The following is a 72,089-nucleotide window of genomic DNA, read 5'->3' as shown; positions in this document are numbered from 1 at the left end:
CGGACTCCCAAGTTGCCCTCTCGACCGGCTGACCTCGCTACTGAACCTTTACTGATAAAATGTTCTTTGATCTCAGCTTTCGAACCTGCCTGTCAAAAATAGCCACTGGCTCCTCAATATAAGACAAATCCTTGTCTAGCTTGACATAGTTGAAATCCAACACATGAGATGGATCGCCGTGATACCTCCGGAGCATCGAAACATGAAATACCAGGTGAACTCCTGCTAGGCTGGGAGGTAAGTCAAGCTCATAAGCAACCTCCCCAACTCGCTGCAACTCCTCAAAGGGACCAACAAACCATGGGCTAAACTTGCCCCTCTATCCGAACCTCAAAACGCCCTTCATAGGCGAAACCCGGAGTAAGACCAGCTCTCCCACCATGAACGCAATATCGCGAACCTTCCCGTCCGCATAATTCTTGTGTCTGGACTGGGCTGTGCGAAGTCTTTCTTGAATAACGTTAACCTTCTCCAAAGCATCCTATACCAAGTCCGTACCCAATAATCTGGCCTCGCCCGGCTCGAACAAACCCACTGGGGAATGACACCGCCTACTATACAGAACCTCATACGGCGCCATCTTAATGCTGGACTGATAACTGTTATTGTAGGCAAACTCCGCAAGTGGCAAGAACAGATCCGAAGAACCTCAAAACTCCATCACACACGCACGGAGCATATCCTCAAGAATCTGAATAGTGCGCTCGTATTGCCCATCCGTCTGAGGGTGAAATACGGTGCTCAACTCCACCCGAGTACGCAACTCATGTTGTACGGCTCTCCAGTGTCGTGATGTAAACTGCATATCTCGGTCAGAAATGATAGATACCGGCACGCCGTGAAGTCTGACAATCTCTCGGATATAAACTCGAGCCAGCTGCTCGGAAGAATAGGTAGTCATCACAGGAAGGAAATGACCTGACTTGGTCAGTCTATCCACAATCACCCAAACTGCATCAAACTTCCACTGAGTCCGTGGGAGTCCAACAACGAAATCCATAGTGATCCGCTCCCATTCCACTCCAGAATCTTTATCTTCTGAAGCAACCCACCCAGTTGTTGATGCTCATACTTCACCTGCTAGCAATTTAGACACCAAGAAACATACTCCACTATGCTCTTCTTCATCCTACGCCACCAATAATGCTACCTCAAGTCCTGATACATCTTCGCGGAACTCGGATGAATAGAGTACCGCAATTTGTGAGCCTCCTAATGAATCATCTCACGCAAACCATCAACATTAGGCACACATAGCCAGCCCTACATCCTTAATGCACCATTATCCCCAATAGTGACTTCCTTAGCATCGTCATTCTGGACCGTGTCCCTAAGGACTAGCAAATGAGGGTCATCATACTGACGCTCCCTGATACTATCATAAAGAGAAGACCGAGAGACCACACAAGCCAATACTCGACTAGGCTCAGAAATATCCAATCTCGCAAGCTGGCTAGCTAAGGCCTGAACATCCAACGCCATAGGCCTCTCTACTGCTGGTAGATAAGCTAAATTCCCCAAACTCTCTGCCCGGCGACTCAAAGCATCGGCCACCACATTGGCCTCACTGGATGGTACAAAATGGTGATATCATAATCCTTAAGCAGCTCTAACCACAACCTCTGACGGAAATTAAGATCTTTATGCTTGAACAGAAGCTGCAAACTCCGATGATCAGTGTAGATCTCACAAGGGACACCGTATAAATAGTGCCTCCAAATCTTCAAGGAATGAACAATGGCAATTAACTCAAGGTAGTGGACATGATAGTTCTTTTCATGCACCTTCAGCTGTCTGGACGCGTAAGAAATGACCCTACGGTACTGCATCAACACTGCAAAGAGGCCAACTCACGACGCATCACAATAAACTGCATAAGACCCCGAACCTGAAGGCAATACTAATATTGGGACTGTAGTCAAAGCTGTCTTGAGATTTTGAAAGCTCTCCTCACACTCCTCCGTCAACCTGAACGGAGCACTCTTCTAGTTCAGCCTGGTCATAGGTGCTGCAATAGATGAGAATCCCTCAACAAGTCGGCGATAATACCCCTCCAAACTAAGAAGACTCCAGATCACTGTAGTTGAGGACGGTCTGGGCCAACTTTGCACTGTTTCCACCTTCTTCGGATCCACTTTGATCCCTTCACTTGACACTACGTGACCAAAAATGCCATGAAATCTAACTAGAACTCACATTTTGAGAACTTTGCATATAACTTCTTCTCTCTCAAGGCCTGAAGCACTGTCCTCAGGTGGTCCTCATGATCTTCCTCACTCCGGGAGTACACCAGAATGTCGTCAATAAAGACAATGATGAATGTATCAAGATAAGGCCAAAATACATTGTGCATCAAATGCATAAATGTTGCTGGGGCATTGATCAGCCCAAATGACTTGACAAGGAACTCGTAATGACCATATCGAGTGCTGAAAGCAGTCTTCGGGATCTCTGGCTCCCGAATCTTTAACTGATGATAACATGAACGCAAATCAATCTTGGAACACTCGGGCACCCTGTAACTGATCAAATAGGTCACCAATACGAGGCAAAGGATATCGGTTCTTCTCTGTAACTTTGTTCAACTAGCGATAATCAATGCACATACGCATAGAACCATCTTTTTTCTTCACAAACAAGATATGAGCACCCCAAGGTGACATACTGGGCCGAATGAAGCTCTTATCAAGCAGTTCTTGTAACTGTTCCTTCAACTCAGGAGGGGCCATACGATAAGGACGAATAGAGATGGGTTGAGTGCCCGGCAACAATCAATGCCAAAATCAATATCTCTGTCAGGCGGCATGCCCGGGAGATCAGCTAGAAACACATCAGGGAAATCCCTCACTACTAGGAGTTAATCAACTGTAGGGGTATTAACACTGACATCTCTCACGTAGGCTAGATACGCGTCACACCCCTTCTCAGCCATTCTCTGAGCTTTAAGAAATGAAATGACTCTACTTGGAGGGTAATCTAAGGTACCTCTCCACTCTAATCGCGGTAGACCTGGCATAGCCAGCGTCACAATTTTGGCGTGATAATCAAGAATAGCATAATGGGGCGACCACTAGTCCATGCCCAAGATAACATGAAAATCTACCGTGCTGAGCAATATTAAATTGGCTCTGGTCTCAAAACCACTAAGAGCAATTACACACGACCGATAAACGCGGTCCACAACAAGAGAATCTCCCACAAGAGTAGACACATAAACAAAGGAACTCAAAGAATCCCGAGATACGCCCAAATGTAGGGCAAAATATGAGGACACATAGGAATAAGTGGATCCTGGATCGAATAGAACTGATGCATCTCTATGACAGACTGGAGCAATACCTGTAATGATATAATCAGAAGCAACGACCTCTGTACGATCAGGAAGGGCATAGTATCTGGCCTGGCCTCCTCCTCTAGGGCGACCTTTACCTCCCCGACCTCTACCTCTAGCTGGCTGAGCAGGTGGAGTGGTAGCTGGTGCTATAATCATAGCCTGAGAAACCTATGGAGCACGCTGTGGCTGAGATGTCTGTGGAGGTGCAACCCTCCTAAGTCTAGGGAAATCCCTCACCATATGGAGAGTGTCGTCACACTCAAATTAAGCTCTGGGAGGACGTGGCGGCTATGACTGGCTCAGGACAGGTCTGCTGGACTAACCGCTGATGGCACCCCGTGCAGGAGGCACACTAGATACTAGAGGTGCATAATAAGTCCTCTGAGGTCTAGGAGAAGCTAGAATACCACTGGCTGCTGGAAGAGCTAATTGAACGGGGCGGCTCACATAACCCCTACCATGAAGAATTGCTGTTGGGGAACGGGCACCAGAATAATGGCCCGTCTCTTGAGACCTCTTGGTCTCTCTTTCCTCCCTATCCTGAGCAAGCATGCCCTCCACTCTCCTAGCAATACTCACCACCTCCTGATACACAATATCCATCTCTAACTCTCAGGCCATGCTAGTCCTGATGGTGGAGTCCCTCAATAAATCGACGGACCCTCTCTCAAAATGTAGAAACAAAGGCCGGTGGATGTCTAGCCAAGTCAATGAAAAGTATTGCATACTTTGAAATAGTCATAATACCATGGCGCAACTGCTCAAACTTCGCACGCCATACGTACATGAGGCTCTGGGGGACATACTATCTCAAAAACATGTCCGAGAACAGAGTCCATGTAAGGGAAGCTGCTTTAGCCGGATTGTCCAACTTATAAGCACGCCACCACTGATAGGCTGCCCCTCAAAGCTAGAAGGCAGTGAAAGAAACCCCACTCGACTCTGCTATGCCCCTAGTGCGGAGGATATGGTGGCACTCCTCCAGAAATCCCTAAGCATCCTCTGATGCTAGTCTACTGAATGTAGGAGGGTCATATTTCTTGTACTTCTTGAGCCTACGCTGCTTCTCCTCTGAAACTACTGCCCTACCTCCGGGCCGAGCTGGGGCTATAGGCGGTACCGGTATAACCTCCAGGATCTGATCAACCTGAACCCGTTGCTCTGGGGTGCAGGCGGCAGGAGTCTGTTCTCCTCCCCCGACTTGAGATTTGGCTGCAGCAAGGGGAGTCAACCCTGACTGAGCTAGAGTGCTGTACAGGCTCATGAACTGTGCAAGGGTCTCCTGAAGAGCTGGAGTAGTAGTAGTAGGAGTATCAGGTGCATGTGCTCCGGGTGGAGCTACTGGTGGCTCCTCTGTAGACGCTCGCTCGGGTGCTCTGGCTGCACCACGTGCGCGTCCTCGGCCTCTACCCCGGCCCCGGCCTCTGGCGACTCTAGTAGGGGGCGCGGGTGCCTGGTCATCTCCGATGGCAAGTCCTCACCATCTGTGAGAGAATAGAAGATAGAAGTTTAGAATTTCGAAGTCAATAATCTCGCACGACAAGGAATCAAAAGAAGTGGAATTTTCCTAACAGTTCCATAGCCTCCCGAAGATAAGTACAGACGTCTCCGTACCAATCCGCGAGACTCTATTAAACCGGCTTGTGACTCACGACTCCTATGAACCTAGAGCTCTGATACCAACTCATCACGACCCAATTCTCCCTCCATAAACTTTCGTGAAGGCACCTAGTCCCTATGACTAGGTAAGCCTAATATTACTGAAATGAAATGAAAACACAAGAATAACAACTAACAGATATAATTAATAAGCAGAAACGGTGCCACTCGGCAAATACAATAATCATCTTTCCCAAAACCCAGAATGTCGCAATGTCACAAGCTTCTAAGAAGTCATAAATGTTCTATACATCATTTCTACGGAAAGAAGAAAATAAACATATGGGATAGAAGGGGACTCCGAGGTCTTCGGGTGCGAGCAGATGTACCTTGAAGTCTCCTTAGCAGCAACCACACAGCTAGACTTGAGGATGATAGCTACTACCTGGATCTGCACTAGAAAAACATGTGCAGGAAAGGGCATGAGTACACCACAATGGTACCTAGTAAGTGCCAAGCCTAACCTCGGTCGAGTACTCACGAGATCAAGTGAGGGGCCTATTGGTATAAATATAATGAAACAATACAAAAGGAAATATTACAGTAAAATAAATGCAGAAATCTAGTAGGAATAGAACTCAATGGAAGCCAACAGCTCAGAACACAGTAATAGCAACAGGGGGATCTCCCGAGATACCGTCCCGTAGTCCCTAATGTAAATGTGCAGGGGGATCTCCCGGAATACTGTTCCATAGTCCCAAAGTAAATATGCAGTGCTGAGGAATCTCCCGGAATACCGTTCCGTAGTCCCAAAGTTAATGTGCAGTACATGGGGATCTCCCGGATTATCGTTCCGTAGTCCCAAAGTAAATATGCAGCACAACCAATATAAACAACAGTCACAGCAAGAAATCCTACAGTTTAGACTAAATTTAAATCAAAGAAAGCAGGTAATATCACTAAACATGCTGCACAGAGTTCAATTAGGCAGTTAAAACACGTAGGCATGCTTTTTTTTTTCTAATCTAAACAGGGTGGTACATATGCTAGTGTAGCTCAAACAAGAAGAAAACAAGTTATTACTTAGTGAAAAACGGAGTTGCAACAAATAGCCCGTGTACGTACTCGTCACCTTACGTACACGGAACTCATATATCAAACAGTACCAAACCCTAAGGGGAGTTCCCCCACACAAGGTTAGGCAAGCCAGTTACCTCGAACCCAAGGCAAGTCAAAGCTCAATCACAGCTTTTCCTTTCAAACACACCTCCGAACCGATAATATCTTGCAAATTACCAACCAAACGTTTCAAAATAAGCCTTAGGAATAACCCACGATAACAAATGTCTCAATTTAGGTCATCATTAAAAAAGTCAACAAAAGTCAACACCTGGGCTCGCTTGGTCCAAACCCGAAATTCGGTCCAAAACCTGATTGCCTATTCACCCCCGAGTCCGGATATACAATTAGTTTTTGAATCCGACCTCAATTTGAGGTCTAAATCCCCAAATTTCAAAGTCCCTAATTTCTACCCAAAAATCCCCAATTCCACCATGAAAACCTTTGGATTATAGGTTGAAATCATGTAAAATGAAGTGAAAGATTGAGTAAAACTAGTTTAGATTCACTTAACTATGATTTGGGGAGAAAAAGGCTTCGAAAAATCGCCTCTTGTGTTTTAGGATTTGAAAATTTGAAGAATGAATGAAAAGTCCCGTACAAGTCTCATTTACCCAACTGCAGATGTCGCAAATGCGATATGGGCTTCACAAATACCAAGCCCACAAATGCGAAGGAGGCATCGCAAATGCGGACCCCTTCTCACCTCTGCGTAGTTCGCAAATGCAAGCAATAGTTCGCAAATGTGAGTAAGAGTTCGCAAATGCGAACCTGGGCAACACCGCATTTGCGACCATGTGATCGCAAATGCGAAAAACACTCCTCCCTACTTCCCATCGCAAATGCGAGGAATTATTTGCAATTGCGAACATTGGCCTCCGCAGCTACTCTTCGCAAATGCGAACCCAACAGTGGTCGCAAATGCGCAACTTGATCTCGCAATTGCGAGACCAGAGGCTCTGCAACAAGAATTAAAGCACACTAACAAATTTCTATGTTCAAAACACTCCGTAGCCGATCCAAAACTCACCCGAGCCCTCGGGGTTCCAAACCAAACATGCACACAAGTCTTAAAGCATCACACGGACTTGCTTGCACGATCAAATCGCCAAAATAACACCTAGAACCACAAATTTAGCACCAAATCAAAAGAAATTCTCTAGAACACTTTGAAATTTCTATTTTCTCAACCGGACGCCCGAATCACGTCAAACCAATTCTGTTTTTTATCAATTTCACAGAAATGTCTTAAAAATTATATTGAACATGTACCGGGCTCTGGAACTGATACCAACAAGATCAAACATTAAAAATTTCTTAAAAACCATTAAATTTTCAGACACGCAATTTTCAACAAAAATTCATAACTCGAGCTAGGGACCTCCAATTCCGATTCCGGGCATACGCCCAGGTCCCATATTTCGATTCGGATCCATTGGAACTGTCAAAATATGAATCCGAGTCCGTTTACCAAAAAAGTTGACCGAAGTCAACTCAAATGAAGTTTTTATGCAAAAATCTTTATTTTTATCAACTTTCAACGTAAAAGCTTTCCGGAAACATGTACCGACTGTGCACGCAAGCCGATGTGGGATTAAATGAGATTTTTAAGGCCTTCGAACATTGAATTTGGTTTTAACTCATAAGATGACCTATCGGGTCAGCACACTTTTTCCTCAAGAATAATTGCCTAACGATATTACCTTATATGTGCAATGGTCACGAAACTGGCTGATTCCTAATAGGAAAGTGTACATTTTTTGTCCTAAAATATTAAAGGTGTTTTTTTAATCTTTTGAGGATCATTTTCGCTGATTTTACACTTAAATCAAACATAAATTAGTCCAAGATATAAAATTAAAATATTCTGGTATAATACAAAAAATATAAGTTGCAAATTGTTTCGCCTATAAAATGACATAAATCTTCATTTACTCTTTGCCTCTTCTTTTCTAACCCCCTACCCCCCCCCCCCCCCCTCAAAAAAATAGTTACCAAAATTCATCAGAAATCATCAAGCATAGGGTAACATCTATAACAATCTGGAAAATAATAGTAAAGCGCAACGACATCGATAACCATAGTCAATATATACAAGCTCACATATTATATATCAATAAACGCTAAGCGACAATATACCAGCTAAGTCAATTAAGTGTCCAATACTTAGGTTCAACTTTAATTACAAGTTTAATTAAAACCCTTATAACATTATTTGAAGGTCAATCCTTGAGTTTTAACTCTAATTAATCCGTTAAACGTGCTATGGAATCTTAGTTGTTCCATTAAAAACTCAAAATAATGTAGCTCATACAAAACGCAATACTATTCATCATATCTACCAACAAACTTTCAATTTCACAAGACTAATTTTTAGGGTTCCATGAATCGATGTTGAAATAGAAATATTTCTTCATAAATATACTCTACTATATCCATGGAGTATAATATATAAGATTAGAGTGAGAAAATTTACCTCTTTGTCAAGCCCTAAAATTTCAAAGACTTATATTCTTAAAATGTGCTTGAGAAGTTCTTCAAGAATCTATGAATTCTATATGCTTGGAGTGTAATTAGGAGATGAAATTAATGGACCGAATTTACTAAGGAGGATATTAAATTCTCAACTCGAAATAATATTTATGGTGTAGAGCTCGTCCCTCTCTCTATCCCTTCAAGAACCTGTCCCAACAAATATTAAATCTCTTTCCCATAATTGCCTTTAAAAGGCATCAGCTGCATTTTCTATTAATTATCCTTCGGACGCCAGGGTTGGCGTTATGGCAAAGCTTCTCTACTTTGCTTCATATCAGTTGGGCATGTCACCATTTTAACTTTATGAGTTATCGATTTTAGAGCGATAATTTAAAATATTAATAACTGGATTCTAAATTTAATACGTATACATATTTAATGAATTTCTTAACGTAAATACGATGATTGCACAAAAATTACTGGGTTCAATCCAACCCATATACGGGCTTCCATCTTCGCCCCTGATGCGGAGGAGACGGGGATGCTACGCGTACCATGCAGCGTACGCCCATCCCTGTACTCTATTTTTGTTAAAAAATTCTTTGCTTCTAAATTCCTTGTTCCTTTCGTTCCCTTGTTTTGCCAATACAATTTCAACATTTATCCCATCATTTTACAATCAGATTCGTGTGATCCGTTGAATATTTAGTACATGTATTCGTTCCTTTGAACTTTAAATGTTTTCCAGGTCAATATCTTGTTTTTTCCTATCTCCGGTCATGTGCATTAGCTCTAGGACACACTTCTTTATACTATATAGCAATATTTTCCTATTGAGTTTGATGACTTATGTTTGACTCAAAAGTTGTTACACTTTTTAAGCAAATCAATCAATATAGATGAAGGGGTAAATCATAGTCAATAATAATTAATACTGGATCAAAAAACAGAATCATAAATATAGAAGATTAAATTGAAATGACACTTGGGAGGTTTTATTGATTATAGAAATTTGGTCTGCCTCTCTTTGAAGAGGTTCAAGAGATTACAATCAAACTATCTCTTCATCAGTGGTTGAAGATGGAATCTCTCTCTTTTTGTATAGGCTCAGTCTCTCTTTCATGGAGTTCTCTCATTATTTCCTCTGTTCGTGGATCATCCAGAGCCCAAACCCCCTGAAGAGGTTCTTCTCCCTCTATTTATAGTCGAGAACTTCTCGTGCTCATCATACTTTATTTGGGCCGGGTCGGGGAGGTGACCTCCCCTCATGGAGAGGCCACGACCTCGGAGGGGATTCAAGAATGGGTCGAGGCCATTCTTCCCCATACAGCGGGAGTTCTCACATGGTCGACATTTCATGTGAGATTCGGACGTAGGCCTCTTACAGGTGAGATAACGCCCTTATTTTCTACCCGTTCTTTTTTGTTTCGATCTTACCTTTCGAGTATTGCTTGCCGTGGACAGGGAGAGCTCGCAGAGTCAGAGTTCCTCAGTTAGCTTTCCGTCGGCCGGCCGCGTCCGCTCGTATCAGTGCAGTACCTGCAGCCCGTCCTTCGTCGAGGGCGGCATCGGTAGAATCTGTGGCTTTGGCCGCTCCTACCCAGACTATATCTCGGGACGAGGGCCCATCTTGTACCGTCCATCCTCATAACGACTCGCCATCGACCGGGAAAGAGGAAGGGGCGTCGAAGAGACGGAGGGTAGGGTTCGAGATGGCTCCTCCGACAGTGATCAACTTGGATTCACCCCCAGCAAACCCAGAGGAAAGTGTCGTTGAGGCGTCTACCGCTGAGGGGGAGCGGGTGGTCGGAGCCGCTCCCACCAGTTAGAGCCAGAGAAATTCCGCTGCTGTAGCGACCCGATCAGGAGTTGATGATGCAGGACATCTTCTTGTAGCAGAGAATCGGATCCCTGACGCTGCCGTCGTGACCTCGAGTGTGCCGCTATCGTCCTCAGCAGGTCGCGCCACACCACCGGCAGCGGAGAGGGGAAAAAGTGTAATGGTCGATGAATACGAGTCCGAGTCTGACTTGGACCTTGATGATGTTCGGATGTTCGAGAAGGGCATTACCCACTCGGTGGTTCATGCGGAGGGGTCGGCCAGTTTCGTCGAGATCCCCGCTGATGTGAACCTGTTGACTCAAGGTGGTAACTTGGTACCACAATTCAGCTTGCTGTGTTCTGAGGCCGAGAACGAGTCCCTGAGGAATGCTTCGGATGTTGAAGTGATGGATGAGGTAGCTGTGATGGGCTTACGGGTATGTTATATCTGACTTCGATTTATTTCTCCTTTGTTGAAGAATGAGCGCTAGTTTGACTGCTTTCTTGTTTTGCATACGTACATGTTGGAGGTAGAGAATATTCGCAGGGCCAATGTCCGGTCGAGGATCTTCTTGCGGATGCTGGAAAAGTATTGTCGCTATCACGACAGATGCCTTGAGTTGCATAAGGAATGATCCCTGCAACCAGGCTTTGGGCGAGGAATTGGAGAAGAGGGACCAGGAGCTAGTGCAGGCACTCCGCAGCAGGAGCGAGATTGAAGAGCAGATCCGCCTCAAGGACGAGGAGCTCGAGGTGGGCAAAGGGGTCGCTGCGGAATGTGAGTACCTGCAGGGCAAGTTACGAGCAATACAGTTGGAACTGGAGCAGAACTAGGCTAAAGCCGTGGAGGTGGATGCTGAATGGAGAGGGAAGCTGACTGCACTGGAAAGCAAGGTCGCCGATTTTGAGCGCATGGAGAGGGAAGCGTTGGATGCTTCAACGAGGGCAACGACCTTAGAGGCGGCAGTTCGTGTACATGAGTCCGAGCGAGCGTCGGAGAGGGCTACTGCGGCCCTTAGGGAGGAGAGGCTCGAGGAGCGGATTAGTGCGATTGATTAGGAGGCCTTAGCCTTGTCGGATCGAGTTGCGGCCTTGGAGGAGCAGAATCAGCGGCTGAGGGCCCAGGCTGGATCATCCCGCGCTGCTGTTCGCCGCCAAGCTCATGAACTCTGGGTCTACGCCAAAGCTCAACGTGACATTTTCAAGAACTTGTGGGAAGTGGGCACCGTGACTGAGGCAGCTTTCGAGGAGGCGCGCCAGAAGGCTCGTGAGGCTCGAGCCAACTGTGGATATGATGTGGTGACACCCGAAGCTGATGAGGATGCAAGTGGTGATGATGATAAGGGTGGTCTTGGCACCGAGTGAGAGAAAATTGTTTTTCATTGTTTGTTTGTTCCTTGTTGTTTTCTTTGCCTCTTTTATTTTTAGTTGCCTGGCCTGGACCGCATGTAAGCGGCAATAGCCCGCACCTCTGACTTCATGAATAAAGAATTCTTCTTCGCTCTTGCTTTACATTTCAATTTTCTATTGACTTACGATCTGGTCGCGGGGTGAGGGCTCGTCAGACGAGTCCCGGTTCCCCTTATGTGATGAAAGTTTCTGGTCATGGATTTCATTACAAACTTTTCGAGAGGATAGCTCATCTCAGTTCGAGCGAGTTCGAACTTGTCGCTCCTTGATGGCGAAGGCACTTAGCCTGAGTCCCAGTTCGAGCGAGGTCGAACTGTCAAACTTTGACGGCGAAGGCACTTAGCCTGAGTCCCAGTTCGAGCGAGGTCGAACTGTCAAACTTTGATGGTGAAGGCTCTTAGCCCGAGTCCCAGTTCGAGCGAGGTCGAACTGTCAAACTTTGATGGCGAAGGCACTTAGACTGAGTCCCAGTTCGAGCGAGGTCGAACTGTTAATCTATGATGGCGAAGGCACTTGGCCTGGAGATGTGCTTTCCTCATGCTATCTAAAAATGAAACATTTACCTGATGAAAAGTTTTTTGGGTAAAAGTTACAGTTTTCAAACTTACTCATATTTTTGATGATTTCGGTAAAGGATTTAGGTTTTCACTAATATACTTAAGAAGCGAAACTGTTTTGGAAAACAATGAAAAGGCTAAGTACTTTATCTCTGAGTTACTTCTTTATTTACTTGCTCTACATTGTTATGAACTACTATTGGTTATTGGTGTTGGACCCGACCTATGTTCCAGCTCGTCACTACGTTCAACCTAAGGTTAGATTTGTTACTTATTGAGTACATGGGGTCGGTTGTACTTATACTGCACTTCCTGCACCATTGCGTGCAGATTTTGGATGCCGATGTTGCTGTGCATGGTGGGATCTAGCATTGAAGGTGTACCTGCGTTCCGGTTGTAGCTGCCTCTTGTTCGCGGTAGCCTTAGATTCATAGAACTCTATTTATGTACCTTTCAACAGATGATGTATTTACTTCACATAGTTTTTTGTACACTTTATTCTTAGAAGCTCATGATTTGTACTACCAGTCCTTGGGGAATGTATACAATCAGTTAACTTCTCTATTTAATTGTTTCATTGACTTCATTGAAATTGGTTAGTTATTATTTGGCTTGCCTAACGGGTGGGTTAGGTTCCATCACGACTAGTGAATTTTGGGTCGTGACAAGCAAATTGTGATATCATTGAGCCTGTGACTATGCATGGAGGATTGTGATATTGAGCCTGTGACCACACCAGGAGGATTGTGATATCATTCAGCCTGTGACCACGCCGAGCAGATTGTGATATTGAGCATGTGACTATGCTGGGAGGATTCTGATATTGAGCACGTGAGTTGCCAGTGTAGCACGTGAGTTGCCCGTGTGGATCAGAGATATTATTATTACTGGCACGTGAGTTGTTCATGTAGCATGTGGGTTATTTGTGCAGTTGATATTATTAGCACGTGAGTTGTCCGTGCAATGTGTGGATATGGATCCATCCTCCTAGGTTCACCCTCTCATTCTCTTCTTGATGGTGTACACGTGATTTGAGGAAAACTAATCAGTGGTTTAGTTCGGTTATAGAGATTCCGAGGAAAATCTAGCCGGTGTTTGATTTGGTTATTGCATTTTATCTGTATTTGCATTTTCCTTGGTGGTTCACATGATTTATTTGCATATCTTCTTTATATGTTCGATTGTTAACTAAGCAGAGTTCGTTAAGTTATTATGTGCTCAAAGGTGGCTTCTATATGCAATTCAGGACTTGATCATTTATTTTGTTTTGTACTTATTGGAATTATAAAAATGTATAGGCGATTAGCGAGTATCATTTATAATTCTTATCTCTATTATCTCATCGAGGTTAGTTATGACACTTGTTGGGTACATGGGGTCGGTTCTACTCATACTATACTCTGCACTTAATTGTGTAGATCTAGGTGTTGGACCGAGTCACCAGTAGATGAGGCTTGTTGCTGAGTTATCTTCGGAGAGACGAGGTTGAGCTGCATCTCGACCGCAGTCTTGGCGTGTCTTTTCTTTTTGTACTGTTGTCTTTCATTCATACAATATTGTTATTTGCAATCTCAGACTTGTGTTTTCGTTTTGGAGCTCATGACTTTTTATTTACCAGTTCCGAGGGATTTATTAAGTATCGACACTTTTATGTTATGTTGATGGATTTGGACTTATAATATTTTCTTCGTTTCTGTTATTATGATTCGCTATTGTTATTTCGGCTTAACAAGAAAGTGTGTTAGGCGCCATCACGACCGGTTGGTGATTTTAGGTTGTGACATTTACTACAGTAGCAATGCATTCATAGTTTCTAAAAGGCATTAATAAATCTAACTAGTTACTCGTAGGTTTTTGAGAAAACTAGGTGTGTCGGCGTAGGTCTTTGAGGGGTCAAGCACGGAGATTTCTAGGTTAGCCTTAATGGGAAAATTAGTCCTGATATAATTTTTTATATTAAAAATAAGTGGTTAAAAGAATTGTAGCGCAAAATTTTAAAAATATCGTAAACCACAAGAAATATTAGTGTTATGAAACCAAACTTGAAATTATCCCTTATACTTACATAGGATTGTTCTTGTATCTATGAATGAGTTAGTGTTTGATTTAAAATGACAAAATACATTGACAACCCCTTAAACTAGTTAGTATATCTCATTAAACTAGAAGCCTTTTCAATTAAGCACCTAAACACATGATAAGGTGATTTTACTAAACATTTCAGAGCCTCTAAAAAACTTCTATGCGTGTTCTGAAGCGTCCATTATGTGGATAAGTTAATGTCACCTGCTCCATTAAACAAAAGACTCCCGTCAGAGAAAAAAAAAATCAAGAGCCATTTTTTTCAAAATCACCCAAAAAAGTAAAAGTATCAAGCGTCTAATGGGAACACTTTATGAGGTATTTAGATGTTTAATTGGAACTATCGTAGTTTGAGTATAACTGGTTGCTTCCATATGACTAAGAGGTCACGGGTTCGAACCGTAAAAATAGTCTCTTGCAGAATACAAGGTAAAGTTATGTACAATAGACCTTTGTGGTCCGGCTCTTCCCCAGACCCTTGGACTCCTGAAGTTGAAATCGTACAAGGGTAGGTCATGGTTTTTGATCCCGTGATCTGGGAGCTTTCCACATAAAACTCCATTGTGCCATTTACTTACTGCAGTGTGTGTGTGTTCTGTGGGAACTAATAGACTTGGTTCTCTAGATAGTTTGATGGACCCTTAATTTCTATTAATTGGTATTAGAGTGGGTTCTTTCTATCAGGCTAACACCTAGAAAGGATCCTCATGGCTGCTCTGCCAAACTTCGAAGAAGGTCAGTCTACCTACAAACCGCCAAGATTAAACGGTCAGTACTATGGATGGTGTAAGACAAGGATGCACGACTTCATCATGGCTGAAGACTCAGAGCTATGGGATATCATCTGTGATAGACCCTTCGTTCCTATGAAGACCATTAGAGAGCCCGCAGTGATAGTTCCTAAAACTAGAAAGGAATATAGTGATGCTGACCGCAAGGCTATTGTAAAGAACTTTCGAGCTAAGAAAATCCTCATGTGTGGTATTGGACCAGATGAGCACAACAGGATTTCAGCATGACAATCAGCTAAGGAGATCAGGGAAGCTCTCTAAACAGCTCATGAAGGGACAACGCAGGTAAAGCAGTCCAAGATTGACATGCTGACCACAGAGTATGAGCTTTTCTGAATGAAGGACGATGAGTCCATTCAGGATATGCACATTCGCTTCACGTCTATTGTCACGACCCAAACCGATGGGCCATGACGAAAGTGGTATCAGAGCAGTTTTATCCTAGGGAGTCTACAAGCTGTGTCTAGTAGATTCTTGTTTATGGGTGTGTCGTGCACCACACTTATAAGCAGGAGGCTACAGGGCATTTAGGATTGTCACTCTTTCTTCTGACTCTAGATTGTGTGGTAGAGCTCACTTATAAGAATTCAAATTTCGATTTTTTTTATTCGTAATAAAACGATACCTAGATCCGGAATGAAGGTTGGAAAGAGAGATAGTTGTGGACGAGCTGAGTCAGAGGAACTGAATTTTTGTATGATGCCTACGATAGGTAAATATGAGGTCTTTAGTAGATCATGGGTATACTGAAAAGTGTAAGCCTCTTTATAAGAAGCCTTAAGGCAAGAATGCCTATCCACCTTTATGGTGAAAGAAAATGAGAGATTAAGAAGATAAATACATGTTTTAACAAGCAAAAGAAGCAAGATAAAGAATGGTACGAGCCGCCCAGTTAACAAAGGTTAACAGTGTTTATAATTCAGGCAGAGGCACATAAGCTTTTTGAGAAAGGTATATACAATTTGTCGCACCCATTCCAGATATGCCTTATGGGGGTTAATAGAAGTAGTACAAGAAGATAGGATGGATGAATTGTTTGTGTCAGTTGACATTTCCGAAGGATATTGCAAATGCGCTAATAAATCTCTTTATGAGACATATAGATGGTGCACTCTAAAATAGTGTAGCCAGATATGAATACTACAAAGACATGCACTATATTCCTTGAAGGGATAAATATTACCTTAGTATGACTCGGGTCCCTAGTAAAGCGAGAACGTTAAGCAATTTGAAGAGCCATTTGATGGAGCAAAGGGAAGCTAAAAGCAAAAGAATATCTTGTTCAAGTTTTCAGATGTTAGTGGGAAATAAGAAAAGAGTTAATAAAGCATTATGAGTAAGATATGGAAACATGGATGACAACGGTAGATCAAAAAGATGACAATAGTACAAGATCTATAGTCAAGTGAAGAAAGAGACGAGAGGTGACAGGCCTTAGGACAACAAAAGAGTATAGGCCATACAGTCATGCCCTCATTTCGAGAAATAAGTTCGCAACTCTAGCGCGATTACCAAGAGAAAAAGTTAGACCCCAGAATAATAGAACCAGTATGGATTGGTGAACAAGATAAACCAAATATGAATAAGGAACTGAGTGATTTGATGATAGTCAGCATCATGAGAATTGCAGATTGCATTCCGGCAATAATAGAATGGACAACAGAAGAAGATCCATGATAAATTCAGAAAATGTTCATTCAGGGAGACGCTTCCCTAAAGCAAGCAATGTGAGCAAAGTTAAGATTAAGAGACTGTATTTGCTAGTTACACTAAGTGTCACCATCGCAAGCGAGGGATTTTGTTATCCTCGATACAAAAGGATTACCGTAAGGTGAGTAAGGGTCATTGATAATGTGAGAGGACGCCGAAGTTGAAGAGGAAAAACATCTATAGGCAGGTCGTCTTAGTACTCCCCTAAAGGGGGGAATATGGAGTAATAAATGATGAATGCGGTAAACACGAAAAGGGGATGAGATTACACTTATTCAGCCCCTAAGTATATGCTACGATTCCAGAATATTATGCAAATATGACGTCAATGAGAGGAAGTAAGGGTCCGTGCCCGAGATGTTATTGATAGAAAAGGAGCAAGTGCGAGACGTAAGTTAAGACAAAGGAAATAACCCAAGAAAGATTACGAGGAATATTGATATGAAAATGGGCCAACGAGTAGTTAGTAATTGGTCAGGAAGATCCCAGTTATGGCTAAACAATAAGTTACAGACAAATCAGCAGATCATGCAAGATAAATATAGTAAACCCCAACATGGAGAATTTAGCCCCGCAGTTATGACATTGTAATACTTGAGATATATGCATATAGGTATTGGGGAAGTTAAAAAGGTACTTCATGAGTGTTAAGAAAATAAAAGAGACTGCCACTAGGAAGACGGTCAAAATATCAGTCTAGAAGCAACCCCACAAGCACAAGGGTGTGGAGATAAGTAACTACGGATAAGTATAGGCAAGGAAGGATAGCAGAAGGTCCGTCAAGTATACGCGCATCTTCACAAGAGTCAGAGGATCCTCCCTACATACTATAGTGAAGGACTAGCTGAGGAAATGAGGAAGAAGGCTTCAACCTAAGCACAGTGACCTAATGAAGAAATGGTCATGTAAAAGCAGTCTCACAACAAAAAAAATTGTATGCCCTCCAAAATAAAGTGGCACCTACCGTGGCTAATGAACGGGGAGAAATATCAAAGGTAATATTCGAGACTATATGAGTTGCACAAAAAAATTCTGGCATGTGTAGGAACTAAGATAAGCTAAGTATGGACGCAACAAGGGGCATAAAGACCAGGAAAAGTAATTGCACACGTTTAAAGAAAGTTGAGATGGAACGAAAGGAATTATTCGATCAATGATCCAGAGTTAGTACGTTATGGATACACACAAGATTTTGGAGCATTATATTTGTTGACAATCTTACACCCATAGAAGACTCCGGTATTAGTTAAAAAGAAGAATTGAGCCCAGGGCATAGACAAAGGATTAAATTGTTAGAAGATTGTATCATGGATATTCCATAACGCCTATGAAAGGCTAAGGTAATAACTGATACTATGAGCCACAAATCGGAAGATAGCTTAAGCCTACATAAAGGTTGATCGGAAGGAAGAGGAAGCTAAAGAATTACATCACCCAAGTAAATCAAGAGTCTGATAATCTGACCTAGAAAAATTATAGAAGTTGTGCTTGAGAACATGATAGAAGTCGTCTTAATATCAGATGTTCAAGAGAAATAACATAACAACCATAATCTATAATGGCTCTATAAGAAAGCCAGTTAGAAGAAGTAGCAGCCTCATAAGAAGTCAATACGAAGCTCCCATCGGATTGTGTATGTAGCAGAGGTGCGAGTATTATAATAGAGCTTCAAGTTATGGACGTGAATTACACCTAGGTGGAAAGGAGGTCAGGAAAGAGATAGAAGATATGATGCAAAATTTTAAGCTAAGTAAGGTAAAGGTGAACGACGTATGAAATACTCAAATGTAGATGGTTGTGAATAGTTCGTACTGCGGATATAAGGCTAGAAGCGCGGGGATTCAGTATACAAGAATGATAGCAGCATCTTCAGTTGTATATTTTCCAGCCTATGATTTCTAGGTACTGAGAGGTCTAGTAAAGAGAGTAAAGAAGGGTTAGAGATGGTGTAATGTCTCGGATGATGTTCCAGAATAAGACAAGGAAACCTATGATACAAACAAGTTGAAGGAAGGTTGCGAGTAATACAAATAGATATGTGTAAGTCGCAAGCTAAAGTATGGTAAAGCAACAAGGTTTTAGAAAGACAAGAGTAAGGATAAGAAAGGGAAAGTGAGAAGGTGACGAGAATGGATAAGTCCTCAGGATTAAGCCCACGAAAACAAGAAGAGTTGATGGTTTCTCTAAGTTATACAAAGCTCAATATAGCCTAGAGGAACTCAAATGAGTTTAATGGCATTTAGAAGAGATGGAATGCTACTCTGATAATAGAATGAAGGTGTAAATCGGATAGAGGAAGGATGACGTTGGGCCTTCAATTGAGTAATAATTTCATGAATTGTACAGGATTAAAATACCCACGTAAGGTAAAATCACACTGGGATTCTATGAACTACGATTATGGAAGTATAGTATCGTATCGCCCCCAGGTGGATCAAGAGAATCACTTCAAATGTTCCACGATGAGACGTGAGCCCTAGAGGTAGTGTTACATAAGAGATCAAGTTATCACTAATAGATGATACATCTACATTAAGGCGAATTGACAATGGATGGACAGAAGTCACAAAGTATGAGATGAGATTAGGTCGTCACTCTTAAGATGAACAGTGGTGAGGAAACATTAAAGGACTTAGATTTATACTTATAGGATAATCAATGAAAGTAACCTGGAGTTTGGTAGTATGACCTATCTAGATGCAGTAAAGTCATACAGATAGATAACTGGGTCTATGAAACAAGATATAGCAATATTCGTAAGTTCAACAAAGTACCGAGCAAAGAACTTGAGTACAGCTATAGATACCCAAAGGGACATCTTGTCAAGTTCTGTATATGTTCCCAAAGTAAGGAAAGGCGATTAGCTAAAAGCTAAAAGAAAGAGTCCCACAGGCGCACACAGTAGGAAGACGTCGTACAGGCTGCATGACAAAAGGTAGTGACAGTTACAAGGTTGGACGAATTCCGAACACAAGTCGTGGTGTGTGAAAAGTGACCTAAAGAGGGAATGCCCTAGCATTTGGATTTACTCACAGAACAGTTTCCATGATGGAAAGAAGAGTACAAAGTATTCAGAAGACATAAGTTACGAAAATGATAAGTGCACCAGTCAACATTCGAGGACGAATGTTCCAAAGGGGGGAATGATGTTACACCCCAGGTTTTCGTGCGTGAAAGTACGCCATAAGTAATGTGATGAATGTCCGAAAATGAGATATTATATTTCGCAATTTCGTACATTAAAGCATCGTCGTACGTTATAATTTTGTTTTCAGTTAACCGACGTAGACGCGGGGATGAGATCATCTTGACGTTAACGTAGTTACGCTGTTTATAACAAGCGATAAATAAGTATTATGAAGGATAAAAGAGTACACAGATTAAAGAAAACGCGTTTCGTTGAAAATGGACAATTGGAATAAAATACGGGTCGAGCGATAATACCCGATAATTATAAACTAGTACCATGCAAGGTATCATATGACCACGGTAGTGTAATATATAAAGTATATATGAAGTATTTTGAAAATAAATAGAATTTTAAGTAATTTGTGATAATTTTTAAATTATGCGAGTAATAGATTAATTACCGGGTAACGAAACATTACCCGGTTAACTAATAAGTGGATCCCCCCCCCCCCCAAGGAGAAACGTGGCAGCCCCTTTTTAGTATAGGGTGAGTCATAGTTAAGCTTTACATGTGTCTAAAGAACCTTAATCTTAAAATCTTAGTAAGACTTTATCCCATGACATTAGTAGAAATATCTTGAACAAAATGCTTCAGGACTATAATCTGCCAAGAACAATGGAAAGGAAAACAAACTCCAATTTCAAAAGACAAGCTTCATTCTGATGACTTCAAATTCATTTCATTTCGAAACCAACAACAATTTCTATATTCTGTTATGAAACAACGTGAAAAGCAGAAGCAATTTCAAGCTCCAATCTAACGTCCAAGCCTCACCCCAAATCAGATCAAATTCATTCCAAAATTTTAGGAACCAAAAACAAATTTCATCCGTCAATCCTTAAGAAGCAGGGGCAAGTTTCGTTCAGTCAATGAAGATTTTCCAACGGAGTATTATACGGAGTTTTCCTTATTGTAGATATATTAAAACTAAGCTTTTCCTTTATTTTTTCATGATCTTGTCATTACACAAGTTTGATAATGAAGCATAAAGAAAAACTCATATTCCTGAATTTATGTACATTTCCTAGTCTCATAAGTTACAGTATTTTCCCTTATCGGGACTTCATATTCAATTGAGTATTGTCTTATTCCAGTCAAGAGAGAGCCTATATATACAGTATTATATTATTTTCATTACCATCGAGCTATAATCGATGGGCAGGCCCCTATTGGGCAAGCTCTGATCAGATGGTAAGTTATATACCGAGCCTACTGTGGCCGAGCGCTTATGAGCGAGCCTAGTTGGTCGAGATAAGAGCCTAGTATGGCCGAGCGCGTATGAGCGAGCCTACTATGACAGAGCAGTTATACATATATATACCGAGCCTTATAGGGCCGGACAGCTATTTTACTTACTATATTGAGAGAGCTGAGTCAGTATCAGCAGGTAAGCATATCTTCAGATTTTCTTTGACTTCCAGCTACTTGCAATTATTATATTATCAGTTCAATTTCAGCCTTCAATTATTTTGTTGCCTTACATACTCAGTACATTATTTCGTACTGACGTCCCTTTTGCTTGGGGACGCTGCGTTTCATGCCCGCAGGTTCTGATAGACAGGTCGAGAGCCCTCCAAGTCGGCTATTAGCTCAGCGAAAGATGTTGGTGCGCTCCATTTGCTTCGGAGTTGCTTATTTGGTTAGTATAATTTAGACGTGTATTGTTTGGTATGGCGGGACTCTGTCCCGACCTTTATGACCTTTATGTACTCTTAGAGGCTTGTAGACATACGTCGTGTACGTGAAAGATTGTACGGCCTTGTCGGCCTATGTTTTGAATTTATAAATGATCATGTTGGCCTATTAGGCCCGTATGTCATGTGTATATGATGATGTAATAAGAAAGATACGTTACGTTGGTACTCGGTTGAGTAAGGTACCGGGTGCCCGTCACGGTCCATCGGTTTGGATCGTGACATCTATCATCAATGAGCTTCACTCACTGGGAGAGATCATCCCCTAGAACAAACATGTCAGGAAGATACTTAGTGTATTACCTGGTTCCTGGGAAAGCAAAGTAAATACCATTATAGAGGCAAAGGATCTTCAGGAGCTTACCATTGATGAACTTGTCAGCAATCTCAAGACTTATGAAATGAGAGAAGAGAGCCCAAAAGGGAGAAGAACCTGTTCTCAAGATGGACAGTAATGACTCAGATGGTGAGGATGCTGATATGGCCTAACTGACAAAAAGGTTTCAGAAAATGGTTCGCAGAAATAGAGGCTTTCCAAAAACTGGCAGCTCCAGCAAGCCAAAAGGTTATGACCTGTGTCATAAGTGCGGCAAGCCACCCTCAAGAAAGATAAATATAGACACTATACTGATAAAGCAGCTAAGAGGAACCAGGTTTCTGACAGACAATTCAAGAGAAAAGATGTTGCTGAAAATGTTGTGAAACAAACCCTTGCTGCATGGGGAGACTCTTCCAGTAAATCTGAAGAAGATGATGATCAAGGCGATAGCTCCATGATGACAGTGGAAAGTGAAGCAGCTGAGTATGACTCAATCATTGCCCTTATGGCAAAATCTGACAATGATGAAGATGACGATGATGATGATTAGGTAAACTTCTTAGATGTTCCAGGAAATCTAAAGTCTTATTCTCCAAAAAAACTTATGTCTTTGGAAAATGTTTTAATTGATGCATATCATAGTCTTATAAATGATAAAGATGCCTTAACTGAAAACAATGCAAACATAGAACATGAGAGAGATGATCTAGTGGTTGTTGTGGTCGATCTAAAAGAGACCATTGAGTGTGTTAGAAAGGAGAAAGAGGTTTTAACTGAGAGGGTTGCTAACATTGAGCATGAGATAGATGACCTATTAGTGGTGGTTGTAGATATAAAGGAAACAATTAAGGAACTAAAAAAGGGAAAGTAGGCCTGGGAACACTCAAAAAGGAAAGGAAGTTGTAAGTGAAGCACACCTTAGGCTTGAAGATGAGTTAAAATCAGTGAAATCTAGTCTGTGTGCAGAGCTTGAGAAAACACACAACTTCAGGAAGACCTAGGAAAAGTGAAGACTGACCTAGAAAAATCACTTAAGTGGACATGGTACTCTGATGCAATCACTGCTATGTATACAAACACTAGGGGTAACAGGCAGGGAATCGGGTTTCAAAGGGAAAAGACTCCCTAAAACCCTCATAGCAAGTACGTTACTGTACCTGATAACTAGCTCTGCACTCATTCACCCCTTTGCTAATTACAAGGGACCCAAACTTGTTTGGGTTCCTAAGTCTAACTCTTGAATTTCCTTGTACAGGAAATAGTGAAAGGGAGTAGCCAACAATGGTACATGGGTAGCGGCTGCTCGAAGCACATGACTGGAAGTACAAATAATTTCCTTTTACTAAAGGCCCTGCAAGGAAGGAGTGTATCCTTTGGAAATGGAAAGAAGGGATACATTCTTGGAGTTGGAAGGATCGGGAAGTCTCTATCTCACTCTATTGAAAATGTGTACTACATGAACGGGTTGAAGTACAACTTGTTGAGTGTTTCCCAAATATATGACAAGGGAAACAAAGTGGAATCTGTATCCAAGATATGCACAGTTGGAAATCTTATGACTAGTGAAGTGGTGTTAGTGGCCAAAAGATACAAAAATATCTATGTTGCAAACTTTGAGTCCTTACAAAATGGGGATCTCAGTTGTCAGAGTGTCGTTGAATATAATGCTGAGCTATGGCACAGAAGGTTGGGTCATGCAAGTTTCACGTTGCTGAACAAATTGGTCAAGAAGGACCTGGTTTGTGGTCTGCCCAAGTCAAGCTTCAAGGATCACACGGTGTGTGATGCATGTGTAAAAGGAAAGCAAGTCAGATCCTCTTTCAAGCCCAAAAAGGAAGTTAGTACCTCAAGGCCACTTGACCTCCTCCATATGGATTTATGTGGACCTATGAGTTTGCCAAGTAGAGGAGGAAAGAAGTACATATTTGCTATAGTGGACGACTATTCCAGATTCACTTGGACTCTGTTTCTTAGAACCAAGGATGAAACCTCAAGTGGTTGTGGCATTTGTGAAGAAGATCCAGGTGAAGATGAGCCATAATGTAGTAAGTATCAGGTCTGACTATGGGATAGAATTTGACAGTGCCAAATTTGACGAATTTTATGCTTAATGGAATCACTCCCAATTTCTCAGTTCCAAGAACACCTCAACAAAATGGTGTTGTGGAGAGGAAGAACAGGACTCTTGAAGACATAACAAGAACAATGTTGATTGACAGTGGCATTGCACAAGGTTTCTATGCAGAAGCCGTCAATACTGCATGCTACTTGGTGAACAGGTGCATGATCAGGTCCCTTCTGAACAAAACGCCATATGAATTGCTGAACGGAAGGAAGCCTAAGCTGACACATTTAAGAACATTTGGCTGCAAATGTTTTGTCCTCAACAATGGCAAGGAAGCACTTGGAAAATTCGATGCCAAAAGCAATGAGGGAATCTTTCTAGGCTATTCATCACAAAGCAAAGCCTACAAAGTATATGACAAAAGAACTCAATGTGTTGAGGAAAGCATACATGTGATCTTCAATGAATCTCATGACCCATGTGGAAAGGATTTGAATGATAAGAATGATCAAGACGGAGAACAATCAATTGTCCCTGGTGAAGTCATTGGCATGGCAAATGGAAAGGCTGATATGATGAGCCACGTTGAGGAATCAAATGAGGATGGTGCAACCATATCCTCAATTGATAGAGAGGAACTTAGTCCCTCAATCACAACAATTGAAGCTGACAACAAAGTTGTCGATGTTGTCGAAGTCACCCCACATGCTGAGATAAAAAGAAGCCAAGGTTCACAATCTGAAATACTTGGATCCTCTAATAGTGAGACTCAGGTGTCTAACTGGAAGCACAAAAGCTCACACCCTCTTGAAAACATAATCACTCCTCTTGATTCAGGAATTTAAACCAGATCAAAGACAAGAAACTCACTTGCCTTCTCAGCCTTCCTCACTCAAATAGAGCCCAAAAATATCAAGGAAGCATTGAAAGATGCAGACTGGATTACAGCTATGCAAGAAGAGCTCCATCAATTTGAGAGGAACAGTGTGTGGCACCTGGTTCCACGACCTGCTAATCGAAATGTTAAAGGAACTAGGTGGGTATTCAGAAACAAACTTGATGAGTTTGGAAACATAACAAGGAACAAGGAAAGGCTAGTAAGTTCAAGGCTATAATCAAGAAGAAGGTATTGACAATGATGAAACATTTGCTCTAGTTGCTCGAATGGAGGCCATCAGGATTCTCATTGCCTTTGCATCTCATATGGAATTCAAATTGTTCCAAATGTATGTCAAAAGTGCATTTCTGAATGGCTTTCTAAAAGAAGAAGTCTTCTTCAAGAAGCCACCGGATTTGAGAATCATGACCATCCTGAGCACGCCTTTAAACTTGACAAGGCTCAATATGGGCTAAAGCAGACTCCTCGTGCTTGGTATGAAAGGTTGCCAAAGTTTCTTCTCGAAAATGGCTTTACAAGAGGAAAAATTGACAACACCCCGATTCTGAAGAAACGAGGAAGGAACCTGCTCATTGTGCAGATCTATGTTGATGACATCATTTTTGGAACGACAAACGACTCTCTGTGTGAGAAATTTGCAAAACTTATGGGGAGTGAGTTTGATATTAGTATGATGAGGGAACTGAATTTCTTCTTGGGTTTACAAGTGAAGAAAACTCCCAAGGGGACAATGATAAGTCAACAGAAGTACATCAAGGAGCTGCTCAAGAATTTTGACATGGAAGGATCGAAGATCATTGATACTCCCATTGCCACATCAACTCGTGTGTTCATGGATGAACCTGGTCCCTTTGTGAATGAGACCATGTATAGAGGTATTATAGGGTCATCCATGGATCTCACAGCAAGCAGACCATATATTTTTTTGTAGTGTGGGTCTTTGTGCCAGGTTTCAATCTAATTCGAAGGAATCTCATCTAAAGGAAGCCAAGAGAATCCTAAAATATCTCAAAGGAACACAGGACCTGGTCCTCTATTATCCCTCAGGAGATAATTTTGATTTAATTGGGTAAGCGGACGCTGACTACGCTGGTTATCTGGTCGATAGGAAAAGAACTTATGGAATGGCACATTTCTGGGTTCATGCTTGATTTCTTGGGGTACAAGAAAACAAAACTCAGTGGCCCTATCAACTGTAGAAGCGGAATATGTGGCTGCAGCATCTTGCTGTGCTCAACTGTTATGGATTAAACAGCAGCTGGAAGATTTTGGTGTGTTTTCTGAGTGCGTACCCTTACTATGTGAGAATACCAATGCTCTTAACATGGCCAAGTATCCAGTTGACCATAAGAGAACAAAGCATATTGATGTGCGACATCACTTTCTTAAAGACAATGTTGAAAAAGGGCTTATTTATATGAAACAGAAAATCAAATTGCAGACATATTCACAAAGGCACTGAGAAGAGAGCATTTTGAAAAGAATCGCTTGTCTTTGGGGTTATTGAAATCAAGCTGAGGACCTGGTCCCTCGATGATTGGCTATGAAAGAGATGTAGTAAAATAGATAAGAAGTGTTTTCTGGCACACTCTAACTCGTCTCTATACTGTTACAGGTAGACACGCATGACGATTATAGAGCAAAGAAGCAGCTAATGCATTGCACGTTGGTGAAAGGATGAGACTTATATTTGCAAAAGCTGTCAGGGAACCCGGTTCCCTCGACACAAGTTAGTAGTTCCTCTATACTCTCATGCATAACTTTTAAACGGCTGAAATGGTACCACGTCATCAATTATCAGTTTCTTTTCTTTCCCATTTTTTAAACCCAAACATCTCGCCTCTTTATGAACCGACCGACTATCCAAATTTCCACCCACTCCTAATCGGTTCCTTACCCCTATTAAATAACCCTTCTCAGTCACTTTTACAACTATCCACATCAAAGAATCCAAAATTCTTCTTTTCCCTTCTTCAAACCAAACACCCTCTTCTTCAACTCACTAGACTTCATTCATGACTAAAAATCAGGAAGCCCAAAGTGCTCCAGTCATCATCCCCACTGTGTCTTCACCCGTTGAAACACCAGTTTTAGAGGCAACACTCCCCACTCTGACCAGTCCAATCCGTAAATTAGAGTCACAACCACCCACTTCTCCGACCCAGTCGAGTATTAGGGATCGCAAAACTTTGACTCCCAAAAAGTTTGTGGTTGTGACCTCTCCCTCTGCCTCTCCTGAAGTAATGGTCGAACAGGATAGTATAGAGAGAGAAGAAAATCCAGAAGTTATTAGTCTTCCTATGCAAGAAAGATCTGCTCTTGAGGGGGAACAAGATATTGGTCATATCCCTGCTGAATCGACAATGACGACCCCTGGCCTTGATTCTACGGGTAATACTCTTCCTACTTCTGAGTTTACCATGGGGTATTAGAACAAGAAGCCACAAACATATTGTCTATAGCTGCTAAGGGAAGTATCACTAGGGGTGATGAAGGTGTGTCTCAGTCTTAGGGGGAAGAAAATAGTACACTAGTGGATAGTAGGGAACTGGTGCTCGTTGAAACATCAGCACCGAAAAGTACTACTGGGGCTCCTACTGAGGGACCTGATCTCTTCACCCAAGAGGAGCCAACCCCTAGTTCCTCTCAATCACCCAGGTCAATATTGATCCTGCTCCCTCTCCTTGCTTTTATGCTGAGCATTTATCCATAGTTATCCCTGATATGCGATCCTTTTCTGAGGAGGAAAAGGAGGATAGTGAAGAAGAAGAAGAAGATTATGATAATGTGGCTCTAACGAGCTTTATCAGTGCTAGGAGTAGAAAGGCACCTCCCAGGGGTCAACGTCTAAAAGACCCATCACGAGGTTGTAAAAGAAGGAAGAATTGAGTCTATTTTAAGGAAAAGTAAAAAAGGAAAAGAAGATGAGGAGACTCGTGAAAGATGGAAAGGTTTTCAATGAAAAGGTAGTGGCTCCTACACAAGTTTTGAATGTTGATGATGAGGTCGAAGAGGAACCTGGTTCCTTGGTTCGTAAGTCCTCAAAGAATCTTCCTGTTCCAAAGACCAAAAGGGAGTTTTCTGTGATTAGAAAGGAGTTTAGAAGGGTTGAGGGTGAAAAATCTGTTGAGAAAGAGAGTGAAATGGGGGTGAGCAATGTCGAGGGTGAAAAATCTAGTGAAAATCTGGTTGAAGAGTCTGGTGAGCGTATGGTTGGGAATTCTATTGACAAGGTGTCATCTGCTGAGAAAGGAAAGAGTGCACAGAAATCAGTGAAAAGGAAGGTTGGTACTAGTGAGGAACCTGATTCCTCAAAGAAGGTCAAGGTTGATGCAACCCAGGGTCCTGAGAAAGAAAAATTGGAAAATCAAAAAGTGTTATGGGGCCGTAAATTTGCCCCTAATACTCTGGAAATGGCTGGCATGCGTCAATTGGTGGAAATCAATGAATTTCAACAGTGGTCCTACCTGTTCACAGGTGGCAGTCCCAGAGTGTAGGAGGAAGAAGTGCGGAGTTTTTATGTCGGCTTCTTTAAAGTTGAAGACGATCATATTTGTATGATGGTGAATGGTGTTGATTTTGTGATAGGCTCTACTATGCTGGGAAATATTTTAGGTGTGCCCGCTGAGGGTTTGTAATCTGTTCAGGGAACCTGCTCTTTGAACTTTAGAAATGCTATCTTGAAGGATGCGGCAGTTCAGCACGGGGAACGGGTACAAAAGAAGGCCCTCCTTCCAGTATACCAATTATTGTTTGAAATAGTGAACAATGTCTTGCTCCCTCGTGCTGAGAGAAGGTCCATTACATCTCTAGCAGACCTGGTTCTCATGGAAACACTGGATAGTTCCCAACTATCAACCTGCCTGCCATTATGATAGAACACATGCAGAAGGTAGCAGATTTCAAGGATGGTAATCATGGGCTGCCTTACAGGTTCCTTCTTAGTGAGGTGTTTGAGTTCTTCAAAGTTCCTTTGGAACAAGCTAAAGCGGGAACCTGTAAGCAAACCTTCTCTAAGATTACCCTCGAGAAATGTGAATGCATTGAAAAGGTTGGAGGGGTTGGCAGAACTTCTACTATCTCCCAGTTGATCAATGCTCAAAAAAGTGTCACTGCCGAGATAAGGAAGCTGAAGGCAAGGAATGCCATTCTTGTGGGTCAGCTAAGTCAGCTTCAGGAGGCACCTGGTTCTAGTAGCTCTCAAAGCACAAAGGTTGTCGTCTGACCAAGGAAAATGCCGACCTCAGAAAATAGGTTGAGGACCTGAAGGAGAGACTGCTCAACAAGCAGGTGTCAGCTAATGCTCGAATGGACATCCTTCTTCGTACTCTTGCCTCTTCATCTGTGTCTCTTCTAATGCTCCCTAAACAGTGTCCTTCCCACGTGTCAAGTCCTTAGTGTCCGTCTTTTTTTTCTGTTCTAATGATGTTTATGACTGGTACTTTTGTTTCTGCTGTTTTTATTTTGTGGATGTGTTTGGAAACAATGGAACTGCTCCCTGCTTAATGATCCAGAATTAATGAAAGTCTCATCTTTTTGCTGTTTATGCCTTATCCTTTTGCTCTGTTTTAGTCATGATTGTGTGCACAGATGTGGCATGAGTTAACTAAAGCTAGACTTCTTTTTATTTACGGCCTGCTACTGATCTTTTTATGATGCCAAAAGGAGGAAAAATAATTAAGGGGGAACAGGATGGGGAACAAATTCAGGGGGAATAGAGGAAATGCGAATGTCGTTCTGGTTCTTAGGGGGAACTTAAATTATAAGTTTGTTATCATTAAAAATGGGGAAATTGATAGGTTATATGTGTATCCATGTTATCTTTTGATGATCTAACAAACTTACTATTAAGAACCGAATAAGGAACCTGATACACATCCTCAAGAACTTAAAGATCAACAAGTCTCCAGTTGGAGACACAGTTCAACTCTTTAGAGTCAAAGGAACAGCAAAGGGAACAGATAGCTATCAGTTTCCGTGGTGACTGTACAAGTCAACTCCCCCAGCTGTAAAGTTGCTGCCTACACATGCAACAGTGCAAAAATAGTGCAGCAGTCAACTTTATGGGGAATGCCCTTTACCTAACTTGCTTGCATCATTCAAGTGATGTCACAAATAAATTATTAACATCAAGCAAAGGGAAAACAAATACTTGCACATTCAAGAATTGATCAAGCATTCTCTCAAGTGATCTATCAATCTAGAAGTGACTCTTAAGGGCATCAAGAACAAAGAACAACATAACAACGGACCAGCTCCCCGTATCGAGTTATTACATGTCCTTAGTTGTGTTGTACCTTTGTTAAAGCACTCTACTTGTAATTCCTACTTAGCTTAGTTAGAAGCATTGTGTAGGAAATCTTTGTAAATCATAAACCCTTGTGTTTGTGTCTTGGCTAGAGTTAGTCGAGTTGTAAAGTCTTTGTAATAGAGTTATAACTAAATGGCTTGTAATAGTGTAGCTACAAGTTAGTGAGGGATTAAGAGGTTAGTTCCTATGTTACAATAGTTAGTAATTTAAAGTTTGCTCAGTAATGAAGTTGAAATCCTACAATGGTAGGTCGTGGTTTTTGATCCCGTAAGCTGGGAGTTTTTCACGTAAAACTCCATTGTGTCATTTACTTGTTGCAATGTGCGTGTGTTATGTGGGAACTAATAGAGAACCTGGTTCTCTAGATCGTTTGGTGGACCCTTAATTTCTATCCATCATTATAGCTGTAACTAGGGAATTAGCCGCGCTTCGCGCGGTTATAAATGACAGCAATACATATTTAGAAATAAACTTTTTATAAATTTAGTTGAGAAAGAATAGATAATTTTTTAAGTATAAATGCATAAAAGCAATTATATGTGGTGTATTACAACATAAATATTTTCTTTTATAAAATTAAAGCTCACGTAAACTGTATTATATACGTAAGTTCTCTCTTAGCCCATTTAGTTGTGTTGCCTTCAAGCATCAAGAATCAAAAGTCCAAAAGTGTACACGATAAAAATCAAAAGACTTGATTTTCGCTATCAAGACAATTTCGGAAGCCTTCCTCGAGACCCCGAGGATGGGAGGCCACGATCGAGTTTCGGCCTCAGGGCTCGTCGAGGTCCGAATCAAAGGAAGTAGGGCCCGAGGTCAGGGTGAGAGGAGATGCCTCCGAAGCACATGGCTACACCTGACAGTGCCGGTCTATCTGTAGCATACTGAGATGACGTGCAATAGGCCGCTTTCCACTCTTGTAAATAATATATGCATATTTTACCGAGTCCCCTCGCCTATATAAGGGGGACTCACCCCACCTTGTAAGGGACTGATGTTGCTCCACTTCTCCAATAAGCAATAATATCTCTCTCTCAATCTCTTTCTTCTAAGTTAACTCTGTTCTTCGACCCCGAGGTCGCCCTAGCATTTTATTGTTCTTCATTTGTTCTTCGTCATTTAGCTCAAGATTGACGATATAAAGACTTGTATACACATACTTATCTGTTATCCCCTTCCCGACTACCCTCGGTAAGATTACCTCCGATAGACCCGAGGTAGGCTCGAGGCCTAGCCCCGAGGTATCTACTGGCTTGTTCTAGGCCCGGGAACGCCCCCTTACTGGTTCGATTGTTATTTTGGCTAGCTTGATCTTTACTGTCTTACTCCATATTTAACACTAATCACCCTTCCAAACTAGCTCGGGAATAGATCACGTATTTTTAGAATCCCATTTATAAATTTAATTGTTGTTACCATTTTCACGGTAAACAGTTCGGTGCCCACCGTGGGGCTAAAAATAATAGTGATTATTTTCTTGCTAGTTTCGTCACTTAAACGCATGATATGTCTCACACTTTTTCTTGTCCAAGACCTTTCAATTTCAGGTTAATGATCAGCTCAATAAGGGAAATCGAGGACGATAACCCCAAAAAATGCAAGGAAAACAATGTGGCCATCCTAACGGCTGGCGCGACACCGCGGGACCCCGATAACGCATCTAGATCGGTCCGAGCGGATATGGATTCGTACGTTGCACAGCGAGTTAACGAAGTCTTGCACTTTGATGGAGGCACGCAACACGCTAACCGATAGGAAACCCGAAAAATCCCAGCCCCGGTAGAACGGGAAGTTGATCTTCATGTTATTTTTGAAATGTTGCAGGAACAACGTTTGGCTATCTCTCAGCTACAGAGCCGCCCGGAGACTCTTGGCGTGGTAGCACCTAAAATATCTACTCGCTCCGAGCCAGTATCTAAGGTATCGGGCAACGACGAACCAATGACCTATCCTGTAGCGGTAAGGATGCTAGAGGACATTATCGAAAAGATCGACTCACGATCGCGGAGTCTCCTACAGCAACTGTCTCCCGGAGATACGATCCCGGGACTTCTTTTGCGGAAGTCAGAAACAACGAAAATCCCTGGGGATGACAGGACCCCAAGTCCTCATAGGTACATCACCACTCACGCACGCCCGTTCAGAAACGACGACCCCCAAAATGGAGAACTCGAGCCCGTCCCGATAAAGGGATTCGAAGAAATTCCCCCAGAAGAATCTACAACGCGGCACCATTGTTCGACATCTAATCTCGGGGACCCGCTCACCATGCTAACACGATCCGTGGAAGCACACGCCAACGCCATCAAAATAATGCCAAAAGGGCTCAATGCACCGAAGGCCGAGAGAAGAAGAAGAAATAAAATATCGCGGGAAGCTGGGTCCCGCTATCCGACAAGACAAACGAGACCACTCCCGGTCCCGAATAGTAGGGTGGCACGGGCCTTCGCCCAAAACCCAAACAAAGCATACCCGGCAGCTCCGGAGCAATCGAGCGAAGCTTAGTCAAATATCCAGTCGAGGCTTGGTCATACACCAGCAACCAATGCCGGACCCAAGTCAGAGCCGCGGATAACCCTCGAGAAACCCTCACTGGATCGGCATATCTAGGCAGATCCCCAACAGAGAAACCGACACTAAACGAACGGAGCCATCATCCACATGGCGCAAACAGAAGAAACGATCCGAGGTACAGCGCATCTCGCAACAACAAGGCGGTAGCCTGAAGACGACCCCTTCGAGAAACCCCAATGGTACCAGATTCAACAAGAAGCAACCGGCAAGAAAACCTCGCTCGATAGAGCTCGACTTCAACGTTGTAGTTCCAAGCATAGTGGTCACCATAAGTGAAGCCGGGAATTCTAGGTGGCTCGGACCTATTCAACCAAAACCCCTCCAAGGAAACCGTGGCCCACCACGAGAGTCAAGAAATGCTCGGAGTTACAGACCCAAGAGAGCAGCAACTACGCCATCCAACAAAGGTGATCACAAAGCATCGCCAAGCAAGCGAACCCGGATCCAGCTCAACGGACAAGGGGAAATCGAACAAAGCAGAGCCGGCAAGTTGTGGCATATCGTCACAACCGCTAAAGGATGGCGGTACCCCGCTAACATCCGTAGAGCGTAGAGTGCAAGTGCCCGTCGCCAGAAAGGGACGATCTCGGGGAATACTCCCCAAGGACACCCTCTCGCTCGAGGAAAAAGATGCCGAGACTCCACCTCGGCATCACGTTAACGTATTAATAATCCCTCCTTTCGTTCGAGCTCATTTTCAAATAAAACATACATTAATGATTACAGGTGTGTCAGCAAAAGTTGTACCGACAATGTCGGGCTAAAGCCAATAAGACAATCCGGACCAAATGTCGCCCTCATGCCGGACCGCTAATATGTCCCCAATGGCGGTTGCCACAACATCCAAATCGCTCCCCCTGCGCGGCCCGCCCGAGCTCGGGCTAATACGTCGGGTGACGCAGGATGCAAACGCTTTGTACAAACAACGGCGAATACGTCGCCCGGGATGCAATTCCGGCCCTACTCCCCCAAAGGTGTGAAACTCCATGACAGACGCAGAGCCAAAGAATCTGGCTACAAGCGACAGAAGGAGATTCCCCGCCTTACGCCCATGACCGGCATTACCCTCAAATGAGGTCAAAGGGTAAGAGCACTCGCGTCTTCGGCCCGGCCTGGCCGGGCGAGGAATACGGCTGCCGAGGGGCATGCTCCCGGGAACGCAACATCCTTTTATCATTTCCTTTTTTCCTTTGTTGTTGTAAATCTGTACGCATGCAGGCAGCCAAGGCATTCAGTAGTTCCAGATCCCGCTCGAGGATCCGCGGCCGCTGGGCATCCTTTCCTCGATCGGGTTTCTATCAGAAAGAGGGTTCCGCCAACAAGATTATTAGCAGAATTGCACGTCCCCAGGGAAGGGACCCAACAAGTCCATGATCTCTCTCTCTCTTTTCCAATATGGAACCATATAAGCACATCGGATAATTAGGAGAGTCACATCCATGTAGACCAGACTCACAGCAACAGAACAACATGTATTTACAACTTATATTTTCGCCAAGCAATAAAGAATATTTTCCAAGCATTCGACGCCTCGAAGAGAAATATTTCGGCTTATCCTCAGCAAAAAAAACCTCTACATCGTATACGTCCCGAAATGCTCGGAGACATAATCAATTTGGCACCCTCGCGACCCCATGGTCAGGTTTCCGGGCTCACAAAAGCCCTCGCGATATGACCCCAAGACTACAAAAGGCGGTATTCAGGCCTAGAATGATTCGATATATTCGGAGACTCACCATGAGCAATCCGACAACTTGCGCAACCCCAGGATCGGAACTCCGGTCTCACCAAGCCTCCGGAAAACAGCTCCGAGCTCACGAGAGGCCGTATTCAAGCAAACTCGATGACTCGGAGACTGTCGCCAATTGCCACGCACTGGAAAACCCGAAATTGTAAGACCCTAACGGGCAGCCTCGGCAACACCAGATCTATTCTCGATAAATTGTAAGACCTCAATAGGCATGGCAAACTGTAAGACCTCAACAGGCATGGCAAACTGTAAGACCTCAACAGGCATGACAAACTGTAAGACCTCAACAGGCATGATAAAACTGTAAGACCTCAACAGGCATGAAAATCCCGATATTTGGGCTATAAGTCGCATTTGTAAGAATCCCTAAAGGGCATACCCTCGACGTAGACGCCTAAACTATCACTAAGGGATCAAAAATGGCTACGGCCAAACGCATACGACTACGGTCGAAACAGCTGACACAGCCCATATAACGCGAATCGGGGACGCCCGAATGTTGCTAAAAAATCCTCCGAATCTACTTCGGAAAGAACCGGTTAAACACAGGCTTCCCTCAACAGGCAAAAAACGAGTCCCGACCATGTCGGCTCTAAAATCACAAAAAGCGTTGATCTACTCGACCTATGGGCTATGAACCTTCCGAGGTGCTCAAAACATCGCCGACTACGACTTGAAATCGAAGTTCTTTTAGAACCGACGACGGGTCAGGCAAAATAATCAATAAGACCTTAACGAGAGGAAACAAATCCTACAAAAAGCCTCCGGGCCTCACATCAAACAGCGTAAGTGCCATTGTCGCCGGCTAAGCAAAGCCTCCGGGCCTCACACTGAAAGGTCTCTACGACCATCAGCTTGAAAATTGACAACTTGAAGATTAAAGTGAGCTCGAATTGTAACCCGATTCGGACACCGGATCCAAAATAGTTAAACTAAGCAAAGCCTCTGGGCCTCATATCAAAAGGGTCCCTGCGACCAAATAGCGTAAGTGCCATTGTCGCCAGCTAAGCGAGCCTCCGGGCCTCATGTCAAAAGGTCTCTACGACCAAACAATGTAAGTACCACTGTTGCCAGATAAGCATGCCTCCGGAACTCATACTGAAAGGTCCCAATGGCCAAGCAACGCGGAAGGTCACCATCGCTGGCCAAAAACTCAGATGAGATTTAAGGGTCGATTACAGCTCGAATTGCAATGCGACTCGGGTACTGTACCCGAAAAATCGCAAAACACCCCAGGGCGGAGAATGAAAGTCATTACCACCAACCCGAACGGGCTCGAGGGTAAAATAAGCCTGAGGCAGGATCCCGACTCGGAGACTGAACCCGAGGGCAATTCAATCACCATACGCCTAAAAGCACGGCCCCGACGACGCTATCAACAGTCGCGACAAATCCCCAGGCCGCGCGCCCGCAAAAACACTTCGGTCCAGGAGCACATAGGGTCATCACCCTCCGCCCATGAAGGCGGGAAAAAGCCGCAAGGCCAATCAGAGTTCGAGCCATAGCATGGCTCAGGGACCGATCCCATAAACCAATCTACACGATCAAGAGCAACGACCGAAAAAAGGTACAAAAAGAATAACACTTTGAAATTCTCCTTACATTACATACGACAAAAACATTCTCCACCTACAGGCACGCTCTGCGCGTGCTGGAGACCAAGCTACAAAATAGTAGGAGTTATATTTTGTGCTAAGAGGCTACAACCCGTCAAGATTGCCCTCTGCAACGCCCACGAGGAGTGACCGAGCTTCGCGCTCCTCCGCCCTTTCTTGAGCCAATTCCTCCGAGAAGATAAAGCCTCTCGCTCCAACTTCCTCGAACACTTCTCTCCAGGATCGGCGGCAAACATATTCCTCGATCCTCTTCTCACGATCAAGGGCTTGCCTCAACTCGGATTGGGCATCAGCAGCCTCCTTTATGCAAATCGCCATCTCATGATCTGCCCTGGTTCGGCTCAGCGCCGCTTCCGCCCGGGCGTCAACTATCTCGCCCCTGACCTTCGAGAGGTCAGACTCCAGTTTCTCGATCATATCCGCTTAAACCTTGGCGTTACTTCAGGATAAGTTGAGTTGGGCCTCGAAGGCAGGAATCTTGGCTGAAGCGCTCACCTCCTCCAAGGCTTGAGCCGGCACTTGGCCCTTTAGTTCTTCGCAAGCTGCCTTGACACGGTTCACCTCACCCTTAAGGTACTCCAAGGCCTCTGTCCCTTTTTTTTGCAGCTAACACGGCAAGAAGAAGTTATCCCTAAATATTAAAAAGAAGCAAAGAACGCACTGCAGGAAATTACCTGCTCCATCAAATAGCTCTCATAGTTCGAGCTCCGATACGCCTCATATCGCCAATGCTGCAGCTCAATTCCTTTCTCCTTGCAAAGAAGCCTAAGGGATTCTCCCTCATCCCGAACCCTCTGGAACTTGGCCTTTTGACAAAGCAGCTCGGACTTGAGTCTATCACAGGCCTGCGCTGGAAAGATTAAATGAGGGGAGGAAGACGCGGGGTATGAGAGAATTATGCATGAACTTACCGCAAAGTGAAGATGGCAACTCTTCTCCAAATCAGAACACACTCCTGATAATACCGCTCCCGCAACCCCGGAAGAACCGGCTCCGGACATAACATGCTCATTCGAGGGAGCCTCTCGCCGAGAAACAAGTACCCTGGGGACAGCCGACTCGGGTGATGCCCTGTCCTCAGAAATGCAAGCCCGGCCAGCGCCACTAAAAGCTCCTTCACATGGTGGGTCTCGAACCCTCTTGCTGCTGCCGTCTCTCGGCTCGGGAGCCGACGATTCCATCTCTTCTCCGGGAAAATGCTGCCTCGCCCCGAGAAACTCCCCGATATCTGCAAAAACAACGCGTCCAGCGTAGAAGAGATGGGAAAATGCCGCCTCAGGAACATATCGACAAAGAAGAAACACATGCACATACCTTGATGATCCACTCCCCACCTGATGCGAGACATAGCTCGCCACCTGCGTTCATCGCAAGACGAATGGGTCACCAACCTCCGAACCCAGCGGGGAAAATCGTGAACTTGGCCCGGCGCCCATGAAATTGCTACAACAAAGGGAATAATGCTGATTACTTGGCCAATTTTTGCTATGAACAAAAATTGAAGGAACGGCAAAAGCGCCTCACTTACGCGCGTAATTCCACCCTTCGGGGAACGGCAGGAAATCCACAGGGATGACATCGGTCGTCCTGACTCGGACAAACCAACTAGCCCACCCTCGATCTCCCCCTTTATCATCGTCGACAACGAAGGGCGTGGGCGAGCGAGCCCTCAAGGTTAGCAGACCTCGATGGTGGAAAGGCCGATATAGCCTGATGAGATGGTCAAGCGTGAACTCAAGACCGGCGTTCTCCGCAAAAAATCTCATCATCAGCATCGTCCGCCAAAGCGACGGATGAATTTGCGCCAAGGTAACCCGATACTTCAAGCAAAAGTCGAGCACGACCTTATCGAGAGGGCCAAATACAAAAGGGTATAAGTACACGCTCAAAAACCCATCAGCAGAGTCCGTGATGCCTTCGCGAGGGGAAAGCACCCACAGTGTCATCCCCTCGCTCCACCCACAGTATTGCCTCGCCATTTCCAGGTGTCCCTCTCTCATCAAGGACGCCGTCTCCAGAGCGAAGCCCTTCGACTCTCCAGCACAGGGAACGGCATCCCCCGTCCTTTGCCTTAGCGGTTCCGAAGTTGTCGCCATAGCTGAAGTAGAACAAACAAAATAAAGCAAAGAAGCACAGACGCTTTTCGCACTTCAGAATATAGGGAGCCCTATGCCGAAACGGAAGAACAGCTACCCAAAAATAGTGAAGCCTCACAAAAAGGCCGAAGCCACCCCTCTTATATACAAAAAGCAGCGGCGAAGTCACCTACCAGATGTAAGCTCCACGAAGCCAATGGCCTCGATACGGGTCGACGGGTCAATACCCGACCCAGGAAACATCCTCCAACAGACGACCAAGCTCGAGGGTCCACGCGAATCATCTCCATGCTCCAGGTAGTGTTTCACGTTTGAAGCCTCCGTCCACCAAGAAGCAGGATCATGATAAGCTCCAGGGCGCCGATGCCAGACGCAAGGCATGCGCCCGGGATCACAATTCCCTCCCCGAAGGAGCAAACCCGAAGAAGATCCAATATCCGAAGGTCTACGAAGCCCCAAAGGAGCGCCCCACGCATAGGCAAACTCCTCAAACGGAAGCCCACCTTACACTCTTCGAAAGAGTTATCCACATCAAAATCAACAGGGCCCATCGAGGCACCTAGGGATGACCTTCATCCGCCGTATCGTTCCCGAAGGCCCCAAAATTTGATGCAAGATCTCCAAACGAACCAGCGGGCCCCGACAGCTCGAGCCTATCCGGTCGGTCCCTCGTCACGCCCAAGTACAACAAAAAAGAAAGCAGGAAAGAGCCTTGCCAATCAGCTGGGGACCAAAACAAGCTATCACGCCAAGCTACAACGACCCATAAGTAATAGAAGGCATTTAAAAATCCCGAAGGACGACAGTAGGACCAAAAAGGCCCATGTCAATCGGCGGAAAATCAAAGCAAACACTCACGTCTAAGATTAATATCAGCAATCAGCAACACAAAGGAATACATTTGAAAAGCCTCGAGGAGCAGAAACGACAGGACGTCGAGCAGAGATCTATGAGACAAGCCAACGGTTACGAAGGATTGCACCGCGATCTGAATCGCCATTATAGCATCGCCAAAGGGAGCTCGAGGAGTCGAGTGTCAGAATCATTTCCCATCACTTCATCATCAGAAACGCGGAGACTATCTGTACGCGGTAAAAATCAGAACACTTGATTTTCGCTATCAAGACAATTTCTGAAGCCTTCCTCAAGACCCCGAGGATGGGAGGCCACGATCGAGTTCTCGGCCTCAGGGCTCGTCGAGGTCCGAATCAAAGGAAGCAGGGCCCGAGGTCAGGGTGAGAGGAGATGCCTCCGAAGCACATGGCTACACCTGACAGTGCTGGTCTATCTATAGCCTACTGAGATGACGTGCGATAGGTCGTCCCATATTTCCACTCTTGTAAATAATTTATGCATATTTTACTGAGTCCCCTCGCCTATATAAGGGGGACTCACCCCACCTTGTAAGGGACTGATGTTGCTCCACTTCTCCAATAAGCAATAATATCTCTCTCTATCTCTTTTTTCTAAGTTAACTGTGTTCTTCGACCCCGAGGTCGCCCTAGCATTTTATTGTTCTTCGTTTGTTCTTCGTCATTTAGCTCAAGATTGACGGTATAAAACCTTGTATACACATACTTATCTGTTATCCCCTTCCCGACTACCCTTGGTAAGATTACCTCCGATAGACCCGAGGTAGGCTCGAGGCCTGGCCCCGAGGTATCTACTGGCTTCTTCTAAGCCCGGGAACGCCCCCTTACTGGTTCGATTGTTATTTTGGCTAGCTTGATCTTTACTGTCTTACTCCATATTTAACACTAATCACCCTTCCAAACTAGCTCGGGAATAGATCACGTATTTTTAGAATCCCATTTATAAATTTAATTGTTGTTACCATTTTCAGGGTAAGCAAAAAGTTTTAACCAACACACAAAGAACTCGGCTTTTATAGTGACTACAAAAGAAGAAGAAAGGAGCATCAAGAATCTAAAGTTCAAAATATGTAACTATTTCAAAGCTTATGAAACACCCTCAATAACCAACAAAAACTTAGATGTGTAGAGTCTTACAATAGAAATAAATCTAAATTTCAAAACTTTAGACTATTTCAGTAATGGAACAGTGGAAGTAGGTTACTGCAAATAAGAGTAACAGTCATTGCGTCTCTTATGTGATCACTGAAGAGTTCAACATTTCATTTTGAGGTATCTCCGGTTCTTACTGAAGTCTTCATCATCTATATCAAATTTGAATATTCTTAAGGAGTTTCCAAATCTCTCTTAGTCCTCTTACTCATCTACTACTCTTTCCATTCCTAGACAAAAAGAACAACTTTCTATGTTTTTTGCGTCTCTGTCGCTTATCACTATCATACCCTTCTGATATGAATTGTCAAGATGATCAAAATATGGAAGCCATACAGCTTTTACACAAGTGAATAGTGGACACTTTAAAGAACTCGAACAAATGTTGTTGCTAGGCAGAGAGCTAACCATCATCTTATTGAACGAATCTTGCAGCAAATTAAAAGGATTTCCCTTTGTTTCTATACCTTATTTTTCCCTTGCACAAGGAAAAAGTAAAAATCTATTTCAAACTCATAAAAGGTGCACATCATCAGCATGCAAATGTTTTAAGAAACGGAAGGAGAATCTTTTAAAGTCACGAGGCTTGAAAGAGAGAACAGCTTCTGTAGTTTATTTGAGCCTGCCATTTCAAAGTCCAGGACAAAAGGTTCAAAAATTTTCATGCAGGGACTAAACTGTTGTGACAACATATATAAATCTCTTTTAAAGTATGAACTACAGTAAATAACTTGGAATTATAACTTCATTTTTATTAGCAGAAATGCATAATAATTCATACTTTACTTCAGTTAAGATATGTCAGCAACTCTCAAATGCCCATTACTGCAATATCCTCCATTGGGAACAACGGATTCAACCCTTGCTTAGACATCATGTGCCTAGGAGAGACACAGAACGAAAAAGATATTAAAGGAAATAACAACTTCACTTATGGCTACTGGATTCTTGATTAAGGAAATCATATCAATATACTGAGAACCATGACATGTTGTGCGAATTATAAGTTTATGTGTATAAAGTCACCAAAATTGCATAGATAGTAGACATGAACCCATAACTTTACAGATATAATAGGTTTAATACTAAAAATATTAAAGGTTGAACCCATAGAGTTTAAATCCCCTGGATCCATCTCTGACAGTACGATAAGTCTTCATACAACTACAGTCATTTGTGGTAACCACCATCAATAGCATTAACATCCTTCTCAATCTTAGCCGTTAAAAAAGGCTCAGAAATTCTATTTGTTTTAGAAAAGGACGAAGCTAAAGATTCCAATTCAAGGACTGCTACTCTAGAATTTACTATTAATTCGAGAAGCCATATCTTCCTGTGAATTTCTCAAATGAAAAGCACCAAATATTCATTTTTCTTGTCTTTAGTAATTCATATTCTCCACTTTTGAGCTCTTTCAAATCCCTGAAAGTAGCAAACGTGTGGAGAAGAAAAAGTTAAGCGTCTGCAGGAAAACAACAAAAAAAAAATTGCAAAACAATGGGCAATTTTCAACATAGAGTTTCGCTTTTTTTTCTTCTCTAAAGAATATCAAGTTGGTAACAAAGTCATATATTGTAAGACAATTGCAAGCTCTCTTTATGGAAGTGATTACCTTTAAGGTCTCAAAGGATTCAGAGAAAAGAACTTTAGCAAGACAAAGAGAGAGATTTCAACATGTGTTCTTTTGTTTTTCATTCTTTCTCACTCGTCCTTTCTCAATTGGTGAAATAGCAGAAAGACTGTAAAGATAGGAAGGCTAAAAGATATTTAGAAAATTCTAAGCTTGAAAGTAAGAAAGATTGTATATAACAATAGAAACTTACCTGAAAAGGAAAATGCCCTTGGTTCTTATGTCACTATTTAGTTTTCTGCAATTAACAGAAGGCCAAAAAAAAGTCTGAAATATTCAGTTGATGGTAAAAGTGTGCAGTCGGCTTTTGGTAAACATTTCAATCAAATGAGTAGTAAATTATATTGCACATAAAAATATGTTGTTTAGTAATTTTGTTTTAGCATTAAAGACTGGGATTAGTAATCTACAATGTCATACACGATAGGACACAAATGTATGACATAACTTATAATACAACAGAGTTTCACACATAATATGAAGGCAATCAACTCTTATCACACAAAAATTGAGAAGGCAATACAGAAATTCATCTTCTAAAACAAATCCAGTCACTATACTTAAAGTAGTGGACATTTCCTATGCGACATTATCAAGAATCAAAACTGCATTGAGTAGAAAACAGTACTTTACTCAGAGAAGAGTCATCACTAACATCCCAGTCTGAATTCAAGAACTACTGGAATACAACGAAGAGAATGTGACTGTACTACACAACATGTAATGATGAACTTTTAGAATAATAAGAGACATGTCGAAAGAGGCTTTGGACAACCACTTCCATCTTTCATTGCTCGAGTGCACAATGGAAGGGCCTATTTTCCTCGGCGTGCTTAGACTGACTGAAAATTTTCGTGGATTAGGCTTTCTGGTTCAAAAGACCAAAGTGAATGTCATAGGACATAAATATGACATCAACAAATTTCACAATCTCATTTTCAGAAATCTATGATGAACATTTCATATTTAGAAACTCAAAGGGAAAAACCCCAAATTTGATCTTCAAGTTCCAATAGAGTCCCCATGTTGTTTCAAGACAACCCATAGCATTTCCCAACATATTTATGCCTACAAAAATAGCTTACAAAAATCTTTGAACGTCTATAAGAAGGGAATTAAGAAAAGAACTACCTCTTTTACAATTGGAATACCTTCAAGCAAACCCATAACAAATCCAACATAAATATGCTCACAAAAATCGCTAATAGAAGTCTATGAACATCTAGTGAGAAGGAAAACAGGGTGAGTTTTAAGAAAAGAACTACCTCTTTTACAATTGGAATGTGGAGTCTTCATCGCCTTTTTATTGTTTCTATGGAGAGTATTTTTACATGGAGAATTCTTTGCAATTTGAGAAACTATAGTGTCGTTTGCAGGGATGTATAAGATCTGGAAACGACATGGTAATAAATTCGAACCATTGCAGTGCTAAAGAAGAGACGAAGAGGTTTTACGGAAAAAGAGGGAAAGAGGGGGGTGTAATTAAAATAATTTAATTTAATGACGTTTCAGTGTATTTTTGATGTAGCAGATAAATGAAATAAATGAGTTAAAAAGCAAAAAATTAAATAGTAATCCTGGTTTGTAAGAGGTGCCACATCAACTCTTTTTGTCCCTCTTTTATATATACTAGTTTCTCCACACGTGCGCTGCACGTGTATGTCTAGTCTTGTAGTAAAACGATACCGTAAAATAATTAATAATATTAAAACAAAGCTTTAAAAGAAATAAAGTATAAGTTTCTATGAATGACTAATGCAGATCATCATATGGTAACTTTTTTGTCGAGGTCAAAATGATTGGATATCATCTAAACCAATGAATATGAATATTCAAGTTTAAATCTGGGGAGAAGGAGATATATTTTTAGTATTTGTTGTTATTTCGGTCACTGTTATAGTATGTAGTGTACACAATAAACTGAGTTGGTACCTTTTTTCCACTTGAATATGCATTTTTTTTTACTATATGTGTTGCCGTACATATATTGTTATTATTGTGTTGAAGACAAAACTCAATGTGACAAAGTAATATTCGAACGATGTTAGTTATTCTGATGTATCAAATATTTATCTTGATTGTTTCCTAGTTTTTAGATATTTTAGCAACACAATTTAAATGTAAATTTGAGCGATGTATTGTGATTGCAAATGTTTTGCGTCTTAAAGTTATTGCCTTGTTTATAAGAAACTGCAACCTCTTTTTTAGAATCGCATCCATATATATCATTGAGTTGTTAACAAAAGAAAGTATAGTATTATTCCTGCACAATAATTCGTTCATCATATGTCTTTCCCAGAATAGCTAGTATAGATATAGTAATCATTTGTGATAAAGAAACTTAATAGTTACCTTATTTACTTCTTAATGTCGATGCAATATATTTTTTCATAATTCGTTCCTAATGATAATTTTACTTTAACAAAAAGTTAATATAAATGTATTTGATATAAAATGTAACATATGTGAATATATGTACATATATGTATGCATTGCATGCACATACATATACACACAATTATACATATACATGTAGGTAGTTTTATCTTTCTTTTAGTCAACTCAGTAGGAAGAAGAAGTTGTAGAATTGGAGTTGTAAATTCAACAAAGAAAAATAGCAATATACTCTTTTATTTCTCAAAGATGAATTGGCAAAATAGTCAAGGAGAATGTCACATTGTTTTGTACAACCGGAAAATGAACTATCAGAAAGCTAAAATGATAGATATTCTTTTTATGCCGTTGACTGACTACCAGAGCAAACCGTTTAAATAGGTATGATTATTATTCTTAGAAATGACTCAAATTATATTAGTTTCACATTTTTATTTCTACTTTTATGGTATCTAATTACCAAAAATCTCTCAATGCTTTTTTATTTATTTTATTTTTCACATTATAGTTCTATTTTCTAATTTTCAATCATGAATTCTCAATATTTATATTATGTCTATAAAAAATTTCATATTATCGATGCAATTTAACATGCCAATTTTATTATTCTAAGTAATTACTTATATTAATTTACTTTTAAGTGATCTAATAAAATAAAAAATCTATACTATCAATTAATAAACATTGAAATTTATGTAACTACTAATTATATCCTTGAAATTATATATAGTGTATTTCTTTCAGAAGTCGAATTGTGTTTAATGGTCAAAAATCCAATAATCAGAAGCAGCCGCAAATTTGAAAAATTCAACAAGAGTTGGTAAAACATATAATACTCTGTTCTTTTCTTTAAATAAATTGAAGAAAAAAAATTAAAAACTCACATGATGTATTGTTGGTCCATGGGATGTTGTACCGATGAATCCCCGTGGAAGGGCCAAAGCAAAGATAATATATTTTCTTCTCTTCCTCTACTGTGTGCTCCTATTTTTATACATATTTGTTTGACATCTTCATGCTTTCACTCTTATGATTTAAACCAACGGTTGAATAGATTTTAAAAAGGATATTTAGTTGCTTATTGAAAAGACATAACTTCTTAGAAAGGACACTTCTAATTAAATCAGTTTTTTTCTTAATTATTATTATTAGTATTATTATTTCCATTTGTTATAAGTAGGATATTTAAGTTTTTAAGAAGGATATTTTAGTAATTTAACTTTTTAGTTATGAGTTTCCTACTTTTAATATAATATACTAGTTTCTATATTCATGCGTTGCACGAGATTCTTAAGTCAATTTATGAAAAAATTCCAAATTAAATTTTTGAAAAATAGTATATACAAAAAGAAAGAATCTTGTGTTTTATTAGAGGAAATATGTGTTTTATAAGTGGGATACTGGGATTTGTTATGGCTTTGGAACTCTAAGAGCATGTGGGATTCTACTATTTTTATGTGTAACTATTCGGGTAGAATTAGTATAGTATTAGAACTTTACAATTATTTAATAATTTTTTTTATTTTAATCTTTAGTTGGTATCATATTCCTAAATATTAGGCAAATTAGTATTAGATATTATTATTTTATCCAATAAGAAACTATTTTTTTGACAAAATATTTAAGGGTATAAAAGTTGAAAATAGATATAGATAGATATAGATGCAGATAAGATAATCGGTTCTTTTTTGTTGCTATAGGTTAAGTATGAATTCTCATGTAAAATATTTATAGCTTGTATACGAGATGCCATCGTTCATAGTTCATACTTGAAATTGGGAAGGCCCTGGGATTCTCTCACAAGTGTAGTCAAATCTAAAGTTAATTGATAAATTATTTGATTAATACCAAATAAGTAGCGAAGCAACTTTGTAGGAGTTGTCGGTCGTTTGCTTTTATGTTGACTCATATTATAATTAATTAAAAATAAAGTTGTAGTTTAACTCCAAAAAAAATATTGGGTTGTATTTTGAATATTATAATTATATCCATCTTTAACTTGGTTCATTATTTCCAATAAATTTCTAAAACAGGTGATTGAACAAATACTGTTTGTTGTCTAAAAATTAATATAGTCATCCTTACAATATCATCAAAGCAAAAACTATCCAAACCATATACGTATCAAGAACCAAAAATAGAATATATTTAAATAGCACAATTTGACAATCAAGAATAAAGAATTTGTGATAATACTATCTCCGAGCACTTCATAACTCGACATCTTTTATGACCTATCAACATGATAGGTACGTAATATATAATTTCAAAGATTGACAACATATTGTAAACGTTAATTTCTCATAATTTGAAATTTCAAAAACAGTTAGTAGAAACATACAATTAATTTACCATTGAAGAAGATATATATTATCTTAAGAATCTAAAAACATGAAAAATAAGATAGATTAGAGGAACGTACTTCTATTGGAATTCAAGATAACAAATTTACATGGAGCCCTTTGTAAAAAATCATTGAATTCCTTTAAATAAGATAATTTGTGGTAGAATCCCAAAAGAAATCAGACGTTTGAAGAAAAGTTTCAATTCCGTTGCAATTGTTATTTGGAAAGTCCTTCGGTGTAGTCTAAATCGGAAAAATTTCTGTATTTGGTAATTTACAATTGTATCCTTAATGTAACGACCCGACCGGTCGTTTTGAGTTGTCGTGCTCCGTTCAGCAGCCTGAGGCCATGAGCAGCTTCATTTCAGGTGATATGACTTGTACGCGTGGTCAGAATTATGTTCCGGGAAGTTCAGAGGTTATTTGGAAAGAGAATTCTTATTTCAAAAGCTTAAAGTTTAAAGAATGAACTAGGATTGGAATTTTGAGTAAACGACCTCGGAATCGGGATCTGAAGGTTCCAGCAGGTTCGTATGATGATTTCGGACATGGGCGTATGCCCGGTGCGGGATTTGGATAACCCGGGAGCGTTTTGGCGCCTATTGTGGGAGTTAGCATTTTTGAAGGAATTTCTTAAGTTTGGCTTGAAATGTATTTCAGTGTTATCGATGTCCGTTTGGGATTCTAAGTCAGAGAATAGCTCCGTATAGTGATTCTGGAGTTGGGAGCGCAATCGAAAGTGAATTTGGAGGTTCGTAGGTCATTTTGGAGCCATTTGGCTAAAGATAGAAATTTGAAGGTTTTTGAGAAGTTTGACCGGAAGTGAACTTTTTGATATCGGGGTCGGAATCTGATTCCGGAAGTTGCGATAGGTCCGTAATGTCAAATATGACTTGTACGCAAAATTTGAGGTCAATCGGACGTGATTTGATAGGTCTAAACATCGAAAATAGAAGTGTGAATTTTTGAAGTTCATTTAGTTTGGATTGGAGGTCGATTCACGATTTTAGCGTTGTTTGATGTGATTTGAGGCCTCGAGCGAGTCCGTAATGTGTTGAGGGATTGGTTGGTAGGTTTGGTTGAGTTCCCGGGGGCCTCGGGTGGATTCCGGGTGGTTAACGGATCGAAAAATGGGATTTTTGGAAGGTTGAGGACTGCTGGTTGCTGTCATAACCGCAACTGGGGAAAGGGGGCCGCAGGTGCGGCGCCGCAGAAGCGGCTAAGAAGGCGCAGGTGCGAATTTTTTGGTCAAGGGCTGGAGGACCGCAGATGCGGTCAAGGTTCCGCAGAAGCGGGACCGTGTCTGCGGAGAAGTGGTCACAGAAGCGGATTTGGGTCGGCTCAGAGTGGACCGTAGATGCGGTCAATTTTCCGCAGAAACGGGACCGCATCTGCGAAGGGCGTATCGCAGAAGCGGAAAAAGGGCAGCCTTGGGCGGACCGCAGAAGTGGTTATTGGTCTGCACCTGCGGAACCGCAGAAGCTGTCAAGGGACCGCAGATGCGGAAATCCCTGGAGGCAGAAGGTTATTTTAAATCGGGATTTGGCCACTTCTCTCATAATTTTCATGGCTTGGGGCGATTTTTGTAGAGCTTCAAAGAGGGATTTCGTCACCTATGTTAAGGTAAGTTATTCCCACTCATTTCCAAGTTAAATACAAGATTATATCATGGAATTAAACGTAAAAATTATGGGAAAATTGAGATTTTTGGAAGAAAACCTAGAAACTTGATAAATTGGATTTTTACCACGAATTTGAGCATGGAATTAGGAGTAAATTATATATTTGAGCTAGTGAAGCTATGGGTAGAGTATATCTTTGAAAAATTTCGGATTCCGGGCACGTGGGCCCGAGGGCATTTTGGGCAACTTTTCGTTCGGGGTTAGGAATTGTTACAAATGGGGTTGTAAAGTTTAATTGAGCATATATTAATGGATTTGTATAATCATTGGCTAGTTTTGGAGCGTTGTGCGTTGGTGCAAGTCTTCGGAGGAATGTAGAATGCCTGTTATGAGTCTTCGGAGCGAGGTGAGTCTCCTTTCTAACCTTGTAAGAGGGAATTGTCCCCATAGGTGAGTTAATTAGTTATGTGCTCCTATTTGTGGGGGCTACGTACGCACGAGGTGACGAGAGTCCGTGCGTAGCTACTATTATGCTATTGTCCGGATAGTCTAGGACCCAAAAGCATGCTATATTTTGAATATTTGTAATCTTATGGACAGTTGAATTGCTTAAACCACATCAAATGGTAAATAAATTCCTAATAAGATCTAAACCTCATTTTTGTAATTCGTTAAAGGAGAATTTGTTCTTCTTTGAATAATTGCCCCATGTTGGCTTCCTGACTGAATGTCTCTATGTGTTTATTTTGGAACGGGCCGAACGCCTCGGCAGATTAAATAGATGCATCTATAGGCGCGCCGTCGACCCTCGGCAAGTGCACAGTTTATTTCTGTTGGATTGGGTCGTCGCCTCGGTGTTATTTGCGCATGTTATATTGATGCTTGAGGACTTTAAATGTGAAGTTTTCCCTTCGTGGCTTGATATGAATTAATAAGATAATAAAGAGTAAACATTGAAAACCCCTGATTATTGGTTGAAGGTGTTTATCTATTTTCTGGCTTCGTGAATTAAAACTGCTATATGAATTCATGATTTCCTCAAATGTTTAGTATATTGTCAAATGACCTCTAGTAAGTGTCCAAGTTGACCATCTCGTCTCTACTTCTTCGAGATTAGGCGGGATACTCATTGAGTAGACGTTGTTTACGTACTCATACTACACTTCTGTGTATTTTTGTTGCACGGGTATATTTATTTCTAGCAGCCCACTGGGCGCAGCAACACGGATGGATTTGTGGCTAGGTGAGTTGCATTATTCGAGGCGGCCCGCAGCTAGTGTAGCCCTCTTTAGTACACTGTATTTACTTCCTGTCCATTGTATTCCGGACGGATGCTATATTTTATTTTCTTGACAGTAGATGCTCATGCACTTGTGACATCGGGTTATGGGATGGTTTGAAATATTTTGTATTAATTGCTTATTACTTAATTTGAATTGAAGCAGTTATCCTTTATTTATGGAAAATTGAAGGAAAATCTTAGTTTTCAAGATTGTTAAAAACGAGAATTTGATTAAGTGATTTGGTTGGCTTGCCTGACAGCAGTGTCCGGTGCCATCACGATCCTTAGTGGATTTTGGGTCGTGACACTTAAATTATATAAATATTTAAGGTTATAAAAGTCGATGAATATTTTGGGGATATTTTAGTTATTCAACATTTAGCATAAATTATTCGTGCTTTTATGATAATATATAGATATAGATATAGATATAAATATAGATAGATATATAGATATAGATATAGATAGATATACATAGATAGATAGATATAGATATAGATGTGTCGCAATAGCGTGGGTGTTGTGTAATTAGAAATTGTTAATATTCTATCAGACAATTCAAAGGTCAACTTTTCAAGGTGGCTTATTGAAGATTTGATGAATTTTGAAACTGACCACAAAATGGTCGGTATAACGGCTTCTCCGATTCAATCGTTTCGAGTTACCATGACCGTAGATTAGCCTCTCTTGAGAAATTATAAAATCAAATCATAAACCTCCTCGTTTTGGCCTTCCATTCCAATTCTCTTTGCATCTCTACCAACAGTTTGCGGTGGAGATATGTCGGCTAAACATTTCTGAGGCAGGAATCACGTCTTTCTTGCATATGGTATCATTGTTTCTTCATAGAGTCATGCATGTTTGGGTTTGTGGGTGGGGTTTGCATTGTCTTCTCTAATATGTTTCGTTATTTGTCCGTTATCATGTACCTCTATATGTATTCGAAATTATTCAACTGTCGGTTCTTGTTGTTTTTGTTTTTTGATCTACAGATATTGCAAAATCTAAATGGGGCTGCCTATAATTAAAGTGGTACGGAATATATTATAATCCTATTATATTATACTTTTCCTTCTAAACGTTGTATAATTATGAACGCTATGATTGTCACCTTTTATTTTGGTGGTGTGATGTTGTAACTTTCTAAACTCCAGTGCACATATTTTCAGAATATACTGTTTCCGTCAATGGTTGTATATTATTTTACAAGTCTTACTCATATTATTTTGTTTTTGGCTTCTTTTGTTTCTAGGTATCACCATGCGGCTGGCATTGCTAAATAAAAAAGTCTCATTGCTTGTATAATTATATGAAATTTGGACTGTGATGGAAGGTAAGCACTGAGATTCCATATGTATAATGTTATTTTAGGGTGATTGATTATTTTCTTAACTTCCTGGATCACACAAGCGTTATACTTAAACACTGAACTAAAAGCAGTTACTTCTCCCCAAATTTTCTTCTACATAAGAAAATGGTTTAGGATGGGTCTCGACTAGTTTTTGTACCTGCAGCAAAGTTGTATATTGCTTGAAAATTTGTGGGCTAACATCTCAGAGGGGAATATGTGTCTTTCTTCCCCTACATTGCTCTATTCTTGGTATTTTTTTTCCTTAACCTCTGCTTGCATCATGTAGCAGTTCTTCATAACAGCTTTTTGTTATAGTGGGTTGTTTTCGATTGTGAGGAGAGAAGCAGGGGGTTATGCAATGTGGTTGAGGTTTTGCAAATGATTCTCTGCTTATTGTTTTCCATGATATAGGGGTTATCCAGTGCAACCAAAGGGATCCAATTGAATCCCCTTCATTGATAAATTGTACTGCGTAAATAGAGTTAAAACAACCTTTCTGTACATAAATATTTTGAATCCCCTTAACACAAGAGAATACGTGTTGAAACCCCAGTCGTGCCATTTTTGGGTTATTTTGAATCCCCTTGTCAAAATTCGTGACTCCGTGACTGCTTGTAAAGTCGATAAATTAATTGTTTATCTTGCCAACAGAAATTTGAAGTTCTTTTACTTTTCTGCTTCAATAGAAATTTTACGGACATAATGAAGCATCTTCTCCATGATTATTATTTTAGATACTGCATTTCCTTGTAAAAGTGCTTTGACTGTAATTCTACATACTTGCCTTTATTTTGACCTTAAAATGATGGACTTGCTAGGATTTTGGTTGTTTCTGTGCAAATACTCTCAAAACGTTCGATACAAGTTCATTATAGATAGTTTAGAAGGTAGTGGTTGATTATATCCAATTAGAAAGTTCAATTGTGTACAAATAAGATAACATTTTTTTTCTGGTGATGTCTTTCTTGTATCGTAGGAGAATGTTACGAATCTAACTCTGATTGTCATTTTTTTCTCCTGCACTTTATCTCAGGTCTCCTCATCTTCTGGTATCTTGAAAGATAGATACTGTTCATAGAATTTCTTGAAAATTGGACTCTAAAGGAAAGCAAACACTTAGATTTTGAATCAAATGTGAGGTAAATATTTTTGCTAACCACCTGAAATTCAGTACACCTACTGTTGTTTATTGTAATAGCATCTGGAAAACTGCAGAGAATGCACAAGTACATGTTATGGTGGCATGATTATTTTCTAAACTTCCTGGATTATACATGCATGATAATCTTGGTATACTGAAATAATTTCGCTTTCCCAAATTGTATCTACTACTAATCTGGTTAAATAGGGGTAAGAATCATGCGTTAACCAATTATCACCAATCACAATTCATTAGAGTATGTTCTTAAAGTCATTCGATATAGGCATCAACGAATTGAACCTGTGCTGATGGAATTGCAGAATGGGGAGAGCAAAATTAAAACTGCATAAGTTGGATGGTAGCAACCGGATAGGAGTATACTCGAGGCGAAAGAAGGGACTCTTGAAGAAAGCTAATGAGCTGTCAGTATTGTGTGACATTGACATCTTTCTTGCCATGTTTTCACCAGGTGGAAAGCCTAGTGTATACAAGTCAGATAACAGGTACTTTTTCCCACCACGATAACTCAAGATTAAACCTTAAATTTCCATATCTTAATGTTATAGGATTGTTACTTTTTGATGCCAAGACACTTTATCCATGTCTACAATTTATGAGATATGAAGTATTTTGTGGCATCCACCTGAATGAAAATAGGCTAGTTTTAATTATTATGCACCTCTAAATCTAACAAACATTAGAGACCAGTTTTTGCAAAAGCCTTTCTGCTGATAAATCTTAAATCTGCTGCATTCTTCTTCCTCCAGTAGCTTTGAGGACATGATTACCAAGTTTGCCGAAGTAAATCCAGAAGAAAGGGCAAAAAGGTAACATAACACATTTGTATGAATAATTGTGCTGATGAAATAATTGAATGCTTTAAGAGTAATTCTTTGAACTCTTCTTTTACTTGATAAGCAGGAAGATGGAGTGTCTTGATGTAAGTCAATCTTCTGTCTTTCCGTTCATGTGTGCATTTAAATTTTCAAGGTGCTTTTCTAGTGATGCATTTTTCTGGCTTTGAACATTTAGACGATAAAGAAAGCTTGCAAGAAGTCTGATCATGATGTAGACATAGGACAGCAGCTTTGTCCTGGGTACGTTTCATTTCACTGCCAAGTAGTTATGTTTACCTATCTTTTAAGAAATCAAGGCCTGTCAGGTTGACATTTTTTACTACTGAAAACATTTCTTCTTATTCTTTTTCAGGGATTTGACAACGGAGGTATTAATTTTATTTATCACAAAATATCACTATGATTATCAAATTTGTTACCATTGGTAGAAATGCTAGTTAGATTTACTGAGTTTCTTGTGCTTAATGTAGGATATCACTTTTCTCTCACATTCATTAAGAATTCGACTTTCAGACATTGAGGGTAGAGTCAGGTAACTTTGATCTCTTCATTGTTCATTTTTTTTCAATGGATATCTTCCAATACAAACATAAAAGCATAATCATAGATTAGGCCTCTTATGATTGGTTTCGTTATATATTTAGTGATTTTTATAAGAAAAACCCTGTTATTTTTCTTCTGCAAGTGTTAAGAAGCTGTATTATTCGTTCTTGAATTGTTCCAAAGAACAACTATTTTGTATAGGAGATAAAGTCCACAGATGTATATAATGTCTGGCAGAATACTTAAAAAGTTGGTTTACCAAATGCTTAAAGTTTCACAGTTCTACTAAAAAGCTAGTGATTCTTCCACTCTTGATTGGTTCAATGAACTTTTATTTCATTACTTTACATGATAGTGAATGGATTTTACTGTGTTGGTCACACAATTGTTATATAAATACCTCTGAAAAATATTTATTACAAACTTTTCTTGAACATTATATCATAAGACTGAACTTATCTCCCTTAAGAATAAGAGATGAGACTTTCTCTAAATCAACTTCACATTTGAGGAGAACTTGCTTTTTTGATTCAAAATTCATTTGTCAACTGCACTGACAATCATTGCGTCATTATAGATTTGACCGAGTATTGTGGTTGTGTCTTATAAATAAATGGAGATCATTTCTATTACATATGCTGGATAAACAATCAAATGATAATCAAATAATTCTGTAAACACTTGTGACCTCAGAAATGGAATGTACATAGTCTAATGTGTCATGTGTGTGGTCGTAGGAATTAGGAAGTAAAGTTAGATACTGTTTTGGGGAAGGCCAATACATTATAGCAAAGTTGCTAGCTGATATTTGGCTTTTCTGCAGATATGTAAGTTATGAGTTTATCATAAGCATATCCAAATTTCCCACCAGCTAAGTTTACAGTGACAGACTAAGTTGGGCAGTATTTCGCAAATCCTTCGAGTAACTTTATATGCTTCATTCTTTGTTTTATGTGTAGCTGGAGAATGTTTAGAAGGTTACATATTCTCCTTTTTCTCTTCCAGAAAAGAGAATATCCCTTGTTATCAGGTCTATGATAATTCAGTACAGTATGACCAAACCAAAAAAAAAAAAAAAAAGGAATGGAAGTGTTGCATGAATAGATCAACAGTTAGCTGATTCAGATTTTTCTCTCCCGTCCCTAGGTTGATATGCCTCGTTGGCTTACTATTATTTCTATGGAGATAGTTCTAAGAACTATATATGACATTTCTTTTTGTTTTGGAATATGTAGGCTATGGAAGAATCTTGAAAAGATTGACAGCATTCAACAACTTAGGACAATGGAGGACTCAATATCAAAATCTCTTAACGAAATCGCGAAACATAAGGTATACTTAATTCTTGCTTCACCTGGCATTCAATAGCTATGTTTTTTATTCACGCACTTATGTGTAGCCAATCACCACATTTATTGTGAATGATCAAATTTACTCATTATTGTTAATTTAATCGATGAAGACCTCAAGGGCCTTAAAGGGAGTACTATTGTTGGATATATATATTTGGTTAAACCTTTTATTTAAACTCACTTTGTTTTCTTAAATAAAAGTATTTAAAAAATCTTCTTTATGAGATACCCTGGCGTTTCTTAGAGTAATATGTTGTCTCTATGAAAATAATAGGAGCGTGATGTTATATCGATCCTCTTGCAGTGGATCGTAAGCTAATTTCTTTATTAACAGTTTATAACATCAAATAAACAAAATGAAATGAGCTGCTTATAGAATACTGTGCTTGGCTGTAGTGTTTCCAACATATCCATTATTTAACTTTTGATTTTCTTATTTTTCCATATTTTGATAAAAGCTCATAATTTGTGTTAATTAATGGGTAAATATAACTGCAATGATAAGTTATGCCTTACAGTTTATTGTAAATTAAAAGATTGTAATGAGCTCTGTTTGCATTGCAGTGTGGGATGGGTTCATTAATTTTTGGTGCTGGGCAAGATTTTCAGCCTTCTTCAGTCCGACATGGGATGGATTCACCTTTGAACTCTGATGCTAGGAAAGAGTTCCATCCATGTTCATCAGTCCATGCTTGTGATAGTGAAAATATTGATGTATATGAAGACATGAATTCATTCGATTCATCTTTACATTGTGATACTGGGCAAGATTTCCAGGCTTCTTCACTGATGCATCATGGGATGAATTTGGGGCAAGAGCTCTATCAATGTTCATCAGTCCACGGTGAAAATATGGATGTATACGAGGACTTAAATTCATTTCCACTAGAGTGAGGAACCTCCTTTATGTGCTTCAGACTTCCAATTATCATGTCCCTTTTAAGTAAAAGATTTTAACATATGATATAATTGGCATTGATATTTTTATTGCTATGTCTAATAAAAACACAATATTTTCGTCCCGTAATCATAGTTTTTACTTTGTCTGCAGAAGTAATTATTAGCTTCTGACATTTTAATGATTTGGGGTCTGTAGGTATTTGGAGGAACCATCTTTTTCTTTTGAGAGCTACACAAATCTTGTTTGCAGCAAAGAAATTGAAGTCTCTATGCCAGAATCCGTAAATTTTGTACCTGGTGAAATATTTCTGGATTGTGAAGTAAATCAGGAAGATATTGTAACAGAATTTGGATTTACCTTTGATGTGCCACAACAAGAACAGACGGATGACCAGGGAAATGATTTTGACTGTAGCATCAACAAGGGTTCCAGACTTCCTCATTCTGATCTTGTTAACATCCACGATAGTTCAAAATCAGCATCTGGTACTTGTGAAAATATGATATTAGCCGAATCTCTACACTTTCTGGTAAGTTTTAACCTTTATGATGTAGCTAATCTCTAATATTCTTACCACTCCTTTCACACTTCATTACTCTTTACATTTTGAAAAAAAAAATATTGATCGTTTTCTATCATTGTCCAAAGATCCATCCATGTGAAACTAGTTTCTGAATTGAGCTATATGAGAAACATTTGAATGCTTACGATTTGTCATCAGCATCAAGTCTAAATTGCTGATTGTAACTACATAAGTCTCAAGATTATTATAGAACCTCCAACAACTTTTTTATCTAACCTTACAATTCTGATTTATATCATAGCACCGATCTACTTAGTTCAGTCTCGAAGACGGGATAATAGAGGCGTAGCACCGAATATGTTTGAATAGTCCCACCCAGTAGATGGACAAGCCAGTAGTACCAATCAAGGAAGCCTTGAACTATAGAGCTTTCTTTCCCGATGGTTATCTCTCTTAAGGATGAAATTTTCTATAAACTTAACAACTACAACAAACTCAGTTTAATCCCATAAGTGGGGTCTGGGGAAGGTAATGTGTACGGAGACTTACGCCTACCTAAAAAGGTAGAGAGGCTGTTTTCTATTGACCCTCTGCTCAAGGAACATTAAAAATAAAGCAACAAGCAATAACAGCAGCAATGTAATAGGGTAACGAAAGCGAATGACACAACAAGTAATAAAGAGCCTGGAATACAATTTTCTCTAACGTGTCTTCACATTTTGAGTGGAGAATGCTTTCGAGGCTAAATTCATCATCCTACTGCCACAGCAGTCGTTTTTGCATCTTAGGTTTTGGAAAATCTTTGTGATTGCATCTTATCAAAAGATGGAGATCATTTCTATGACATTTGGTGGCCAAAAATACAATTGTTATTCAGAATTCTGTAACCCTTCTGAGATCAGAGATGGAAGATGCATAATCTAGTGTATGTGGTCATAGCAATTTGAGTGACGTTTGAGGAAGATCAATGAGTTATAGAAAAGCTGTCAGCTAATTGTTGGCTTAGTTTGTTGCATATATTTTAGTTATTAATCTAGGATGCCTTCCGACATTGTCCACCATCTGCATTTTTAGTGGAAAGATTTTATTTGGTAGTATTTCCAAAATCCTTAGAGTACATAGTGTGATTCAATGTTTGACTTATAGCATGGTGATTCCTTTTCTCTTGGGATCTAGGGAACTGTAGATTTCAGAAGAATATTCACAAAATTAACATCATGAATAACTTAGAAAAATGGGTGACTCACTAGCAAACTCCATTAAAGTGCTTCTGGTAAAAAATTCAGATACTTTTCAACGAAATCTATTTCCAAATATTAAAGTGGATTTGGCACAAAATCGTGATATGATTATATCTTAACATTTATAGAGTTATATGAAGCTCCTATGAGAATAAGATGATTTGTAGATAAAAATTTTAAGGCTTGGAATCCTTAGGGTATATAATAAAAAAAATTAGTAAATGACAAAGACTGCTCAACAGTGTACAACCACTGGCTGTTAGATTTCCAGCATATCCATTATTATCTTTTGTTATTCTCATTCATGCCATTGTAATAAAAAACTATAATAATTTGTTAATTAGTAGTAGGTACATCTTAGGACTCTAAAATACTGTGTGTACTGCATGTTTTAATGTTCTCCTTTATTGCCATTATGATAGAAACTAAAAAATTTATATTAGTTAATAGTTACATCTTAGTACTCTGAAATACTGTGTATACTACAAGTTTTAAGGAGCATCCTTTGCATTTCAGTATGGGATGGATTCATCAAGTTCCGATGCTGGAGAAGAGTTTTCAACTTCTTCCTCAATCAAGCATGGGATAAATTTATCTTCAACCCAACTCGATGCAGGCTTATCTGTCAATGGTGGTGATAGTGAAAATATGGACAATTACAAGGATCTTATTGCATTTGATGATTCGTGTTTAAAATTTGAGGATGAGCAAGAATTTCAGTCTTCATCATCAATTGGCCAGTATAGTATGAATTCACCTGTAAGTTTTGATGCTGGGCAAGAGCTGCATCGATCTTCATCTGTCAACGGAGGTGATAGTGAAAGTATTAATGGATACGAGGACCTAAATTTGTTTGTACAAGGGTAAGGGTTTACCTTTATATCAAGCTTCAAGCTTCAAGCTGCAAATCCTCATAGTCCTCGTTAATTTGATAATAGTAACGATATCTTTTATTTCTTCATCACCATGTTTAGACAAATGTATTATTTTTCCTATTTCCCATCCATATGCCCCGCTCATCATCATCAGTATCATTATCACCACCTTTATCATTATATACGGAGATAATTATTATCCTCTAATATGTCATTTGATTTCGGGTTTCAGGTTCTTGGACGATCCACCTTTATCAATGGAGAGCTGTACGGATCTTGCTGGCAACCATGAAGTTGAAAATTATAAGCCGGGATATGAAAATTGCTCAGAGGATAAAATGTTTCTGGATTGTCAATTAAATCAGGAAAATATTGAAATGGCATTCAAATCTAATATTGATTTTGCCACTGGTAGAGCAAATGGATGACGTCCAGGAAAACACTTTTGACTGTCTCAACAAAGGTTTTGGATTTCCACTATTAACATCCATCCTAGTGTAACTTGTGACAATATGACTATCTCAACTTTCCTGTAAGTTTCACCTGTCTTAATCTTTTATTTCACTTGGAAACTTTTCCTCTCTAACATTCTATAATTCCTTACTCCTTACATTGTCTTTTTAAATTTTTATTACTTACTATTAAGGGGGGTATCGCATTGGGGTTATTCGATCCCAGATCACATGGTGAAGGATGATGGGCTCACTCCTTACTTCTTGAGATATTCATTTTGTTCTATTGTTGGCAAAAGATCCATACATGGGGAACTAGTGGTCTTTAAAGTGGTTCTACTTGAGGAATGATCTCTTATTAGAATATATGTCTTCTCCAACATCATGTCTAAATTGCTGGTGTTAATATTTTGAAGGGGATAATGCACGTCTCTAAAACATGCAGTTAAGTATTAATTTTCCCTCCCATGTGCCGTCTCAATATGTACAGGGATAGAATAAAGCAGGTTGAAGACAACTTAATCATTTGTGGAATACGAAAAGAATTATTTATGGAATACGAGTATCAAGAGGATATTAGAATCGTCAACTACTTCGCATTCATGTACAATTTTGTTAGTTGTTTGCGTATATCAAACATGAACAGCGTTAGTATTTCTGAAGTCTTATAACTTAATTGCTTTATGAGATTAAAGATACATGTTGGCTATCGATAACGGTTTGGCATGCTATACCTTAGTAGTTGTCCTTATAGAACTATTCCATAATTTCTCTAAAAGTGCAGCTCATTGTTTAGCAGTATTTCAACTTTGCAAGCAATGGCAAACATCTAAATTTCCTTACGAAAAAGAATTGCAACTCATCAGTTTCTATGTATTCCGTGCCCACCTCCTCAAACCAAATAAATGATCATCCTTTTGCCCCGTTACAGGGGTGCTATTTTGGATCGACATTGACACATATGAAAAGAAAAACATGTGGACTTCCCTTTGCATCTATATATATAAGTGTGTGTATAAAGTAGATGAAAGAACGCGATAATCTAAACACATTAGATAGCGCGTAAATCACAAAACGAGAATCTGTCCACATAGCGGAAGCGGAAGGAACGGATTAATTGAAGCTGGAATTACCGATCAGAGGTGGTTGTCATAGTGAATTGGATCCCTAAGCCACAGTTTGATTTTTGGAGAAGACTAAGCATAGAAAAATATTGTGTATTCTGTCTATTTAGAGGTACACCGTATGTGTACTTACTGTGATTTGCCCTAGTGGGCTCTATGAGCAGGTGGACTTTATTTCCTACATCTCCCACTCATACATAATGGGAGTTCTCATCTAAATTTGAGAAATATATTCTCATCTCATCTCCTCAATCATTCATATAGGGAAGTAGACCGTGCGACCATCATACTGTGAGAGCTAAGTGCTATACATCTGTTAGGAGTATATAGCCTCTCGTCGAGTGCAAACCTGCAAGTAGAGCATAAGTACACAGTTCCCTAGATCATATAAATCACATTTGATATAGTTTCAACATCTCATGTATCATTATTTCTTGTATCAAAATCACAACTCATAAGTTATATCTAGTGCGCACCAGTGAACACAAATAAATGAGATTCCATCAATGATCTTCCTCTTCTCACGATCCCCTTAACATTAGTATGACTCATTTTATAGATATGCTCCGCTAGATCGAATTTGTGTACATGGTCTTTTGGAAACACACTAAGATGGCTAACATCACACTAAGTCTCAAGTATCTGATCGGAGTCTCTGAGGGTACAAAATCTTGAGCCATTATAAAAGCTCTGGATCTCCCATAATAATAAGTTGAGAATCGACTTATGTTAACCTAATTGGTCGATATTAGCACACATGATATGAAACACATGCTACAATATTTTCTCCCTTTCCCCGAGGAGCGTATGTCTTTATCTCATAAAGAATGTTGTACAGATGATATCTAGACACCATAAGTATCTAAATTTGAGTTCCTTGGTCTACAAAATCATATTTAACTCATATTTGTCTCACAAAGTAGACTAGGTGAATGTTTTTCACCCTAATGACCTTATGTCATGGTTTACGCGACATTCAGGATTTTAAGCGAATAGCTCTTAAATTATTCTTAAGATAATTTTGCTTAAAATCATGTCTCATCTCCACACATCACTAAGATAAGGAGGCGGTTTCCTATGTGAGAAGGCCAACCTCTTGTCTACCCGACATGCTTATAAAAAATGAACAAAGAATGCACATAACATTCAGCAATATAATATTTATGTATGTAAATCAACTATATTGATAACCAACGAACATCAGTTTTGTGAATACGGGAAAATAAATAACAAAATGAAGTATATCAAAGTCTACTCAAGCCTTGAGACCTTGCGTGTCTCACAAATGCATCTCTAGACAAAGGCTTGGTCAATGGATCTGCTAACATGTCTTTTATAGACACATACATCACATTTAATTACTACCTTACATCTAACTATCATGACCCCATTTTTTCACCTTAGGATGTCGTGGTGGCACCTAGTCTCTAAGACTGGGTAAGCCTAACATTTAATATTAATTAACAAGAATAGTCAAAAAGGAATACAGATATATATATAGGAATAGTAGCTACATACGGACTCTCGTCACTTCGTGCGTATGTAGCCCCCACAGATAATCACACATTTTGATTAATCCTATGGGGTAAATTCCCTCTTACAAGGTTAGAAAAGAGACTTACCTTGTCTCAAAGCCTACTTCCCACTTCAAGAATGAGCTCAAACCTCAAAATTTGATGCCAAACGACTCGAAACTAGTCAAACATTACATAAACCAATCAATCTATGCTTAAAAGTTCATATCCCTACTATTAAAGTGATTAACTGTAACGACCCGGCCGGTCGTTTTTGGAAGTTACGCCCCGATCCTCTATTAACTGTTTCCTCTAAGTTCATTTCTGCTATTTTGGTTTGCCGGGACGTTTGGTTTTGAGTTTCGGAGAGTTTTGGGATGCTTAGTCCCTAAATGAGAGCTTAAGTGTTGAAAAGTGGTCCATAGTCAGAACAGTGTGAAGACGACCTCGGAATGGAAATTTGATGGTTCTGTCAGCTCCGTTAGGTGATTTCGGGGTTGAAAGCGTGTTCGGAATGTATTTTGGAAGCCCGTAGCTCATTTAGGCTTGAAATGCCGAAGTTTGAATTTTTGAAGTTTCCGGTCCGATAGTGAGTTTTTGATCCGAGGGTTAGATTGGAATTCCGGAAGTTGCAGTAGCTCCGTCATGTCATTTGGGATGTGTGTGCAAAATTTCAGGTCATTCGGACGTGTTTTGGTTAGGTTTTTGATCGAAAGCGTGTTTTGATGAAAATTTAAGTTCTTAGGCTCAAATCCTTGTTTAATTCGAGTTTCCGGCGTTGTTTTAGGTGGTTTAAGGATTAGTACAAGTTTGAATGATGTTATGGGATATGTCCGTAGGTTTGGTTGAGGTCCCGGGGGCCTCGGGTGTGTTTCGGGTGCTCAACGGAGCATTTTGGAGTTGTGTTATTGCAGAAAAATCCTTCAGCAGTTGCAGGTCCCAGATCCTTCTTCGCGTTCGCGTAGCTTTGACTCACTTCTTATTCGCGTTCGTGTCCCCTCTCACGCGTTCGCGTAGCTTTGACTCACTTCTTATTCGCGTTCACGTCCCCTCTCACGCGTTCGCGTAGTGTAATCCTGGAGGGGGGCCAGTTCCTTATACGCGTTCGCATACCCGCCTCCGCGTTTGCATAGCCTCGCCTATTTCCCCGTCGCGTTCGCGAACACTGCTTTGCGTTCGCATAGAGAAGCTCCTGGACTTTAACATTTTCCTTTATCGCGTTCGCATTACTTATGTCGCGTTCGCGAAGCTTCATGTCCCCAGGCCTTCGCGTTCGCAGTCTACCTATCGCGATCGCGAAGGGTAATTTTGGCATCTTCAAATTTTCTTCTTCGCGAACACGAGCTCACCTCCGCGTTCGCGATGCATTAAAGTTCTGGGCAGTATTTAACATTTCAAAAACGAGGGTTAGCCATTTTTTTTTTATCAAAATACAAGCTTGGGAGCTCGGATTTGGGAGCAATTTCGAGGGTTTTTCGAGGGCAACGATTGGGTAACGATTCTCTATTCCCTTATGCTTAAAACCCACTAATCTAATCACGAATTCATCTTTAATTTCGAATTTTTGAATGAAAAATTGGTAAAACTTCATAGACCAAACTATTAGATTTTGAGTGGGTGTTTGACCTCCGATTTGGGAGACTTTTGTATTGTTAGACTCGTGAGAGTACGAGGGTTCTGAAAATGTAAAAATTATTCGATTCCGAGATGTTGGCCTGAAGGGCGTTTTGGTCATTTTATCTAAATTCGCGTCTTAGCTTTAAATTAAATAGTAGAATCTGTTGCTTGTGATATTATTTACGATGTGTAATTAAATTGAACAGATTTGGGTCATTTGGAGTCGGATACTCGTGGCAAAAGTGTGGTTTCGAGTTGATTTTTGGAGCCGGTTTGAGGTAAGTGGCTTGTCTAACCTTGTGTGGGGGACCTTTCCCCTTAGGATATGATATTGGTAATTTAATGCCTTGTGCGTGAGGTGACGAGCGCGTACTTGAGCTAATTGTTGAAAAATCCGATTTTCCTTTAAATATTTAGACCGAGTTTCTTTCTTACCTACTTTATTCTACTTGCAATTATAGCTTGTGTTAGTTTAGAAAAGCATGCTTAGCTGACCTAAATTGCCTATTTGCTTAAGTTGCCTTGATTGTACTACGTGAAGCATGTTAGGCTAGAACTACTTGTTGCCTTGTATTTTCTTGTACTCTAGTTCTGAATATCTTCTTGTTGTGGCTGCGTATTTACATTGGGACTACGGATGTGGGATTCCGGTAGCTCCCCCCTTGTCTGTTTACTTTGGGACTGCGGGTTCGATTCCCGATAGATCCCCCCCTGCATATTTACTTTGGGACTGCGGGTTCGATTCCCGATAGATACCCCCCTGCACATTGATAGTTGGACTACGGGACGGTATCCTGGGAGGTCCTTCGGATATATACATATGATGGACTACGGGACGGTATCCTGGGAGATCCACTGGACAATTGAGAAAAGGACTACAGGACGGTATCCTGAGAGATCCTCATTGTTACCATTGGTATTGAGCTGTACATATTTTGTGTTTACTCTGTTCCTTGTGTAATTGTTATTGCTTTGTTTAGCCTGTCTTATTCCATTGTTGTACTCATTATTACTGCCTATTTTCATACTGTTAATTCATATTATATTGTTTAACCTCAGTAGGGCCCTGACCTTCCTCGTCACTTCCCAACCGAGGTTAGGCTTGGCACTTATTGAGTACCGCCGTGGTGTACTCATGCCCCTTCTGTGCATGTTTTTCATGTGCAGACCCAGGTACCTCCACTCAGGCGTACTATCCTCGAGGTGGAGAGATCTAGCGGAGACTTTGAGGTATATTTGCCGCGTCCGCAGACCAGGAGTCTCTATTCTGTTCCAGCTTTAGTAGTTACCCTATCCTTTTCTTTCAGTTGTTTAGACATTCTGGAGTTAGAGCAACATATTACATTTCTATTAGCCTGTGGTTCCCGTGAGTTTCCGGGTTTTGGGATGAAATTGTAGACTTCCGCGTTTTACTTTTGGGTTGTATATGCCAAGTGGCACTTATATACCATTCCTTTTAGCTTTGCTAAATTTAATTAAATGTTTTCCACAATTTATATTAACTTCCGCATTGTTAGGCTTACCTAGTTATAGGAACTAGGTGCCATCACGACATGTTCATGGAGGGTGAATTGGGGTCGTGACATTACCCAACCCAAAATGCAAGATTCCTTAAATTCACCCCCGGGCCCACGTGCTCGGATTCCAAAAATTTTCGAAGAGATTTGTTACCCATAACATTAGGAACATAATATATGATTTCCGCTAAGTTTCTTAATCAATTTCGTGGTCAAATCTCATTTTTATCAAAAACTTATATTTTCTTCTAAACCCTGATTTTCACTAATTTTAACATATTAGTCTACCCATAATCTATGTATTTAATTCACATTTGGTAGAAATTACTTACCTCCAAAACCTAGGCGAAAACCCCTCTCAAGAAGCTCCAAAATTCTCCCAAGGAGTGAGTGAAATGCGTAAAAAATGGTTTAAGTCCCGTATTAAATGAACCTCACTGCCTCCAGCTTTTCCGCACCTACGGTCAAAGGGCCACATCTGTGCCCGTGCTTCTGCGGACAAGAGTCCACTTCTGCGGACGGGTACCCGTTTCTGCGGTCCCGCTTCTGCGGAGGATGGGCCGTATCTGCGGAACCTGGGTTGCCCTTCCTTGGAAGCTTCTGCGAGGCTTAACTCGCACCTCCGAGCTCGCACCTGCGGCTGGCCAAGCGCAGGTGCGATTATGACAGACCTGATGCATTCAGTTGTTGCTCCTAATTCTCAACTTGGTCCAAGCCTCGTCTGATTGGCACTCGGGGCCCCCAGTGCCCCGCCCGAACATACCAACAAGTTTGGAATCATAAAACGGATTCGCTCGAGCTCTCGTAATGCCCGAAACAACATTAAAACTAAGGATCGCACCCCAAAACCAATTGAATCAAACTTAAGAACTTCAAGTTCTTCAATTTACTTCCAATGCGCCGAAACGTTCTTAAACTACTCGGAATGACACCAATTTTGCGTGCAAGTCTTAAATGACATTACGAAACTATTTCCGATCTTTGATTTTTGTTTGGACCTCGATATCACCAAAAACCGCTCCAAACTAAATTTAAAGAACTTCTAAAACCTTCAAGAAACAACTTTCACTACTTGGCGCCAAAACGCTCACGGATCATCCAAAACCCGATCCGAGCATACGCCCAAGTCCGAAATCATCATACGAACCTATTAGAACCGTCAAATCCCGATTTTGAGGTCGTTTACTCAAATGTTGACCGAAGTCAAACTTGGCCTTTTAAGCCAACCTTAAGGAACCAAGTTTCCAATTTCAGTCCAAACTCACCCAAATTTCGAACCAACCATCCCCGCAAGTCTTAAATCAGCAAAAGCAAGTATGGGAAGTCTCATTTAGGGGAACGAGGTTCTATTAACAAAAAAGACCGGTCAAGTCGTTACATCTAGCACATAATGGACTTTCAAGCTCTAGGTTTCATAGTTATCGCCATTGAGTTTCAACCCTTTGTTGAGCTCAGCAACAATATTTTTCGAAAAGTTGTCATTCTTTAACAAAATAAGAAAAACCATTAGGATCATATAAAAATAAAAAATAACGCAAGGAACTATGTTCAACACACATAAATATTATGATACTAAGCATCAATTGATTAAGTTAATAAACATATATTAATTATGGAGTCGAGAGTTCACTATGTTCCGAATCATCATATAAAATTAAAATATTATAAATATTAACTAATTCAATTTTCTACCTAAGTGTCTCAATCGTTTTTAAGACAACATAATTATCTTTCATGATTTTATAACCTCATGCTGATTATAAGTTTACAAGTAACTTATATTAGCATGCAAATAAAATTAGTGTCAAACTAATTAACAGTTATTACATGCTATACAAATTTAAATAAATTTTACTTTAATGTTAAACTAATTAACATATTATACATGTTAAACAAATTAACAAGTAATGTTAATATTAAACTAATTAATGTTGATTTCATGCTAAATAATTAACATAAAGCATGTGTTAAACTAATTAACAAAAGTAATGATAAGTTAATTAACATTTCTAGCATATTAAACAAATTAACAAATAAATTTAATGTTACATAAATTAATATTTTAAATATGTTAAACAAATTAACAAATAAATATAGTGTTAAATAAATTAACATTTTTAAAGCATGTTAAAAAAATTAATAAATAAATAATTTGAATGTTACACAAATTAACATATCAAGCATGTTAAGCAAATTAACAATTAAACTTAATGTTAAACAAATTAACACTTTAAGCAATTGTGATAATAAAATAATTATAATTTTCATCAAAGAATATAAATACTAAATTATTCTAAAAATTAAGTCCATAAGACTAATTTTCGAAATCTGAAATTTATTTATAGGGAGTAGGGTGTTTCATGCATGCAAGTCCCAGTTTTTCCACAAAGTATAAACTCACCACATTTGCACAACTACAACTATCAATGATCATAGAACAAGTTTTTCCCTTTATCCCACACCTAGTATGGAATATATTCTCCCTTTGTTCTTCACTATTGCTTCCTAAATTGATAGTCATAATCCTCCTAACTAACCCAATCATGCCATCATTAAAAGGTAGTTCCACTTCATCTTCATCTTGACTCACACCCTACTCCTCTTCCTCACTTTTTTCCTCTCATATTCTCCACACATAATCTTCCTAGCTATCTCAGTCTTACTAGCACGAGGTAGTTCTATATCATCTTCATTTTACAGAGAAAATGTTACACAAAAATACAAGAAATAGAAGTGTGCCAAAATCACTTACTCTTAAAAACAAAGGAATGCGCCAAATGTTTGAGATGTCATAAAGAGTAATAATGTTATCTACCTGCAATTCAAGGAATATAGAATTTGAGCACTAGGAATTTTGAGAGTCGATGGCCTAAACAAGATTAACTGCATAAAAATAAAGTAAGATCATTTACTCATAATACCGGAACATACCAAAAGCGGGAAATTTTCTCCTTGGCATTCTCATCAAGTTCCTGAACAAAGAAACCAACTTCAAAATATGAACTTGATAATCATAGAGATGTTTGGACAAAAGGGGGGGGGGGGGGAGATCGTTGTGCTCCGGCATGCTAAAATGGGAGTCAATCCCATGTTTCTCAAACCTCTAACACTGTAGGTTTTATTTTCTGAATATGGTGTGTCAGTGCGTCCATCACCAAGGTAAATAAGAACGGGCTGAGTGCAAATCTTGGTGCAACCCCACAATAAACGGAAAATGCTCAGAGTCGCCTCCAATTGTCCTAACCCACGCCTCCAATTGTCCTAACCCAAGTCTTAGAGTCACGCCCCGAACTCAAGGAGCGCGAACGATGCTCAACCGAGTAAACCCGATTACTTTACATCAACCTCTCATCATAACTCATTCATGATTTATCAAAACAGCATTAGATCAAGACTTTTAAATTGAATACATTTGGCTCAATGGCCTACAATTTTTTTCTCATGATGGGTACGTAGCCTCATAAATAACTGTGAACATAAATACATGACAACTCCTAAATCTTTAATTACATGACCCACAATGTACATTGAGCTTCTATGACAATAGATACCAAAATACATAAAACGAACTAGACCCACACACCCACTAGAACTGTATCAGGCTCACCATAAGCTGAGTAGTGAAGAAGATCCCTATCAAAGATCCATATTATCCTTTAGAAATATACCTGCATCCAATAAAAGATGCAGCGCCCCCGGAAAAAGGGACGTGAGTACATGTAGAATAGTACTCGCATGTAAGGTAGACAAAACAACATATAAAGTTATGGTAACTCAAATAAGAGGCAAATGAAGTGCATCAAGAAACTACGCAACGTCCCATAGAATCACATTTCAAGTCTTATTATACTTGTATCATTCTAAACTTCTTTTAGGATCAACTATGCCATATGAACTATACGTGGAATACATAATATAATGTAATTGAAACAACATGTACAAACAAGGCCAATGAAAGTGGCACCTATTGTCTGCGTTAATAATGCATCTCACTAGATCATCCATATTCCTCTCTTATTTTACACCTATATATTTCATAGACCGTCCTTAGTATTCACATATCATATTATACACCTATGTATCTCATAGACCGTCCATAGTGTTTATTCATACCGTACACCTATGCATTTCATCGACCGTCTTTAGTGTTAACATATCATATTATACACCTAAGCATTTCATAGACCGTCCACAGGATTTTATACATGATACACCTATGCATTTCATAGACTGACAACAGGATTTCATACACAATACACCTATGTGTTTCATAGACCGTCCATAGGATCGCCCATACAATGCACCTATGAGTTTCATAGACCATCCACGGGATTTCATACACAATACACCTATGCGTTTCACCATCCATAGGATCGCCTATATAATACACCTGTACGTTTCATAGACCATCCATAGGATTTCATACACAATACACCTATGCGTTTCATATACCGTCCACAGGATTCCATACACAATACACATATGCGTTTCATAGACCGTCAATAGGATCGGCTATACAATACACCTGTGCATTTCATAGACCATCGAAAGTGTTCACATATAATACATCTATGCGTTTCATAGCCCGTCCATAGGGTTCCTATACAGTACACCTGTGCATTTCATACACCGTCCACATGATCACCTATAAAATACACATGTGCGTTTCATAGACCATCCACAGTGTTCACATATTATACACTATGTGTTTCATAGCCCGTCCAAAGGATTCATAACACATCATTATGCACATGACCATATACATAAACTCAACGAAACCTGATTAACATTACATTTAAGGTTGTTATTTCCCGTATCACTAGAATACTTCATGTTCATTCTCATCATGGGGAAATACAGCTCATTACATTAGCACATGCATGGTGGATCAATAAGTTAATTTCAATGGCACATGAGCCCAATTTCTTTCCTTAAGGTTTATCATCATTTAGCATATGACATATCCCTTTCATCTCGTTATTCATTTACTTGTCATCTTAAGGTCATTAGCTAAGCAGGGGTTCAAAAACATAAGACCATGGCTATTTCTCTCTGCATGGGTGATGGTACACCAAGGTACTAAGGGTGACTATGTGTTCCAAATCTAGATGGTCTCCGGGAAATAATCTGGAACGAGACTCACACTTCTAAGTATTCCATGCACCTGGGCTCTACAAGGATGTTTCATGATCTCAAGAAGGTCTACTGGTGGAGTGATATGGAGAGGAACGTGGCAGATTTTGTGGCAAGATGTCCAAATTGTGAGCGAGTGAAGGCCGAACACCAAAGGCGTGGTGGGTTGGCACAGGACATAGAAAATTCCAAGGTGGAAAGGGAAAATAATTAATATGGACTTTGTGGTAGGACTACTTCGCACTTCTTGCAAATTTGACTCGATTTTAGTAATTGTGGATCGATTCGCGAATCAGCACACTTCTTACCTGTCAAGGAAATAGTGAGGTTGCATGGCACTCCATGGTAGGAGATGTAGATTTACCCATTGGGTGGTTTAAGATTAAAGAAGCAGAATTGATAGGACCAGACCTCGTGCATTAGGGTATGGAGAAGGTTAAGACTATTAAAGAGCGGTTGAAAACTACTTAGAGTCGTCAGAAGTCCTATTTGGATGTTCGACGTAGGGAATTGGAGTTCAAAAAGGATGATTGGGTATTCTTGGAGGTTTCAGCCATGAAGGGAATAATGTGAATTGGTAAGAAGGGGAAATCGAGTTTGAGGTATATCGGACGTACAAAATCAATTAGAAAGTTGGTAACGTGGCTTACAAAAAAAAAATTGAACTACCACCTGAGATGTCATTAGTGCACATGGTGCTTCTGTTTCATGTGTCTATGTTGAAGGAGGTAGTTGGAGGCATGGCACCCACTGTTCTGGTTGAGACTATTGAGGTAAATGAAGAATTGACTTAGGAAGAAATTCCAATTTTGATTATTGATAGGCAAGTCCGAAAGTTGAGAAATAAAGAGATTTCCTCCGTGAAAGTGCTATGGCAGAACCAGCATGTTGAAAATGCTACTTGGGATGCCGAGGAAGAAATGAAGAAGAAGTTTCCTTATTTGTCGAATAGCTATGTAATCTTTCTATGAAATTGTCATTTATGAATTTTGTATCACTTGTACAGTTGATGTTAAAGGTGTTCCTTTCTAGTTATATGTTGCTTGTAAGGCCAGAGTTGGTGTTGCTTTGTGTAATGTTATGTCATTGGATTATGTATATGTTGATAGGATTTGTTTCTGGGTTCTCTAGTAGGTGGATATGCCCAGTTACAAGGGAAACTCTAGCGAAATTTTTGAAAATTTAGGGAGTTAGTCAAAATTTGGGACTGCTGGTGTATAGTATGGCAGTTGACACATCGGATGCTAATACCGAACTTTTACCCTCATTTGGGGATGAATGATCTTAAGTGGGGGAGGATGTAAGGCCCTGTAAAATTTCACCTAAATCCAGGGATTTTGTGGTGCTGAGGTAGGCTTATGTGTTAAAGATTGAAGAAATTCTTTGTGGCGAGATGGACTTTTTGGGTTGAGCAGTGTGTTGGGCAGTTAAAGGAAATTATTTAGCAGAAAAAGACGTTTCTGCGGCCCACTATGCAGCTGCAGAATCACTCCATGGGCCGCAGAGTGGCCACAGAGTGAAGCAGAAACGAGCAAGTTTGAAGGCCCTCTTATAGTCGACTATGCGACTGTAGAATAGGTCTGCAATGCATTGTGCGATTGAAGAACAGGTCTGCGGGCAGCATAATGTGAGAATTGCCCAGTTTTGAAGGCCATTTTTGCAGCCCATTCCATGGACCACAGAAGCATTATGTGCGATCGCAGATTGTGTTTCGGAGCTTCATTTTTCTTATTTTATAATCTGACCCCCATTTCATTTATCTAGCCTAAGGGTTCATTTTTGGGTGATTACCTGATATTTTAGATATAGGGGAGAGCTATTCAAGAGAGAGGAAAGGGGGGGGGGTCTAAGGATTTCAGTACTCTACCTTGAATCAAAACCTTGAAATTTCATCAAAGGGTTGCTAGGGTTTCGAAGAGGTAAGAATTTCTTTCCCTAATTCTTCAATTTCAAAATTTAACTAAAGGGGGGTAATTAGTAAGGAAAATCTTAGGTGTGGGAGTTGTTCATCTTGCATGTATGTTTTATCAAAGAGTGTAGGAAGATTGTTGAGCTAGAAATAGTAGATAATAGGTTGGGGATGATGAAATTCTCCATAAAAGGACCTTGAAACCATAATGAACACCTAGTGTTTGATAAAATGCTCAAATAAGCTAGAACCATGATCATCTTCCTAATTTTGGTGCAAATTTGTTACATTTCTAAAATAGATTGAAGTTGCTAGATTTTCGGAACATATTA

General features: G+C 40.2%; 1 protein-coding gene and 1 long non-coding RNA gene across 6 annotated transcripts; one reads left to right on the top strand and one right to left on the bottom strand.

Annotated features, from left to right (window-relative positions):
- Nucleotides 1–40,316: 40,316 nt before the first annotated feature.
- LOC109243041 lies at nucleotides 40,317–43,546 on the bottom strand. 2 transcript variants are annotated; one of them, XR_002070476.1, is made up of 4 exons: nucleotides 43,331–43,546; nucleotides 42,259–42,303; nucleotides 41,217–41,316; nucleotides 40,317–41,057 (listed from the first exon to the last, which is right to left on the bottom strand). It is a non-coding gene; the product is annotated as an uncharacterized LOC109243041 (long non-coding RNA). The 2 variants fall into 2 exon arrangements; XR_002070477.1 differs by lacking the exons at nucleotides 40,317–41,057; nucleotides 41,217–41,316 and adding an exon at nucleotides 41,360–41,857.
- Nucleotides 43,547–50,293: 6,747 nt separating this feature from the next.
- LOC109243042 lies at nucleotides 50,294–63,436 on the top strand. Of its 4 annotated transcripts, none has more exons than XR_002070479.1 (16): nucleotides 50,294–50,536; nucleotides 50,700–50,739; nucleotides 50,960–51,040; nucleotides 52,092–52,197; nucleotides 52,520–52,702; nucleotides 52,967–53,026; nucleotides 53,121–53,139; nucleotides 53,232–53,296; nucleotides 53,409–53,424; nucleotides 53,527–53,588; nucleotides 54,835–54,931; nucleotides 55,516–55,841; nucleotides 56,048–56,381; nucleotides 58,133–58,479; nucleotides 58,724–59,023; nucleotides 63,405–63,436. XR_002070479.1 is itself a non-coding variant. In XM_019409932.1 (15 exons), exons 5-15 carry the CDS (start codon nucleotides 52,521–52,523, stop codon nucleotides 58,917–58,919), a joined length of 1,704 nt encoding a protein of 567 aa, XP_019265477.1. In that variant the 5' UTR covers nucleotides 50,294–50,536; nucleotides 50,700–50,739; nucleotides 50,960–51,040; nucleotides 52,092–52,197; nucleotide 52,520; the 3' UTR covers nucleotides 58,920–59,096. The 4 variants fall into 4 exon arrangements, 1 of the variants encoding a protein (XP_019265477.1); XR_002070480.1 differs by lacking the exon at nucleotides 63,405–63,436 and adding an exon at nucleotides 59,434–59,599; XR_002070478.1 differs by lacking the exon at nucleotides 63,405–63,436 and adding an exon at nucleotides 59,138–59,599.
- Nucleotides 63,437–72,089: the final 8,653 nt, after the last annotated feature.

This window comes from Nicotiana attenuata, unplaced genomic scaffold, assembly GCF_001879085.1.
Source record: "Nicotiana attenuata strain UT unplaced genomic scaffold, NIATTr2, whole genome shotgun sequence".
Lineage (NCBI taxonomy): Eukaryota > Viridiplantae > Streptophyta > Magnoliopsida > Solanales > Solanaceae > Nicotiana > Nicotiana attenuata.
This window is presented reverse-complemented; position numbering and strand designations above follow the sequence as displayed.

Bases quoted from the DNA above. Each gene is read 5' to 3' on its own strand.
- LOC109243042 (XM_019409932.1), top strand. From the start codon at position 52,521: ATGGGGAGAGCAAAATTAAAACTGCATAAGTTGGATGGTAGCAACCGG. The intron at 54,932-55,515 runs GTATACTTAATT...TTTGCATTGCAG, and splicing joins ACGAAATCGCGAAACATAAG to TGTGGGATGGGTTCATTAAT. The intron at 56,382-58,132 runs GTAAGTTTTAAC...TTTGCATTTCAG, and splicing joins CCGAATCTCTACACTTTCTG to TATGGGATGGATTCATCAAG.